At 36.1% G+C, this 72089-nt stretch overlaps 2 protein-coding genes and 1 pseudogene across 2 annotated transcripts; all 3 read right to left on the bottom strand.

Annotated features, from left to right (window-relative positions):
* The window catches only part of LOC124959054 (olfactory receptor 5B3-like), a 6218-nt pseudogene extending 3761 nt beyond the window's left edge, over positions 1 to 2457 (bottom strand).
* A 40434-nt stretch (positions 2458 to 42891) lies between these two features.
* On the bottom strand, positions 42892 to 43818 carry LOC124959053 (olfactory receptor 5B3-like). Its single transcript, XM_047517700.1, has one exon. The coding sequence runs from the start codon at positions 43816 to 43818 to the stop codon at positions 42892 to 42894; it is 927 nt and encodes a 308-aa protein (XP_047373656.1).
* A 21646-nt stretch (positions 43819 to 65464) lies between these two features.
* LOC124959052 (olfactory receptor 5B3-like) lies at positions 65465 to 66286 on the bottom strand. The gene has a single exon (XM_047517699.1). It carries the CDS (start codon positions 66284 to 66286, stop codon positions 65465 to 65467), a length of 822 nt encoding a protein of 273 aa, XP_047373655.1.
* Positions 66287 to 72089: the final 5803 nt, after the last annotated feature.

Below are 72089 nucleotides of genomic sequence, written 5' to 3'. Positions count from 1 at the left end.
TTTATAAACAATGCTCAATAGGTTCACAAAATATTGATGCAGATAAATGCAAATCTCAATTATTCATTCCTTTTGCAAATATTTATCATAATTTACTATGACATCAGCATCTATTAAGGTATCAATAATCACATTGGGTCAGTGTTCTCATGAGTTTACATAGTTGGGGAAGTTAACCAAAAAGCAAGTAAGCAAACACATAGTAGGTGAGGGTTGATAAGGACTGTGAAAAAGACACGGGGGGAGGGATCATTTTTGTGGTGAGTCAAGTGTGATGTTTCATGCAGGTGGTCACAGGAGGACTCCAGGATGGGGTGGCATTGAAGCAAAGACCCAGATAGAGTGAGGGCATTCCCACGGGAAAAAGCAGGCTCAAAGGTCCTCAGGCATGAGCAAGGGTCTCATTGTGAAGAGAGAGCAAGGACATCAGTGAAAAGGAAGAGGTATGAAGGATGCACAGCTGATAAGAGAGAATGCAGCTCAACTAGCATAAAAGTGACTGGTTGGAATTAACAACTTAAGAGTATTTGCAGAAATAAAAGTGTGCAACATTATTTCTCAGTTTAATTTTTCAATGTTCTAAAATATTTCAGGAAAGTATGAGTATATTGAAACTTCTTACTTTTCCTGACTTTCTAATTTCAGCTCTGGAGATAAGGAGGTTGAACATCCTCCATGTGCTATCTGCAAGGTGGAGGACAAGAAAGGAGGTGGTGGGATCCTCTGAGTTTAAAGGTCTAAACCTGGAAGGTGAGCTGTGACTTGGGCAAGTCTTGAAGACCAGAATGCCAAAGTGCAGGGTAAGATCAGGAGCTCTAGTGTGCAAGGTGAAAGAAGATAGATGTCCCAGAATTAGTAGAAAGAGAGAGAGAGAGAGAGAGAGAGAGAGAGAGAGAGAGAGAGAGAGAGAGAGAGAGAGAATTGAATCTTTCTCTGCTTTTGTTCCACAGACAATCCCTCAGTGGATTGGCAGATGGCTCTTCACCTTGATCACTAAGTTTACTGCTTCAAATACTAGACTCCAGGGAAAGCCCTCAAGGACAGATGTGGGAAAATGTGTTACTGGGTCTCTGGGAATCCTTTCGTCTACTCAAATGAACACAAAAATTATCCAACACGAGTAGTCCCACTACATTTAATTCTGACAAATTTACCACATCCATGTGTATGTGACAGTGACACTAGAGTGCATTACTTATGTTCTTTCCTAGTCCTGCTGTTTTAAACACGTTTGCATGATGTAAGGTAGGTTAAAAAAAAAAAAATGAGTAAGTGCATCAATAAATTAATGGGAATTTTGATAAGTAGGCATCAAGATAGTTCAGCCATTCTAATTCAGGCATTAATTTCTGGACTTAATGTTTTCTTTTCCCATTAAATAGACTTTCCAGAGGTAAGAATCACATCAAGAACTTACCATCACTGTGACACCAGATGTACTCAGTACATAGAGAAGACCTGAGAGGAATGAACCAAGGAATCTTAAACACCAAACCACAAGGTTAAGATCAAAATCCTAAAGCTTATTCTGTTCACAACAAATGAACACTTCTTGACTTTTAAAAATGCACTCTTGACCTCCTTGTTCCTTAGGCTGTAGATCACAGGGTTCAGCATGGGGATGACCATAGTGTAGAACACAGAGGCGATTTTGTCAGTGTCCATGGAGTGACTGGAGCTGGGTTGTAAGTACATGAAGATAAAAGTCCCATAGAAAACAGAGACAGCACTGAAGTGAGAGGCACAGGTGGAGATAGCCTATGTCCTGCAGCTGAGCGCATTTAGGATTGTGATAAAAATAAATATGTAGGATATTAGGATTATGAGGAGAGCAAAGAAGATATTGAAGCTGGCTACATAAATAAGAACCAGCTCATTAACATGCCTATCAGAGCAAGAGAGGACCATGACTGCTGGAACATCACAGAAGAAGTGATGGACCATGTTGGAAAGACAGAACACAAGACTGAAAGCATTCCCAGTGTGGATGGAGGCATTGATGAAACCAATCACATAACAGCCTATGATCAGGAAAGAACACACCCTGGTTGTCATGGTGGTGGTGTAGTGCAGGGGCTTACACACCGCTGTGTAACGATCATAGGCCATTGAAACCAAGAGGTAATTTTCAACTGTAGCTGAGACTACAAAAAAGAACATTTGAGCAGCACAAGCATTGTAGGAGATGACCTTGTCTCCTAGAAGGAGTGTAATCATGACCTTGGGCGTGACAGCTGAAGAGTAGCAAAAGTCCACCAGAGACAGGTTGCCAAGGAAGAAGTACATGGGAGTGTGGAGACGGGAGTCCAAGACGATCAACAGGATCATCCCCAGGTTCCCAACCAGAGTGATGGTGTAGATGAGCAGGAATGTCAGAAAGAGGGGAAGCTGCAGACCTGGGTCACTGGTCAGTCCCAGCAGGATGAACTCTGTCACTTCTGTCCTGTTCTCCATCAGTGTTATCTGGCAATCACTGGATGCTCACTAGCCACTAGGAATAAAAAGGGAAAATAAGATAAGGAAATGAATTGAAAGTGGGAAATCATAAACAAAGGATATATTTGTTATTATAGTAGTAATTCATATTTCAAGAGGCTCCAGAGAATATGTAGGGTTTATAATCAAATTGAATGCATTAATTATATACAGGGATGTATACCGTGAAACTGAGAAATTTAATGGATCATGTACACAATTTTAAAATCTTATGCTTTTGTTTCTGAGACCTAGACAACTTAAAGTTATAAAAATGACTTCTTTGGATGTGTCTATCTGTGTCTTGAGATCAATAAAAGCTAAGATTTCCAACTCACTGACCTGTCAGAACTGCTGTAAGCATTTCAGATGTGTGCGTTCACTATCTCCTCTAAAAATTGTAAGTTTGGTTTTCTGTTACATTCCTATAAATTATGTAGCAAACGAATTAAGCTATTCATATTTGCAAAAATATTAATTGGTGATCTTTTCTCTGGACCCATACCAACCATCTACTCATGCTAAATGGTTTCTAAATCTAAGGTTCTAAAGTGAATTTAAATACAACTGTGTTTAACTGAGCTTATAATTACTCATTGTCTCCTTTGGTTCAAAACCAATGTTTGAAATATCACAGTGAACAAGACAATGGTTGATTACATGGTAATTCCATTCCATTCTCTCCATATTTTCTTTCTTTGAAGGTAAAGAAAACCAAACAAATAACACAAAAATTCAGAGAAGTTGAAATGACCCCTCTTTTAGTGACAAAAGTGTCCTCAGTGAATGAACACACTGTGGATTGAATGGAAAATTTGCCTGTGCTCTCACCAGCACATCTGCACGTGTTGATGATGGTATGGTTCTCACCTGAAATTCATATTTCACCTGCAAGATCAGGAAAACCATGAGACCTACTTTGAGGCATTCCTGGGAGAATCAATTAAGATAATAAATACATGAAATACAGTAAAATGCTGGGTGTTATGCACGACTTATACATGTTAGTGTCACCTCATTTTTGGGATGGGATAATGGTCCATCTTGGTTTGGTCAAGGTGTTTGCCAACATGTAGGGCTTCAGTCCTAAGTGATGTGAACGTCTTGAAGCTTCACCTCCCAATGTGCTTTTCCGCCCCCTCCAGGGCCACTGTGAGACTGTGTGATCTTCAGTGCTTCTCACTGTGCCCTGAACCAAGCATGTGATTGATGTTCCTGAAATTCCATGTGGGCCACTGATATTAAAAATTCCTTCCTTGAAATCCATATTTTAGTTTGGGTAAAAGAGTCTGTTTTTCTTAAAACTCATTTTTTCCCCCTCAGTGGTGTCTTCCCATAGCCAAACAATAGAGACCCAGTGTTGAAAATTTTTATTGCATGGTGTGTCATTAGGTCACAGTTTTGTGGCAAGATCCCCACTGTACAATATTTCATTTGAATTTCTTCCTGTGTAGTAACAGTAACTTCAATCGTATTGAACTGATGCATTTTGAAGGATACCCATGCAATAGATACTACTATTCCTCAATATTTCTGCCTGAATCTTTGGCAACATAATTTATGGACCTGGTCCTGAAGACATTATAGTTGCCAGTGTTAGCATGATCACATTTACCATATACCAAATATGCTCTAAAACATATTTTCTAGAAAAGTAACTATAGTAATTATAATATATTTACATACAAGTGTGCATGGGTAAGGGTAGATTATGAGATTATTCTTATCTCTCAGTAATTGTTACCTTGCAAAGGTTAGTGATGCTGTAAGTTTATGCAGGTAATATGAGAAAAACTAGACTAGTTTTATAAGTTAAATCCACATCCTGTAAATAACATGATATGATTATGAAAGTGTTGAAATTCAGTTCAGAGGATGTTAATTCACTTAAGACCCTTTTGTGATTTCTTTCGCTATTCTGTTTTTTGGGATTTTTGTGAGTGTGTGTTTATATTTTAATCTGCAATAAGATGAAAATACATAGTGAATAAGATAATATCACTGATCAGTCAAAATATCACATTTTATTTTTGGTTCATACTTTTGTTGAGAAAGAAGCATGATTATATAAGTCAATGAACATATCATGCCAAATATCTTGACATTTATACCCCAGATACACATCATCATTTCAGGAATATTTTGAAGCATCTCTTTCTATTTGCAAATAACTCCTAGTAGATTAGGCAACCCACTGCTTTTGCATGAATTCCATTTCTACGTAAATGTTTGTGGATCATAGAGGCTTAACACCTTGTTACAGATGAAAGAAGAGTCCGTGCAGAGTAGTGATTCTGAAATATGAAAACCAGCTATGCAATATTGCATAGGTACTGCTAATCCTTCTCTCAGGTAGTGATCCAAACCTTCTACCTTCTCCAAGGAAGGGAACAAGGGAGGAAATAACACTAACGTGATCAATTTCTGATTTTATATGAATGCTTTCTGTACTTGTGAAAACTCACTTACCTCCTTCTGATTTGTAATATAAACATGATCAGTAACTTCTCTCACACAAGTCACGGATTGTCTCTGTAAGTAATAAACAAGAAGGGTCTATAAAACCTGGTGAAGGTGTCATCATTGAAAAAGCAATCCATGTGATCTTCTCTTTTCAGTGATTTCCCTGAAGGCTCACAGGAAGACCTCTCTTCAGAAGAAGACCTGTTTGCACTAACAACAACTGTCACTCAGAGAATGAATGCTATCCAGTGGGGCATGAGACGCAGGTTTTCTTCTAAATTCACGTGATGTTTAATCATGTTGAGATTGCAGAGGCTAATGTGTGGAGCTCTGGAGAGAATTATAGAAACTCAGAGCTCTCTGGAGGTTTGCCCTATGAGAATATCTGAACCTCCACATCGAGTTTTCCTATGGAATAACCAATTAACCTGTCTTTAGGTATCATGCCAGTTATTATATCTTTAAAATAAAATTTATTTTTAACTAATAAATAAAAAACAAAAATACATATATTTTTGAGTACCTTGAGGTTCATATATATTTGTATATTGTTTAATGTTTACATCAGGATAAGTGTTTTTTAATACTAAAAGCTTTTAAAATTCTTTTATGTACCTTTTTGAAATGTAGGGTACATTATTGTTTTTTAAATTTTTTTGTATTTATTTGTTTATTTATACAGGCTGAATTTTGATTCATTGTACAGAAATGGAGTACGACTTTTCATTTCTTTGGTTGTTCACAATGCAGATTCATATCATTACATTATTGTTATCTATAGTCACCCGATTGTGCAAGGTGGTTTCTATTTTTATGGTAAATAGTGCGTAATGAACATGTGCAGATGCCTCTGACATACCGACTTCATTTCCTTTGAATTTATGCTCAGTACTGGGATGGCTGGATCACGTTGTAGGTCTACTGTTCATTTTTGGTGAACTCCATACAGTTTTGCCCAGTGGCTGTGCTGATCCACTGTCTCACCAGCAGTGTGTGCAGGTCCCTTTCCTCCACATCCTTCCCAGGGTAGTTATTTTTAGTCTTTTGATAAGGCCATTCTTCCTGTGGTGAGGTGAGATCTCATTGTGGTTTTGATTTGCCTTCCCCTGATGATGAGTGAGGTTGAGCATTTTGTCTTATACCTGCTGGCCATTGTTTATCTTGGGATTTTCAAACACCTTTTGCCATTTCTTATAATTGCTTTTTTTTTTTTGGAGTTTCTTCTGTGTCCTGTGTCAATCCCTTTCATATGTACATTTTTCACATGTTTTATACCACTTGTGGGGTTCTTGCTAATCTGTTGATTGCTTCCTTTGCGGTTGCACATGCTTCTTAGTTTGATGTAATATCATTGGTATATTTTCATTTTGTTTTATGTTTCTTGGGAGAGGGGGATCATGTCTTCTCCAAAATTCTTTGGCAATTCCTGTTGAAACATTCCCCCCTATTTTCTTTTTATTACCTTCATAGTTTCTGTTCATGCACTTAATCTTTAATTCATTTGTAGTTGACTTGTTAAACTGGTGAGAGAGAATTTTCTAGTCTCATAATTTTTTTCATGTGAATGTTCAGGTTTTATGACACCATATATTTAAAAGGCTTTTCCTTCCTCAATCTGTGTTAGCACCCTTTCCAACTTTCAGTCAGCTGCAGATGTGGGGTTTACCTCTGGTCCATTTTGTTCCCCTGGTGTGTGTCTTTATTTATGCCATATTCTGATGTTGGATAATAGCGTTTTGGCATTTCTTTAGGATTACAATGACCCTGTAAGTTGCTTTTGGGTGGTTTGATACATTGTAACAATGTTGACTTTTTTTTTTTTTTTTTCAGTTCAGGAACATGGGCTGTCATTCCATTTTTTGTGACTACTAATTTTTTCATCAATCTAAAATTTATTATTGAAATCTTTTACTTCTTTTGGTTGAAATTTTATGTCCAGATATATCGTTGCTATGTATTAGGATTGCTTCTTGATTTCTATTGTAGATAATTGCTATAGTGATACTGCAAGTGTTTCTTTTATTGAATGTTCATTTTGTATTATCAATAGTACTGAATTCATTACTTCCAAAAATGTTTCACAGCCTGTTCTTTCTGTACCAGAATTTACTATGAACCCCTTGACTGATCCAAAACAGTCCTAAGAAGGGAAAATACTTGACCCCAACTTACTCCATTGAGCCAGAAGCAGCCAGAGTGGATCTATTCCTTTCCCTTACAGCTAGTAAGGGTTCCCTAATCAGAGGAGGGATTGAGACCAGGGCAAAGGACAGTCAGTGTAGATAGTGAGTGATTCTGGCAAGAAGGTGGGGACTGATTGAAGAGGAAATAAATGCTAACATCCCAGAGCACTACCCCTCCTTACAACCTGGTTGCCAAGATTACCTGCATCCAGGGACCTGTTTCTTACCATCAAGGAGTTGTTGTAATGAGTACCCTTGATGGCTCCCTTCTGCCCTTAGGTCACTCCACATTTGGGTCACCATGTATGGCAGGTTGGGAGAACCGGCATAGTCAGACAAGGAAACCTAAAATTTATAAACTGGTGCCCACTTCCTAGGGCCACGAGGTTCTGGACTCCCTCCTCTCTGGAGGAATCTCTCTCTCTCTCTCTCTCTCTCGTCTTCTGTGTCTGTCTGGTGTGTGTGTGTGTGTGTCTTTGTTCTATCCTCTAAATAAAACCTTTTGGGTTCTTGGGTGTTCAGTCTTAACCCTGACTGAACAGGATCCAATCCTGATTTCAAGACCAGTTTCAGTGAAACTGTGCAATATAGAATACATAAGAATAGAAAAAGGAAGAAAATTCTTTGGTCTAGTTTGGGGGGTTTTCTAAATGTAATATCACATCTTCTTCAAGCAGTAACAATTTGACTTCCTCATTTGCAAGATCGATGCCCCTTAATTCACTCCCTTGCCTGATGCTCTGGTTAGGACTAGCACTATGTTGAATAAAATGATGAAAAGGGAGCATCCTTGACTTGTTCTAGATCACAGAGAGAGAAAGAATCCAGCATTTTCCCATTCAGCTTAATGTTAGTTTATTACCTATTTCAAATGACTTTTATTATGCTGAGATATTTTCCTTCTACATCTAGTTTGTTAACTATCTTTTTAACCATGAAAAAACATAGAATACCTTTTTCTGCATATATTAAGATGATGTGATTTTTGTCCTTAGTTCTGTTGATGTGGTGTATCTTGTTTACTCATTTGCATACCCTGAACATGCTTGCATCTGGAAAAAATCCCACTTGACCATTGTAAATAATATTTCAAATAGGCTATTGAATTCTCTTTGATATTATTTTGATGGGGAATTTTGCATATATGTTCATTGATACTCACCTGCAGGTTTTCTTTTTGTTGTTCTTGTGCCCTTTATATGGATTTTTATATCATGGTACTACTGAGCTCATAAAATGTCTTTGGAAGATTTCTTCCTCTCCTCCTTCTCCCTCATCCTCCTCCTCCATCCTCCTCCTCCTCCCTCCTCCTCCTCCTCCTCCATCTCTTCCTTCTTCTTCTCTTTCCTCTCCTCCTCCTTGGAACAACTTAAGGAGAATTGGTATGAATTCTTCTTCAAATATTTCCTAGAACTCAGCAGTGAAACCATATATTTTCTTTTGATGGTAAGCTTTTTATTATTCAATATCTTTACTTGTTCAAGTTTTCTATTTCTTCCTAATTTCATCTTGGTGCTTTTATGTGTCTAGCACTATATCCATTTTTCTAGGTCATCAAATTCATTTATGTAACATTGTTTCAAAGTAATCTCCAATGATCTCAATATTTCTCAGGTATCCATTAGCTTTCCTATAACCTCTCATTTTATTTAATGGAATTTTTTCTCTTGTTATTGTAGCTAATGATTTATCTATTTTGTTTATATTTTCAAAATCAGCTTTTTGTTTACTTGATCTTTTATAAGTTGTGTTTAAGTTTCTATTTCATCTATTTCTCCTCTGATCTTTATTATTTGATCCTACTTTTACTTTTTCTTTTATATTCTTTTTCTTTTTTTAAATTACTTGAGTTACAGTGACAAATTGTTTTCTGAGTTAATTTTGCTTCTTTCACATAGACATTGAATGCTATGAGCTTCCCTCAAAACTGCTTGATGTGTCTATTGGATTTGGAATGTTTCCATTTTTATTTTTCTCAATAAATTTTTAAATTCCCTTCTTTATATCTTTCTTGACCATTTGCTTTTTCAAAAGTAGGATAATTTTCATATATTTACAGACTTGACAAAGATTTTCTTGTTGTTGATTTTGATTTTCATGTATTGTGGTGAGAAAAGGCATTTAATGGAATTTCAATATTTAAAAATTTGTTGAGACATTTTGTGGCTCTATTACATATCCTGAAGAACATTGTATGGGCTGAAGAGGAAAATACTAATTCTGCACCTGTTGAGTGCAGTTCTTGGATTGAGTGTTCTGCAGATGTCCCTTTTGCCTATTTGGTTAGGTACATTAACTCTTCTATGTCTGCATTAGTTTTTTGCTTGGGTGCTCTGGTCATTGCTGAAGGTAGAGTGTTAAAATCCCCAAGCACTACTGTTGTGGAGACTATCTTTTCCTGTAGGTCTTTAAGTTTTTCCTTTATATGAAAGCAAGAAAATTGATGAATGAAACTACATAAGTAGAGAACGAACAAGTATAATTAAATTTTACTTCTACATTCTTTTTTTTCTTACTTGTTTTTAAAAACGCATAAAGCACTGTTTACAAATATATGTTAATGGTCACAAAACATAAAAAAATGTATTTGGGGAGGAAAAAAAATGAAACTCAGGATGCAGCTATATAGGAACAGAGATTTTGTACACTACTAAAATGCGTTGGCTGTATAGAAGTTTACTATGAACAGCTCTCCCAGGACTTGAGCATGCTTCTCAGCTGAAGATACAGAGTTTTCTGCTCTTATCATCACAGGAACCAATCCTCATAATACATATGTATGTATATTACAAGCAGAATATGTGACTATATAAAAGGATACCTGGTGATCACACTGGAACTCTGCCTAATTTTGGCACTGAAATTATCTTTGGGTTGAGTTTTCTGATTTGGTTCTAGAGGTTCTGGAATTGGATCTCCAAACTGGTTAGCTTGAAAAAGCACTAACAACTCTGTAGTAAATTGAGCATAGAGGGCTGTGACATACTCCTGGCAATAGAGCAACACAAAATATCAATATTGGATACTCATAATAAAACACTCCAAAAACAAGGATCTGAGTAACCATGAGCTGTGGTTCAAGGCATGTGCCCACTCAAAGTTCATGTGAGACCAAAGTTCCAGTGTGATCACATTGGGAGGCATGACCTTCAGGAGGTGATTGAGTCTCAGTCACTAGGTGATTAAGCCCTATTCCCATGGTGGGAATAAATGCCCTTTTGGAACAGCTTTTGGGTCTTGGATGGACCTTTTTTGCTTCTCTATGACTATATGAGGACACTGTATTCTATCATCCTGTCACATCAAAGTGCAACAGCATTCTTCTCCTTCCTCCCCACAACCTGAAATTGTAGCAGGTGGTGCCTCATGAAGAACAGGACCTCAGCAAACTCCAGATCTCCTGGTACCTTGATCTAAGACTTCTCACACTTCATAATGATGGAAGAATAAATCCACATTCCTTATAAATCACCACATCTAAGGAATTTTACTGCATACCATGGATATTTTTGTCCAACTAATGAGTATAACAGAATTGCTTGTTAAACATAATGTTCCTAAAGAATGTGGAAGAAAAAGGACCAGCTCAAGAACCCAGATGATCATTTTAAAGAAGAAATTACTTGAACATTTCCATATATGCTCTGGAAGTGACCCTTATCTCCCATAGATATAGTGCTGAAACTGCTGAGAAGTCAATCCTGGGGCACCTAACTTAAAATACAGAGTTGACTCCAACCTAACAGAGCGTCTACTTTAAGAGTGAAGATACTGACTGTAAAGGTATTAGATCCTGAGTGCTGGAATAGAAATATATAGGAAAACCCTTTAGAAACTCAAGGTATTCATTCCTTATATTCCCATGAGTATGCTTTCTCAGTAGAATTAGCCTTTCTACCTCTAGCAGAGTAAACCTCTCCATTGTATCTCAGGTATTAATCCTGCATTGCCCAAGGAAAGTTTACCTGAACCTAGCATTTCCCAATCTAAATCACATTAAGATTGTTGCTCTGCAAGACAAGGAAATGAGTTTCAGGACTCACCACCACTTCTCTGCTTCCAGATCTCTATCTAGATTCAAGTCTCAGAGGTCCCTAGGCAGTATGTGGCATATGGGGAGATGTGTTCATCTCCAAATGACCTACTTGGGTGTTTTAATTTATGCATAGACAAATCTTGGGCACATAACTGGGAAAAATATTAAGTTTATAGTCTTTGTGGCAGGAAGAAAAAGCTGAATCAGGGCAAAATAATTACATAAAGCCCCCAAACCAGAGATTTTGCATTAATTGTTTATGTCAAAGCATTCGTAAAGGTTCAACCAGTTGTTTGTTCAGTTGGCTTAAAGATAGAACAAATGATGGCACTAACCTGAGATTTAGAACCCTGAGCCCCTATGGCTGGATGAAGAGACTGGAAGCCCTAGGACAGGTGGAGAGGTAGAGAGGACGTGTTATTTTAAACCTGCTCACCCACCGTGGGATGGTGAGAAGCACACCTTCTGCCACAGTGATGGGAAGGAACAAGGTTGCGAGTGGAACCCAAATACCTGTGAGGAGCTCTGTGACTATTTTTCCCTGTAGACAATCTAAAAGGGAGAAAGGAGGTAAATGAATTTGGAAATTTTGAAAAACTGAGATTGATTGGATCTCCACATTTCAGGGTAAATGCCACCACTCAAGGGCCAAAGACACTAATATGGAGCTCCCTGAGGATCTAATTAAAAAAATATGAAGATCCTGCTTTATATTAGCATGCTGAATGTACCTATGTTTACTAGTGCTATATACAGTCACGTTTACAGCCTACCTGGAATTTTAGAATCATTTCAGTTAACTGTATATTTTGGTGTATGCAGTGATTGCTCAAATGTAAGCAGATATGCATCTTTTAAATAATTTTTCCTAGTGCATTTTTATGAATGTGAAATAGTATTTTTGATTAGTCTTACTCAATAAGACTTTTTTGCTAAGGGTACTATTTCATTAATGCTTCTTTCCAGTTAATCAGTTATCAGTTCCTAGTAAAAGGTGCAGAAACATTTTTAAGTGATCTACCTCATGATTATATTTTAAGAAAGCCATTTTGGAATCAGAAATAGTGTTCCTATGTAGGAATATGAATACACAACCAGTGAAACTCACATCATGTACAACCTCAAAATGGGATATAATTAGAATAAGGTGTACTCCATGTAGAAATAATATGTCAATACACCTGTACTGTCAGGTATGTCTAACAAGAACAAAGAAATATTATTATAATATAAATTACATTAAAATTCTTTAAAAAGTTTAAAAAAGAAATACCTTTTTTGGGTGGAAGTGAATAGTGTGAAAACTGAGTGACATGTAGAAAAAAGGTTTCAGCAAATCAAAAAATAAGCACTGTCTTCAGATGCACTGAATTTTGATCTATAAGATATTTAGTATGCAAAATCCACGTAATAAACAATGCTGAACAGACTCAAAGTATTTGTATACTTAAATGCAAATCTAAATTATTCATTCCTTAATGATTATTATTAGAAATTTATTATGACAATGGGCTTCTATCAGATACCGTATCCACAATTGGGACAAACCTGATGACTTCAGTGCTCTCATATGGAGTTACATATTTGGGGAAGTTAACCAAGAAACAACTAGGCAAACATATACTAGGTGAGGTTGATAAGAACTGTGAAGAATGACGCAGGGGGAGGGATCATTTTTTGTGGTGAGTGAAGAGTGACGGTTTCACACAGGTGGTCACGGTAGGACTCCATGAGAGGGTGCATTGAAGCAAAAACCCAGATAGAGTGAGAACATTCCCACAGGGAACAGCATGCTCAAAGGTCCTCAGCATGAGCATATGTAGTCAGAATAACAATTTCCAAAGCATTCACAAAATAAAGGTGTGCAACATTATTTGTTTCTCCATTTACTACTTTAAGAGTCTGAAATTTTGGTCAGTGATATATGAGTGTTTTAAAACTTATTTTTTCCTGAACTTTCTTATCCCCAACTCTGGAGATATGGAGGTTGGGACATTCTCCGTGTGCTGTTTGCAAGGGTGGAGAACAAGAAAGGAGGTGGTAGGATCCTGTCTGAGTTAAAGGTCTAAGCCTGGAGGTGAGCTATGACTTGGGCAAGTCTTTGAAGACCAGAGTGCCAAAGTCCAGATCAGATCAGAGCTAGTGTCCAAGGTGAGAGAAGACAGATGTCCCAGAAAGAGAAACAGAGAGAGTAAGAGAGAGAGAGAGAGGAAAGAGAGAGAGAGAGGAGAGAGGAGGAGGAGACGAGAGAGAGAGAGAGAGAGAGAGAATTGTCCCTTTCTTTCATTTTTTGTTCTACAAACAAGCCTTCAGTGGATTGGCAGATGTTCCTCACCTTGATCACTAAGTGCACTGCTCAAGGACACATGTGGGAAAATGTGTTATTGGGGTATCTGGATACCCCTCAATCGATTCAAATTAACACATAAATTTAGCCAACCAAGTAGCCCCATTACTTTTAATTCTAGGAAATTCACCACAGCCATGAGTATGTTGACATTAAGTAACACTAGTTATGTAACTTGTTCCTTCCTAGACCCCTTGTTTTAAACACATTTGCATCAAAATGTGGTAGGAAAAGAATACATAATTAGTAACTACACTTACATTCTAAGTGGGAGTTTTGACAAGTAGACGTCAAGATACCTTAGCCATTCTAATGAATTCACGCATTAATTTCTGGACTTAATGTTTTCTTTTCCCAAAAAGCAGACTTTGCAGTGGTAAGAACACCACATCAAGAACTTACTCTTGGGCTGGGAGATAGCTCAGTTGGTAGAGTGCTTGCTTGCAAGCACAAGGCCCTGGATTCGATCCCCAGCACCGCAAAAAAAAAAAAAAAAAAAAAAAAAAAAAAAAAAAAAAAAAAAAAGAAAGAACTCACTGTGGCCTCAGATATAGGCAGTACATAGAGAAGACCTGAGAAGAATGAATCAAGGAATCTTAAACACCCAACCACAAGGTTAAAATCAAAATCCTAAAGATTATTCTGCTTACAACAAATGAACACATTCTTGACTTTAAAGAATGCAATCTTGACCTCCTTGTTCCTTAGGCTGTATATCACAGGGTTCAGCATAGGATGACCATAGTATAGAACACAGAGGCAACTTTGTCAGTGTCCATGGAGTGACTGGAACTGGGCTGTAAATACACGAAAATTAGAGTCCCATAGAAAATGGAGGACTGCAGTGAAATGGGAGGCACAGGTGGAGATAGCCTTCCTGTGTCCTGCAGCTGAGGGCATCTTAGGATAGTGATAAAAATAAATATGTAGGATATTAGGATTATGAGGAGAGCAAAGAAGATATTGAAGCTGGCTACATAAATAAGAACAAGTTCATTCACATGTCTATCAGAGGAAGAGAGAAACCATGACTGCTAGAACATCACAGAAGAAGTGATGAACCACGTTGGACTTATAGTAGGTGAGATTGAATGTGTTTTCATTGAGGATGGAGGCACTCAGGAAACCACAGACATAGCAGCTATGATCAGGAATGAACACACCCTGGTTGTCATGGTGGTGGTGTAGTGCAGGGGCTTACACACTGCTACATAGCGATCATAGGCCATTGAGGCCAGGAGGTAGTTTTCCACAGTGGCAAAGCCTCCAAAACAGAACATCTGAACAACACAAGCATTGTAGGAGATGACCTTGTATCCAAGAAGGAGCCCAGCCATGACTGTGGGAGTGACAGCTGAAGAGTAACACAAGTCCACAGAGACAGGTTGCCAAGGAAGAAGTACATGGGAGTGTGGAGACGGGAGTCCAAGACAATCAACAGGATCACCCCAGGTTCCCAACCAGATTGATGGTGTAGATGAGCAGGAACGTCAGAAAGAGGGGAAGCTGCAGACTTGGTCACTGGTCAGTCCCAGCAGGATGAACTCTGTCACTTCTGGCCTGTTCTCCATCAGTTTCCTCAGAATCATTAGATTGTCTACAGTTATGAGAAGAAAGAAGAGAATGATAAATGAGTTGAAAATTGAAAATGTATACACAAGATTATTCTGTAATTGCAGCAATAAGTTATCATCTGAGATTCTCTAGTACACGCATGACCTTCAGAATCAAATTGATTGCATCACTTATATAAGATGCATGCTGTGAAATCTCAGGAATCTTAGGGGATCATGTACACAATTTAAAATGTTTAGACAATTGTTAGCATAATCAGTTGAAGAGCTTGATCTAAAAGTATTCTATGGTCAAATGACTCAGTTCATTCAGGTCTCCAAGAAAAGAAAGGAAAAAGTTTAAATGGCTCACCTGCCAGCAATTGCTGGAGGCTCAGTGTGCATTTCATGTCTCCCTGAACAACATTATGAGTTTGTTTCATTCTTACGTTGATGTGAGTATGAAGCATAACAGGCAGAATAACTCCTTCATATTGGCTAATCTTTCATTGGCAATCTCATCTCTGGGGCCATGCCAATCCTTAACCCATGCTGAGGGTTCCAAAGTCTAAGGAGCTCAGGTGACTTATAAGCAGCATGTAGGGCGTCATAGTCATCTATGGAGTCATTGCTTAGATGCTAAATTCTTCTTATTTACAGTATGTTTGCCTCTCATTAGAGATAGAAACAAATAAGCAATCAACAACAAGTGATGTGATCCTTGTTTCAGCCAAGAAGGACCCTACATCAATTGATAAGCTCTGCTTACATATTAACCTTTCACCACATTCTCGTGCTAGTATCAGCAGCACATCTACACATGAAGATAGAAATGTTCCTAAAGACATAACCTTTGATTAGGCAGAGATGAGTTAACTCCTGAATCAGTGCAGCACATCTCTCACACAGTGACTGTGGTTGGTCGCTGGATGGTGGGAGTATGTGCTGCCTGCCGAGGTGATTGTGAGTGAAGCCCGGTCAGAAACAAAGACGTGGAGATTAGATTCCTGGAAGAGATGCCCATCAGACCTACCGTTTACCACCTACGAGTTCTTGTCCTAAAGCAACTCCTCTGAACATCAAATTTTCATCTGCAATATGAAGATATTAATGAGACCTACTTTGAGGCATTTTTGTGAGAACTAAATAACACATTAAGGAAAAGAAACTTTGGATCCTAAACACATCCCAATACGTGGTAGCTATTATGTGGCTAGAATGAGATTATGATCCATTCTGATTTGAACAAGGTAGATGTTCAATTAATACCTTCAGTTGTGGGCAACTCTGATGTCTTAGGCTTCATTCTCTGTTTTTTCTTTTCTCCTCACAATGGCCATTTAGGATTTGTGTGCTCTCAGTTGGTTCTTTCATTACTCTAAGCATGTGATAACTGCTGCTACAATTCCATGTGAACCAGTCCTGTTGAAAATTTCTTTCTTGAAATCCAGACTTTAATATGGATACTGCCTACCATATCTCTCCTAAGTATTGAACAATTTCAATTTAGAAACCTTCTCATGAAGACATCATGGTTTCCAGTCTTAATGCACTTGATCACTTTTGGTGTACACTGTTTTTTACAAGAACGGATAAGGGATTTGCTTGAAGCGTTGCACAAACATGCATGTGTAAAGTAGGTTTTATTGTTGTTCTTATTTTACCAGTAAGTTTACTGGGAATATGGGGAATTAAACAGGTTGTGTGAGAAAGATTCCAAATTCGTGAGTTACAAACACCTGCCAAGAATAAGCCTAAGATAATGGTAAAAAGTTTAAATGTAGTCAGAGCCTGTTAATTTATTTAGGATCATTTTATAGTTTAAAGAAGGATAGTTTCCTTCTGGCATTTCTTTGTGTTGGCATCTGATGACATCCAAATATATAGTGAACAAGATAAGGTCACTAATTAATCAAAGCATCATCTGTCATATTTTTTGTTCATGTATTCTTTTTTGAAGGAAGCAAGATTTGTTCTATGAATCACTAAAGTCTCCCTGATAGTTGTTTTGACATTTATACCTAGACTCACCTCAGCTTTTAGAAGCATTTAGAAATATTTCTTTCTGATTTCAAATAACTTATATCAACATAGATAGCCCGGTGTCTTTGTGTGGCTTATACTTCTCACTGAAATGTTATGGAATAGAGAACTTACCACTCTGCTGGAAGAGAAGGCAGTTTATCTAGAGGGGTACTTTTAAATTCATAAAATCAGGAATGGAAAATGGAATAAGTGCTATGGAGAAGGTGTCTCTCAGGTAGTCAACAAAAGATTCCATGTTCTCTAAGGCAGGAGAAAAGAGGAAAACATGGATCCCATCCAGAAGCTACCATGAGACTTACTTACCCCTCCTTGTATGTAGAGTACATAAGATAAGATCACTTCTCTCCCAGATCACAGATCATGCCCATAAACGAATGAAACATCCACAGAATATCTCATGAAAATAATATCATTTAAAATTCAACCAATGTATTTTTTACTTTGAATATTTCTCTGACCATAATTGAAGGCTCATAGCAAACTCAGAGGGCTGCAAACTAACAATAATTATGCAGATGAAGAAGGGATATCCAGTGGAGCTGGAATGTAGTGTGTTCCTTCTAAAACAAAGTTATGTGGAGTCATAGGGATTTCAGAGGCAAATATGTGGAGATCTGGAGAGAATTATAGAGATTTGGAGACCTCTGGAGATTTCTCCCAAGAGACTGTAATAGCTCCCTTGTCCTGGTTTCTAGGATGAAGCAATTAAAGTGCCTATAGGGATCAAGCTCGTAATTATGCTTTTAGTTTAAAATTAAATTTATTTTTACTGATAAATGAAAACACAAATATTACATATTGACTGATATAATTAGATTATTTTATGCAGTGTGTTCCATTTAAATTAGGTTAAACCTGTCTCTTCAAATACTTACTGCTTCCTTGTGGTGAAAACTTTGTGAGTTCTTGCTTCTGACCTTTTGATATGTGCACTAGGTTAGAATTATCTAGGTTTCCCTACTGTGCATGACACACCAGGATTTCCTGCTCCGTATTGTAAAGTAGTACTAATGATCATCCTTTCCCCATCCCTCCTTCCCCTTACTGTTATCCATCTTCTGGTAAACACTACTCAATTCATGTCTTCTGTGAGAACCACTTTTCAAGATTCCACACATGAATGAGATCATTCAGAAAATGTCTTTCAACTTGTCTTATTTCACTTTATATAATGATCTCCTGTTTGCAAATGACAGGATTTCCTCTTTGTTATGACTGAGCCAAATGCCCTAATGCATGTGTGTCACGTTTGCATAATCCATTCCTCAGTTCTTGGACACTTTGTTTTTTTTTTTTTCTTGGACACTTTGTTTCCATTTCTTAGCTATTGGAAGCAGTCCTGCAGGGAACAATAAGTTATCAATGTCTTTTTTACATCATGGTTTCATTTCCTTTGAATTCGTTGATTAATTGGTGATATTATGGATCGAACCCAGGGGTTCTCTACCACTGAACTATATCCTTGAACATTTTAATTATTTTATGTATTTATTTTTGTGATCTGGTCACACAAATTGCTGGTATGGCCTCAAACTTGCCATCCTCCTGCCTCAGCCTCCTGAATAGATGGAATTAGAGGCATGTACTACCATACCTAGGCAATTCCTTTGAACCTAAAACTCAGTGTTGAAATTGCTGGATCCCATGGAGTTTCTATGTGTAATTTTTTCATTAACTCCTGCACACTTCTCCGTAACGGCAGTCCTTATCTGTATTCCCACCAACAGTGGCAGGTCCCTTCCCTTTCTTCTACATTTTCCAGCACTAGTTAGGTTTATTTCTTTCAATATGGCCACTTTTGATGTGGTGAGGTGACATCTCACAGTAGAGTTTGATTTGTATTTCCCTGATGATTAGTGAAGTTGAGCTGTTATTCTTGTACCAGTTGGCCATTTTCATATCTTCTATTGAGAAATGTCTGTTCACATCTATTGCCCATTTTTCAATCAGGTTATTTACTCTTTTGGGTTTTTCGTTTTTGCTTTGTTTTCTCTGAGTTTTGGGGTTCCTGCTATATTCTGAATATCCATCCCCTATTAGATGTAAAGTTTTCAAATCTCTTCTGACATTCTGTAGGTTACCTCTTCATTGTTGATTATTTCCTTTGCTGTGCACAACCCTTTTAGTTTATTGCAATCCCATATGTCTTTTTATTCTTTACTTTTCTGAGATTTGGGGGTTTCATAACAAAAAAAATCTTTGCTCATTCTGATGTTCTAAATCATTTCCACTGGTTTATAGGTTCTATTCTTACATTCATGTCTTTAATGCAATTTGAGTTGGTTTTTTGAACTGATGAGAGAAAGAGATCTAGTTTCTTTTGGGTTCTTTTGCATGTGCCTATCCAATTCTCTCCACATCATTTATTAAAAGACTGTGTTTTTCTAAAAAGTGCATTTGAAAAATCAGTTGCCTATGGATATGTGGATTACTTCTTGCCTCTCTATTTGCTTCTGTTGTTTATGTGCCTAATTTCATAACATTGATATGTGATTCTAATTCCTTCAATGTGGTTGTATTTTGCCATCAGGTAATTCAGTGTTCCCTGCTTTGTTATTTTTCTTAAGATGACTTTGGCTTTTCAGCAAGTTTTGATTCCATAAAAAATTTAGGATTTTTTCTATTTCTGTGAAGATATTGCTATTTTGATAGGGATTGGTTTCTATCTGTATTTTCCTCTGGATTCTACTGATACTTTAACAGCATTATTCCTTCCAATCTGTAAACACAAGATGGTTTTCCATTTTCTTGGGTTATCTTCATTTTTTGTTGATACTTTTCAATTTTCTTTAGAAAAACTTATTTCCTTTCTTGCTCACATTTATTCCTGTGATTTATTTATTTTGTAGATGTTGTAAATGGAATTGCTTTCTTGATTCCATTTCAGAGAGTTCCTTGTTGGCATATAGTGATGATTATTGAATGTTGATTTTGTATCCCGCAAGTTACCTGAGTTCATTTATTAATTTCAACAACTCTTTGGTTGAGGTTTTGGGGGTCTCTGTAGATCATGTATCTCCTGCCAACTGTGACAGTGTGACTTTCTCGTTTTCAAATGGATGCACATTAATTCCCTTGCCTGATTTCTCTAGCTAGAACTTCTAACACTCTGTTGAACAAAAGCAGTGAAAGTGGGCACTCTTGCCTGGTTCCAGACTTGAGAGAGAAAGATGCCAGCTTTCCCCCCTTCAGTTCAATGTTAGCTGTGGACTCAATGTAAATCACCTTGATGGTGCTGAGGTATGTTTCCTCTACACGTAGTTTGTTCAGCATTTTTTTAATAAACAGATGTTAAATTTTACCAAGTGCCTTTTCCACATGTGTTAGAATGATCACATAGTTTTTGCCCTTTGTTCTGATAAAATGTCATCCTGTTTATTGATATACATATGCTGACCCTCCTTGCATTACTGGATAGATCCCAATTGATCATGGTGAATAATGTTCCAAATATGCTGCTGGAATCAGTTTGCTACTGTTTTAAGAATTTTGATGTATGTTCATCAAGAATATTGGCCTCTTTTTCTAGTTTTTTTTTCATTGTGTTCTTACCTTGTTTTGGGATGAGCGTAATGTCAGTCTCCTAGAATATAATTGAAGGAATTCATTCCTCTTACATGTTGGGAATATTTGAAAAATAGTTCTTTTTGCTGGAAATTCATAGTGAAGACATCTGGCCTGAGATTTTAATTAATATGGGACTTTTTATTACTGATTCAATAACATTCCTGCTATTGCTTATGACCAGAATTTCAGTTCCATCATGATTCAATCTTGGTTGGTGTCTACGTCCAGGAATCTGTCCATTTTTGGAAGTTATTAAATTTCCTTGTGTGTAGTTCAATCTCAAGCTTTTATGTTTCTGACATGTCTCTTGTAAAGTTTTCCTTTTCATCACTGATTTTACTTATCTGTATCTATTTTTCCTATTTTTTTAATTTATTTTTTTATTTATACAACTTCATTTTGACTCTTTGTTAAGTTCTGTATAAATTTTACAGATTAATGCTCCATCTGAAATGTGTGTGGAAAAGATTTTCTCCCACTCTATAGGCTCTCTCTTCACATTATTGATTGTATCATTTGCTGAGAAAAAGCATTTTAGTTTGAATCCATCCCATTTATTGATTCTTCCTTGGATTTCTTGTGCTTTGGGGGTCTCATTAAAGAAGTCTGGTCCTAAGCCCACATAATGATTTGGACCTACTTTTTCTTCTATTTGGTGCTGGGTCTCTAGTTTAATTCCTAAGTCCTTCATTCATTTGGAGTTGACTTGTGCAGAGTTAGAGATGGAGGTTTAATTTCATTTTACTGCATATGAATTTCCAGTTTTCCCAGCACCATTTGTTGAACAGATTATCTTTCTCCTATGTATGTTTTTGGCTCCTTTGTCTAGTATGAGGTGACTGTATTTATGTGGGTTTGTCTCTGTGTCTTCTATTCTGTACCATTGGTCTGCCTGTCTATTTTGGTGCCAAAACCATGCTGTTTTTGCTACTATTGTTCTGTAGTATAGTTTAAGGTCTGGTATTGTGATACCTCCTGCTTCACTCTTTCTACTCAAGATTGCTTTGGCTATTCGATGTCTCTTATTCTTTCAGATGAATTTCATGATTGTTTTCTCTATTTCTATGAGGAATGTCATTGGGATTTTAATTAGATTTGCATTGAATCTGTATAGCACCTTTGATAGAATGACCATTTTGACAATATTAATTCTGCCTATCCAACAACATGGGAGATCTGTCCACCTTCTAAGGTTTTCTTCAATTTCTTTCTTTGGTGTTCCATAGTTTAAATTGCAGAGGTCTTTCACCTCTTTCGTTAGATTGATTCCCAAGTTTTTTTTTTTTTTTTTTTTTTTTTTTTTTGAGGCTATTGGGAATAGAGTGGTTTTTCTAATTTCTCTTTTAGAGAATTCCTCACTTCTGAATAGAAATTCATTAGATTTATATATATTTATTTTATTTCCTGCTACTTTGCTGAATTCATTTATCAGTTCTAGAAGTTTTCTGGTGGAGTTTTTTGGATCCTTTAAATATAGAACCATGTCATTGACAAATAGTGACAGCTTGAGTTCTTCTTTTCCTATTCTTATCCCTTTCATTTATTTGGTCTGTCTAATTACTCTTGCTAGTGTTTCAAGGAGGATATTGGATAGAAGTGGTGAAAGAGGGTATCCCTGTCTTGTTCTAGTGCTTAAAGGGAATGTTTGCAATTTTTCTCTATTTAGAATGATATTGACCTTGGGCTTAGAATAGATAGCCTTTACAATGTTGAGGTATGTTCCTATTATCCTCATTTTTTCTAGTGTTTTGAGCATGAAGAGGTACTGTATTTGATTAAATGCTGTTTCAGCATCTATTGAAATAATCATATGGTTCTTAACTTTAAGTCTGTAGATGTGATGAATCATGTTTATTGATTTCCGGACATTGAACCTACCTTGCATCTCTGGGATGAACTCCACTTGATCATGGTGCACTTTCTTCTTAATATGTTTTTGTACGTGATTTGCCAGAATTTTGTTAAGGAATTTTGCATCTATGTTCATCAGGGATATTGTCCTAAAGTTTTCTTTTCTTTATATGTCTTTGTCTGGTTTTGGAATCAGAGTGATACTAGCTTCATTGAATGAGTTTGGAAGGGTTCCCTTTTTTTCTATTTCTTGGAATACTTTGAGGAATATTGGTATTAGTTCTTCTTTAAACATCTTGTAGGATTTGACTGAGAATCCATCTAATCCTGGTCTTTTCTTGGTTAGTAGGCTTTTGATGGCTTCTTCTATTTTGGTGCTTGAAATTGATCTGTTTAAATTGTGCATGTCTTCCTGATTTAGTTTGAGAGGATCAGATGCCTCCAAAAATTTCTCAATGTCTTCAATATTTTCTATTTTATTGGAGTATAGATTTTCAAAGTAGCTTCTAATTATGTTTTTATTTCAATGGTGTCTGTCATGATCTTTCCTTTTTCATCATGAATTCTAGTAATTTGAGTTTTCTCTCTCCTCTTCATTAGTGTGGCTAAGGGTTTATCAATTTTGTTTACTTTTTCAAGGAATCAACTTTTTGTTTTGTCAATTTTTTGAATTGTTTCTCTTGTTTAAATTTCATTGATTTCAACTCTGATTTTAATTATTTCCTGTCTTCTACTACTTTTGGTGTTGATCTGTTCTTTCTCTAGGGCTTTGAGATGTAATGGTAGGTCATTTAGTTGTTGACTTTTTATTCTTTTAATGTATGAGGTCTATGCAATGGCTTTCCTCTTAGTACTGCTTTCCAAATGTCCTAGAGATTTTGATATGTTATATCATTATTCTCATTTACCTCTAAGAATTTTTTATTTCCTCCCTGATGTCTTCTGTTATCATTGCATCATTCGATAGCATATTTTTTAGTCTCTAGGTTTTGGAGTAGTTTCTCTTTTTTATTTTTTCATTGGTTTCTAATTTCATTCCATTATGGTCTGACAGAATACAAGTTAGTATCTAATAATTTTTGTATTTACTAATGGCTTCTTTGTGGCATAGCATATTGTCTATTTTGAAGAAGGCCCATGAGCTGCTGAGAAGAAAGTGTATTTGCTTGCTGATAGCTGAAATACGCTATATGTGTTTATTAAGTCTCTATCCTTGATTGTATTATTTAATTCTCCAGTTTCTTTGTTCAGTTTTTGTTTGGAGGATCTATCTGGTGGTGAGAGTGGTGTGTTAAAAGTCACCCAGTATTATTGTGTTGTGGTCTATTTGATTCTTAAAATTGCAAAGCGTTTGTTTGATGTACATAGATGCTCATTGTTTTGGGCATAAATATTTAAAATCATTATGTCTTGCTGGTTTCTGGTTCCCTGATGCATATGAAATGTCCTTCTTTATCTCTTCTGACTAACTTAGGTTTGAAGTCCCTTTAACTGATATGAGGACGGAGACCCCTGTTATTTTTTTTCTGAATCCTGTTTGCATGAAATATTTTATTCTATTGATTCCCTTTCCATCAATCTATATCCTTAGATGTGAAATGAATTTTTTTGTAAGGAATGCATAGTTGGGTCATGTTTTTATTGTTCACTCATTCAAGTGCCTTTTTTTCACTAGAGAATTTAATTCATTTACATTCATGGTAACTATTGATTAGGAAAGTCATACTAAAGTCATTTGTTAATTTGTTTTCTGACTTTATTACAACACCTTTCCTTATCTCACTCTCTTATATTCTCTTTGTGGGTAAATTATTTCCTATGGTAGTGTTTTTGATTCATTGATTATGTTTTGGGGTTGACTATTTTTGCTTTGTTCTTATCATGACACTTATAAGTGAATTTTCTTTTTTTAGAATAGAAGACACAGAGACCAATCTATCTTTTTTTTTTTTTTTTTTTTTTTTTTTTTTTTTTTTTTTTTGGCAGTACTGGGGATCGAACTCAGGGCCTTGTGCTTGCAAGGCAAGCACTCTACCAGCTGAGCTATCTCCCCAGCCCAAGACCAATCTATCTAAAAAGTATTATCTTATAGTTGGAATAGGTGTCAAAAACATGCATTGGAGAAGAGATAATCTCTTCAACAAAATGTCCTGGGAAAACTTGAAAGCTACATGTAGTTGAATGAAATTTAACCCTTATCTATCACCCAGAGCAAAGTGGATCAAAGACCCAAGAATTAGACTAGAAATCCTGCACCAGATAGAAAAAAATGTGGGCCTAATGCTTGAATGTATAAACTCAGGAACTGACTTCCTTAACAAGACCCCTAAACACAAGAATAAAATCAAAATCAATAATCAGGTGGCATCAAGACCAAAAGCTTCATCATAGCAATGGAAACGTTTAATCTAGAACATGAAAAAGAGTCTACAGAATTGTAGAAAATTGTTTCCTGCACCTCAGACAGGACATAAATATCCTCGATATACAGAGAACACAAAAAAAATTAACTTCAAAAGAAGAAGAAAAAAATCTGAACAAATAACCACATAAATAAATGGACAGGGTAACAGGATACTTCTCACAAGAAAAAATACCACAGTCTACAATATGAAAAAAATGTTCAATATCTCTAGCAATTAAAAAAAAGTAAATCAAAACTACACTGAGATGTCATCTCACTCATCAGAATGATGACAATGAAGAATACAAGTAACAATAAATGTTGGTGAGGATGGAGGGAAAAGGGTGTACACACACATTGCTGGTGAGACTCTAAATTGGTGCAACCATTATGGAAAGCAGTATGGAGATTCCTCAAAAAATTAGGGATGGAACCAGCATTTGGCCCAGCTATCCCACTCCTCAGGATATATCCAAAGCACTTAAAACCAGCATGCTATAGTGATGAAGTCATATCAATGTTTATAGCAGCTCAATTCAAAGTAACTAAGCTCTGGAGTCAGCCTAGGTGATCTATGACAGATGAATGAATAAAGAAAATATAGTAGATATACACAGTGAAGTATGATTCAGCCATAAAGAAGAATAAAATCAGGGCATTTGCCAGTAAATGGAGACTATCATAGTAACTGAATTAAACTTATCTCAAAAAGCAAAAGTTGAATATATTTTTCTTATATGGGGAAGGTAAGAACAATAAGGGGAGAGGGATTTAAAAAGACTATAAGTTCATTGGAGTAGAAAAAGGGAAGGAAGGGAAGAGATAAAGGATGGGAAGAGGAAAGACAGTGAAATGAATCTGAAATAACTTTCCTATGTACATATATGAATACATCACTGTGAAAATCACCATTGTATACATACAAAGGAGATTAATTAACAAAATAACTATGGGTAAATGGCAGAAAGATCAGTAGAGAGGAAGGGAATAATAATAATTATTATTACTGGGGACAAAACTAGAACAAGATATGCTCCATGCTTTCATAATTATGTCAGATTGGATTCTACTGTCATGTATCTTGCATCCTGTGACTAGACTCACTGGTTAGTGCTTGTAGTCTATAGACTCACTGAGTTTTTTTATGCACACCTTCATATCATCTATAAGTAAAAGCATTTGTATTTTATTTCTTTAAAAAAAAGTGATGAAAGTGAGTATTCTTGTTCTAATTCTTAGACAAACAACTTTCAGTATTTCCCAGCAGCATAATGTTAGCTGACAGCTTATTATCAACAGCCTTTATCATATTGAAGTAGTTTCCTTCTATACCTAGTTTGTTAAGTGCCTTTTTTAATCCTGAAAATACATCAAATGGATTTCCTTCATGAATGAAGATAATAATATGGTTTTTATCTTTGTTCTTTGTTGATGTGGCTTATCTTGTTTGCTGATTTGCATATGCCACATGTCCTTTCGTCTGGGACGAACCCACTTGACTGTGTGAATACTGTTTCAAATATGCTATGGGACTCAGCTCACTAGTATTTTGTTGGGCAATTTTGCATATATGTTCATTAAGGATATTCAACTGCAGGTCCCTTTTTTATTGTTCTTCTGTCCTTCATGTGGTTTTGGATTCACAATGATGCTGACCTCATATAATGTACTTGGAATAATTCTTTCCTCCTTTGCTCTTCTTCTACTACTACTCTCTCTATCTTCTTTTTCCCTTCTTTTTTTTTAAACTACTTAAAGAGTATTGGTATTTATTTATTCTTTAAATGTGTCCTAAAACTCCCCAATGAAGCCATTTTCTTATGGTAGGCTTTTTATTCCTTTTTCCATCTTGCTACTTGTTACTGGGGTTCAGGCTTCCTATTTCCTCATGATTCCCTATGGGTTGTTATGTGTGTCTAGGATGATGTCCATGTTGTCTAAGTCATCAAATTCCTTTAGGGATCATTGTTTATAATGATCTCTAACAATCTTTAGTATTTCAGAGGTGTTCATTGTCTTTTCTTACGTTTCTGATTTTATTTAATTGGATTTTCTCTTTTTTTTTAGTTATTCTAGCAAGTAATTTGTCTATTTTTTTTTTAATGTTCTCCAAACCAGCTCTTTATTTTCTTGATCTATTTTTAAGTTTCCATTTCTTGTATTTCTCCTCTGATCTTTATTATTTCATTCATTCTACTACATTCTAGGGGAGAGGTACCAATAATTGAACTCAGGGGCTTGTAACTGCTGAACTTCACCCCCAGCCCTATTTTGTATTTTCTATTTAGAGACAGGGTCTCATTGAGTTGCTTGGCACCTCACCATTGGTGAGGCTGGCTTACCTCAGTCTCCTGAGCCACTGGGATTACAGGCGTTAGAACCATGTCAGGTCTCTTCTACTGCATTTCAGTTGGTTTATTCTAATTTTTTTTTTTTAGTTTGTTAAACTGCAGTGAGTGATAAATTGCTTATTCGAGGTTATTTTGCATCTCGGATGTAGGCACTGAAGGCTATGAACGTCCTCAGCATTGCTTTTGATCTATCTATTTGGTTGGGAAGGTCTCCATTTGCATTTGTTTCAATAAACTTATAAGGATCCCACTTGATTTCCTTCTTGATCCACTGCTTGTTCAAAAGTAGGTTGCTTAATTTCCATGTATTTGAATGATTTCAAATGATTTACTTGTTATTTCTTTCTAATTTCATATATTGTGGTCAGAATACGTACATTCAGAGAAATGAGAAATTACACATCATTTATGTATGACTTATCAAAATGTATAAATGCATTCTTCTGTCATGTTTAACTAACTAGAACAAGTTAGAAATTAATTAGAATTTTTGTTGAAATGATTCGTGGCCTTATAATCTATCCTGAAGAACCCGGCATGTGCTGACGAGAAGAACACTAATTCTGCATCGTCGAGTGCAATTCTTGGGTGGAATGTCCTGTAGACATCTCTTTGGCCCATTTGGTTAGGTGCATTTAATTCTATGTGGGAGATCTTGTCACTGCTGAAGGTAGAGTATTGAAATCTCCGAATATTATTGTTCTGAGTCTGTCTGCCTATAAATCTGTAAATTTTTTCTTTATTCTAAAGCAAGAAAACTGATGAATGTAACTAGAGAAGTAGATGAAAACAAAATATAATTGAATTCTACTTTTAACATATGTTTTCCATACAAGGTTTTAACAATGCATACAACATTGATTATAAGCTTATTAATGGTCACAAAATATTATAAAAGGAATTTTGTGATACAAACACTAGGAATCTCAGATGTAGCTCTGTAAGAGCACAGACTATACACTAGTGAAACCTTCTTCCAATACTCATGCTCCCTCAGTGCCTGAGGACTCTTCTCAGCTGGAAATGTGGACTATTCTGCTTCATAATCACAAGAATCATCCTTATCATATATGCATATATTTAATACATGGAGTATATATTAATGAATTCTTAGTTCTGATTCCCTGAAGAACTTTGCCCAAACCTAATTTCAATACTGAAATTGGTTCTACAGGAGCAGAATCTTAAGGATGAGTTTTCTGATTTGCTTCTGGGGATTCTGGAATTGGATCTCCTAATGGTTAGATTGAAATAGCACTGATGACTATATTTTCAGTACTAAATAGAGCACAGCAGGCTGTGACATAGTCTAGCAATAAAGCAACACAAAATACTGGATACTCATAATAAAATACTCCAAAACAAGGATCTGAGTAACTATGAGCTGCGGTTCAAGGCATATGTCCACTCAAAGTTCATGTGGAGAACAAAGTTCCAGTGTAATCACATTGGGAAGCAAGAACTTGAGAAGGTGATTGAGTCTCAGTCACTAAATGATTAAGATCTGAAGCTCTGTTCCTGTAATAGGAATAAATGCCCTTAAGGAACAGCTTGAGGGTCTTGGCTGAAACCTTTGTGCTTCTCTGCCTATGACCATATGAGGACACTGTATTCTATCATCCTGTCACGTGAATTTGCAGCATTGTTCCTTCTTCCCTGTCCACCATTGGGCCTTGTAGCAGGATGGTGTCTCATAAACTACAGGACCTCAAATCAAAATGCAGTCTGTAAAAATAACATTAAAGGGGCTGGAGTTGTGGCTCAGTGGTAGAGCACTTGCCTGGCATATGTGATATCCTGGGTTTGATTCTCAGCACCACATATAGATAAGTAAAATAAAGGTCCATCGACAACTAAAAAATATTTTTAAATGTTTTTTTAAAAAAATTAAATTTACTTTAAAAAGAAAAGAATAGGACCTCAGCAAACTCCAGATCCCCTGCTCTTTTTTCTAAGACTTCTCACACTTCAGAATGGTAGGGTAATGACTCCCTGTTCTTTATAAATCACCACATCTAAGGTATGTTACTGCAGTGGCACAAACAATCTGAGACACCATGAATGTTTCTGTCAAACTAGTAAGTACAAAGAAGTTGCTGGTTAAACCTATGGTTGCTGAAGAGAGTGGAAGAAAAATGGACCAGCTCAGGGATCTGCATGATCATTTTAACCCTGAAGACATTACTTGAAAGCTTCCATGTTTGTCCTGGAAATGACCCTTATCTCTTATAGAGTCAGTGCAGAGATTGCTGAGATGAAGTCGATCCTGGGGGTGCCTGACTTAAAATGCAAATTAGACTCCTAACCTAACAGTGTGTCTACTTTAATTGTGAGGTGTCCTTTCAGTTTCTTTTATCCTTTTACTAATTGCATTGTTTGGGGGCTTTTTGATGTTGTTTTTTGAGTTCTTTGTATAACCTGGAGATGAACATTCTATCTGAGGTGCAAGGTAGTAAAGATTTTCTCCCATTCAGGAGACTCTTTTCACAGTATTCATTGTTGTCTTTGCTGTGAAGAAACCTTTATTTTAATTCCATTCCATTTTTTGATTCTTGATTTTACTTCTTGTACTTTAGGAGTCTTGCTGAGGAAGTCAGTTCCTAAGCTGATACAATGGAGTGTTGGACCTATATTTTCTAAGTCTTTGATGCACTTTGAGCTGAGTTTTGGTCAACAAATATATGAAAAAAATGTTCAACATCTCCATCAATTAGAGAAATGAAAATTAAAGTACACTGATATTTCATCTCATTCCAGTCGGAATGGAAGCAATCAAGAACATAAGTAACAGTAAATGTTGGTGAGGATGTGGGGAGAAAGGTTCACTCAAACCTTGCTGGTGGGACTGCAAATTGGTACAAACACTATGTAAAGCAGTATGGCAATTCCTCAGAGAACTTGGTATGCAATCAGTATTTGACCCAATTATCCCACTTCTTGGTATATATGCAAAGGACTTAAGAACAGCACTTTACAGTGACATAGTCACATCGGTGTTTGAAGTAGCTCAATCCTCAATAGGTAAGCTATGGAACCAACCTCAGTGCCTTACAACAGTTGAATGGATAAAGAAAATGTAGGATATATATACACAATGGCATATTACTCACCCAGAAAAAAATGACTTTATGACACTTTCTAGAAAATGGATGGATCCTGAGACAATTGTGCTATGTGAAATGAGCTAGTGGAAAACAACCCAAAGGTTGTGAATGTTGTCTCTGATATGTTACTACTATCATAAAGCAAGGGGAGGGAGGAAAAGAACATGAAGTTCAATGTATCAGACAAAGAGGAATGAAGGGAAGCGAGCGGGCACAGGAATAGGAAAGACAATCAAATGGTTCTTTTTTGTAATTTTATTTTCTATTTGTTCTAATTAGTTGTACATGACAGTAGAATGCATTCATACATTTTGATAGATCATACATAAATAGTGTAATATTCATTTTCCTGATTGTACATATTGCAGCATCACATTGCTCATGCAGTCATATATGTACATGAGGTAATAATGTCTGTTTCACTCTACTTTAATTCCTTCCCCCATACTCCTTCCCCTCCCTTCACTCCCCTTTACCTAATCTAAAGTAACTCTATTCTTCCCTATCCTCCACCCTTATCATGAATTAACTTCTACATATCAGAGAAAACACTTGAGTTTCCCAGGCAAAGTTTACTGCATCTCATTCTGGCTGTTGCTCTGCAAGACAAAAGGATGAGCAGCAGGATCCACAGCCACTGCTCTTGGCTTCTAGATCTCCAACTAGACTCAAGTCTCAGAAGGGCCCTAGGCACCATGTGACATAGGGGGAGATGTGTTAACCTCCAAATGAGAGATTGGTGTTTTATAATTGATGTGGAGGGAAACCCTGGGCACATGCATGGGAAAAAGATATTAAGGCCATAGACTTTGTGGAAGGAAGAAAAAGCTGATTCAGGACAAAGTAATATTATGAACTCCCCTAATCAGAGATTCTGCATTAAGGGTTTTATTTCAGGGAATTAGTAAGGGCTCAAGAATTTGTTTCTTCAGTTCATTTAAAGGTAGAATAAATGATGGCTCTAACCTGAGAATTAGAAGCATGACACCCTGTGGCTAGATGAGGAGACTGGAAGCCCTAGGATAGGTGGAGGGGTAGAGAGGACGTGTTATTTTAAACCTGCTCACCCACCGTGGGATGGTGAGAAGCACACCTTCTGCCACAGTGATGGGAAGGAACAAGGTTGTGAGGGGAACCCAAATACCTGTGAGGAGCTCTGTGACCACTTTTTCCTATAGATCACATCTAAAAGGAAAAAATCAGGTCACTTAATTTGGAAATTTTGAAAAAATGAGATTGATGGGATGTGGTGGGCTATGCATCCAAAGATGGTGACTGGCAGGGAGTCAAATGGCATGCTGAATGCGCCTTGAGAGAAACAGGAAGCGTTTACCATTGGCTGTATGATAATTGGTTCAGCCGCCTAGCGCATGGACAGATATATCTTACCTGTATGCTTGAGCTCGTGATCGCTTGACCTTTAATAGGATTGGATGGACATATCTGGTTACAATTGCATATGCATGAGACTGCTTATATATTGAGGGTGTTATCTGAATAAAGCGGAAGCTGCTTCAAGAACTTCTGAGGTGTATGTGTCGTTTGTCCCGCTGGTCGGCGGCAAGCGACAATGGGATCTCCATATGGCAGTGTAAATGCCACCACCCAAGGGCCAAAGACACTAATATGAGCTCCCTGAGGATCTAATTTAAAACATGAAGATCCAGTTTTATGTTAGCATGCTAATGTACCTATGTTTACTAGTGATATATACAGTCACGTTTATGGTCTACCTGGAAATTTAGAATCATTTTAGTTAATTGCATATTTTGGTGTATGTAGTGATTGCTCAGATGTAAGCAGATATGCATCTTTTAAATAATTTTATTCTTAGTGTCTTTAAGAATTATGAAATAGCATTTGCTTGATTAGTCTTACTCAAAAGGGCTTATTTGCTTACAAATATTTATTTCATTAATGTTACTTGCCACTTACTCAGTTATCAATTCCTAGTAAATATACTGAGATACTGAAATGATCTACCTCATGCTGGTATTTTAAGAACATCATTTTGGAATTAGAAATAACTTTCCTATGTACAAATATGAATATACAACCAGTGACACTCCGCATCACATACAGCCTCCAAAATGGAATTATAATTAGAACAAGGTTTACTCCACGTATGATAAACGTCAAAATATACTCTACTGTTATATATATATACATATATATATATAAAGTAAAGAAAAATAACAAAATAATTTGCATAAAAATTCAAAAATAGATTTAAAAAAGACAACCTTTTCGGGTCAAAGTCAAAAGTGTGACAACTGAGGTAAAAGATTTCAGCAAATCAGAAAATAAGCGCTGCCTTGAGATGCACTGAATTTTGATCTGTGTGATTTTTATTATGCACACTTCATAAACAATGTGCAAAATGTTCAGAATACTAGTACAATTAAATGCAAATTTAAATTATTCATTCTTTCAACATATATTTATTAGAATTGACTGTGACATCAGTGTCTACTAATTTATCAATAATCACATTGGGACAAACCTGATAGAGTCAGTGCTCTCATGGAGTTTTTATAGTTGGAGAAGTTAAATAAGAAACAAGCAAACACAGTAGGTGAGGGTTGATAAGAACTGTGAAGAATGACGAGGGAGGAGGGATCATCTTTTGTGGTGAGTCAAGTGTGTCTATTTTGAACAGGTGGTCATGAGAGGACTCTATGACAGGGTGGCATTGAAGCACAGACCTGGATTGAGTGAGGACATTCCCACGGAGAACAGCAGGCTCAAAAGTCCTCAGTCATGAGCAAGGATCTCATTGTGAAGAGAGAGCAAGGATATCAGTGAGAAAGAGGAGGTATAAAGTACTCAGAATGAGAAAAGAGAAGGCAACTCAAGTACAGTGAACATGTAGTCAGAATTAACAATTTCAAAGCATTTGCAGAAACAAAGGTGTGCAACATTATTTGTTTTTCCATTTAATTTTTTAATGGTCTGAAATTTTGTGGCAATATATGAATGTACTAAAACTTCTTATTTTTTCCTGAGCTTTCTTATTTCCCGCTCTGGAGATATGGAGGTTGGACATCCTCCATGTCCTATCTGCAAGGTGGAGGACAAGAAAGGAGGTGGTGGGATCCTCTGAGTTTAAAGGTCTAAGCCTGGAAGGTGAGCTGTGACTTGGGCAAGTCTTGAAGACCAGAGTGCCAAAGTGCAGGGTATGATCAGGAGCTCTAGTGTGCAAGGTGAGGGAAGATGGAGAGAGAGAGAGAGAGAGAAAGAAAGAGAGAGAGGGGAGAGAATTGTCTCTTTCTCTGCTTTTTTGTTCTGCAGACAAGCCCTCAGTGGATTGGCAGATGGCTCCTCACCTTGATCACTAAGTCTACTGCTTCAAATACTAGACTTCAGGGAAAGCCCTCAAGGACAGATGTGGGAAAATGTGTTACTGGGTCTCTAGCAATCCCTTAATCTATTCAAATTAACACAAAAATTATCCCAAACAAGTAACCCCATTACATTTAATTCTGGCAAATTTACCACATCTGTGTGTGTGTGACAGTAAGTGACACTAGTGAGCATTACTTATGTTCTGTCCTAGTCCTGTTGTTTTAAATACATTTGCATTGACTGGTGGTAGGTAAAAAAAAAACACATAAAATGAGTAAGTACATGAATGTTCTTAGAGTTTTGATAAGTAGACGTGAAGGTAGCTTAGCCCTAATTCAGGCATTAATTTCTGGACTTAATGTTTTCCTTTCCCACAAAACAGACTTTGCAAAGGCAAAGGCACCACATGAAGAACTTACCCTCACTGTAGCCTCAGATGAACTCAGTACACAGAGAGGACCTGAGAGAATGAATCAAGGAATCTTACACCAATCCACAGGTTAAAATCAAAATCCTAAAGATTATTCTGTTCACAACAAAATAACACATTTTCTTTTTACTTTTTAGAATGTAATCTTTTTAAACATCTTATATTTGTTCTTTTGAGATATATACAACAGTAGAATGTATTTTGGCATATTGTGCATATAAGGAGTATAATTTATTCTAATTAGGATCCTATTCTTGTGGTTCTTCATGACACAGTGACCCTCCTCATGTATTCAAATCCAAGGCTAGGAAAGTTATGTTTGATTTAGTCCTTTCTATTCCCTATGCTTTCCTTCCTTCCCTCTTGTCTAATCCAATGGACTTTTATTCTTCCCCTCCCCACACTCCCTTGTTGTGAGTTACTATCCACATATCAGAGAGAACATTCAGCCTTCTGTTTTGGGGACTGGTTTACTTCACTTAGGATGATATTCTCCAGCTCCATCCATTTACTTCCAAAAGCCATAATTTCATTCTTCCTATGGCTGAGTAATATTCTTCTGTGTATATGCACCACATTTTCTTTATCCATTCATCTGTTGAAGTACACCTAGGTTGGTTCCATAATTTAGATATTGTGAATTGAGCAGGTATAAACATTGATGTGGCCTCATCCCTGTAGTATGTTGATTTTAAGTCCTGTGGGTATAGACCAAGGAGTGGGATAACTAGATTAAATGGTGGTTCCATTCCAAGCTTTCTGAGGAATCTCCATGTTGCTTTCCAAAGTGGTTACACCAATTTGCAGGCCCCCACCAATGTTTAAGAGTACCTTTCTCGCCACATCATTACCAACATTTATTATTGCTTGTATTCTTGATAATTGTCATTTTGATTGGAGAGAGATGGAATCTCAGTGTAGTTTTAATTTACATTTCTCTAATTGTTAGAGATATTGAACATTTCTTTGTATAATTTTTGACCACTTGTAATTATGTGAAATTCCTGTTTAGTTCCTTTGTCCATTTATGACATTTATTGATTGGATTAGTTGTTTTTGTTGCTGTTATTGTTGTTTTTGAATTCTTTGTATAACCTGGAAATTAACATGCTATCTGAGGTGCAGGTGGCAAAGATTTTCTGTCATTCTGAAGGCTGTCTGTTCACATTCTTGATTGTTTCCTTTATAGTTAAGCAGCTTTTTAGTTTATACACTCTCATTTATTGATTATTTATTTTACTTCTTGCACTATAGGAGTCTTACTGAGGAAGTCAGTTCCTAAGCCAACATGATGGAGAGCTGGTCCTACACTTTCTTGTAGTAGGTGCACAGTTTCAGGTCTAATGCCTAGGTCCTCAATCTACTTTGCTTTGAGTTTTATGCAGGGTGAGAGACAGAGGTTTAATATCATTTTCCTACATAAGGATTTCCAGTTTTCCTAGAAACATTTGTTAAAGAGTCTATCTTTTCTCCAATGTATGTTTATGGCATCTTTGTCTAGTTGAGATAACTGCATTTATGTTGGTTTGTCTCTGTGTCTTCTATTCTGTACCATTGGTCTTCAAGTCTGTTTTGGTGCCAATACCATGCTGTTTTTGGTACAATAGCTTGGTAGTATAATTTAAAGTCTGGTTTTGTAATGCCTCCTGCATCACTTTTTTCACTAAGGATAGCTTTGGCTATTCTGGGTCTCTTATATTTTCAAATGAATTTCGTGATTGCTTTTTCAATGAAGAAAATCATTGGGATTTTAATAGAAATTGCATTAAATCTGTATAGCACTTTTAATAATATGGTCATTTTGACAATATTAATTCTGCCTATATAAGAACATGGGAGATCTTTCCATTTTATGAGGTCTTCTTTAATTTCTTTCTTTAGCATTCTGTAGTTTTCATTGTAGAGATCTTTCACCTTTTTTGTTAAATCTATACCTAAAGGGGTTTTTTTTTGTTTGTTTGTTTTTCTTTTTTGAGGCTGTTGTGAAGGGGAGTTTCCTTGATTTCTCTTTCAGCTGATATGCCATTGGTATATAGGAATGCAATTAAATTATTGGTGTTGATTTTGCACCCTGCTACTTTGCTGAATTTGATTATGAGTTCTAGGAACTTTATGATAAGAGTTTTTTTTTTTTGGTCTTCTGAATATTGAATCATGTCCTTAGCAAATAGGGACAGTTTGAGCTCCTCTTTTCCTATTCATATCCCTTTAATTTCTTTCTTTTCTAATTGTTCTGGCTAGGGTTTCAAGGACTTTATTGAATAGGAGTGGTGAAAAAGGGCATCCCTATCTTGTTCCAGTTTTTAGAGAGAATGTTTTCTATTTCTATCCATTTAGAATGATGTTGGACTTTGCTTTAGCATACAGAGCTTTGGCAATGTTGAGATACATTCCTACTATCACTGGTAGGGATAGTGCATTGTGCATGAATAGATGATAAATGTTTTCAAATGCTTTTTCTGCATGTATTGAGATAATCATGTGATTCTAGTCTTTAAGTCTATTGAAGTAGTTAATTTTGTGTACTGATTTACATATGTTGAAACAACCTAGCATTCCTATGATGAACTCTACTTGATCATAGTGCACAATCTTTTAAATAGGTTTTTGTATGTGTTTTGCCAGCATTTAATTGAGAAATTTTGCATCTATGTTCATCACGGATCTGGGTCTCAAGTTTCTTCCCTTGATGCGTCTTTGTCTGGTTTTGGTACCAGGGTGATACTAGCCTCATAGAATGAATTTGGAAGGATTCCCTCCTTTTCTATATCATGGAATATTTTGAGGCATATCAGTGTCAATTTTTCTTTGAAGGTCTATAGAATTTGGTTGAGAAGCCATCTGATCCTGGACTTTTCTTTGTTGGTACGCTTTTGATGGAGTCATCTATTTCATTGCTTGAAATTGCTCTGTTTAAATTTTCAATATCCTCTTGATTCAATTTGGGTATGTTATATGTCTCTAGAAATTTGTCAATGTCTTCACAATTCTTTTTCATTGGAGTAAAGATTTTCAAAGTAGCATCTGATCATTATCTGTATTTCAGTGGTGTCTGTGGTGATATTTCCTTTTTCACCTTGAATTTTAAACTTTGGATTTTCTCTCTTTCTCTTTGTTAGTTTGACTGTGGGTTTTTCAATTTTGTTTGCTTTTTCAAAACCAACTTCTGTCAATTTTTTTATTTTTTGTTTCAATTTCATTAATTTTGTCTCTGATTTTAATTATTGCCTGTCTTCTACTGGTTTTGGTGTTGTTCTTTTTTTTTTTTTAGGGCTTTCAGGTGTAATTTTAGGTTACTTATTTGATGATGTTCTATATATTTTATGAATTAACTGAATGCCATGATTCTCCCTCATAGAACCACCTTCTCAGTGTCTCGGAGATTTGCATAAGTTGTATTGGTGTACTCATTTCCTCTAAGTATCTTTTTTTTAATTTCATCCCTGATTTCTTCTGCTATCCACTCATCATTTAATAGTGTATTATTTGGTCTCCAAGTATTAGTATAACTTCTATTTTTTATTTTATCCTTCATTTCTAATTTCATTCCATTGTGATCTGATAAAATGCAACATATTATCTCAATTTTTTGTGTTTGCTAAGAGTTGCTCTGTGGCATAACATATGGTCTATTTTCGAGAATGTTCCATATGCTGGTGAGAAGAAAGTGTATTCATTAATTGATGAATGAAATATTCTATATATGTCTGGTAAGTCTAAATTATTAATTGTATTTTTTATTTCTATACCTTCTTTTTTCCATTAGCATTTTCATATTTAATAAAATTTTGAGATATAATTTTTTCATGACTTAAATCCAAACTTTAAGTCTTACATTGGATATAGACATGAAATTTCCTTATAATTATTGACAGCATTTTAAGTCAATTGAGAAAATTTTTGATATTTAACTGTTCTTTGAAAACTCCTTTAAATCAACTCAGTTGGAGTTGCTTTGTAAAATAGGCATTAATGTTGTAACACAAACCACTTCCCTGATTTCTTTTGTAAACATCTATACCAGCATATTGGTGTTTCTGTAAATATCATTATCTCAAGTCTCTGACTTTCAAAAACATTGATTTAGGATCTGATTCCATTTTCTTACACAGTTTTTCCAATTAAAGCAAGTTTCATTTGTTATTCCCTAAAAGAGTTGTTGAAATGATCCGAAAAGTCTGACTGTTTTAACTTTGTTTCCAATATCCAGAAAATGTTGCCTGTGGTTTTATCTAAATTCCTCCTTTAGGATTAGTTTTATTTTGTTTGTTTGTTTGATTCATTGTGCACAAATGGGGTACAAATTTTCATTTCTCTAGTTTTACATGAAGTAGAGTCACACCATTTGTGTAATCATACAGGTACCTAGGGTAATGATGTTTGTCTCATTCCATTATCTTTCCTTCCCCCCACCCTCCCCCACCCTCCCCCACCCCTCATATCCCTCTACACAATCCATCCTTCCTCCCTTCTTCCCTTATCCCCTCTGCCCCACCTGGTTATGTATCATCATCCGCTTATCAGAGAAAACATTCTATCTTTGGTTTTTTTAGGGATTAACTTATCTCACTTAGCATGATATTCTCCAACTCCATTCATTTACCTGCAAATGCCATAATTTCATTCTTCTTTAAGACTGAGTAATATTCCATTATGCATATGTACCACAGTTTCTTTATCCACTCATCTGTTGAAGGACATCTAGGTTGGTTCCACAATCTAGCAATTGTGAATTGAGCTACTATAAACATTGATGTGACTGTGTCACTGTAGTACGCTGATTTTAAGTCCTTTGGGTGGATAGAAGTGGGATAGCTGGGTCAAATGGTGGTTCCATTCCAAGATTTCTAAGGATTCTCCAAACTGCTTTCCAGAGTGACTGCACCAATTTGCAATCCCACCAGCAATGTATCAGTGTTTCTTTTTCCCCAAATCCTTGCCAATACCTATTGTTGCTTATATTCTTGATAATAGCCATTCTAATTGGGGTGAGATGAAATCTTAGGGTAGTTTTGATTTGCATGTCTCTTATTACTGCAGATGCTGAATATTTCTTTCATATATCTGTTGATTGCTTGTAAATCTTCCTCTGTGAAATGTCTGCTCAGTTCCTTAGCCCATTTGTTGATTGGTTTATTTGTATTCTTGGTGAAAAGTTTTTTCAAGTTCATTATAAATGCTGGAGATTAGTGCTCTATCTGAAGTGTGTGTGGTAAAGAATTTCTCCCACTGTGCAGTTCCTGTTTTGAAGATCTATTGATGTGTGAGAGAGGCAAGTTGAAGTCACCCAGTATTACTGTGTTGTGATCTGTTTGATTCTTGAGATTGTAAAGGGTTCAATCTACATTAAGATATACATAGAGGCTCCATTATGGGGGCAAAAATATTTAAGATTGTTATGTCTGTTGATATATAATTCCCTTAAGTAGTATGGAATTGTCCCTTCTGATTGATTTTGATTTGATGTCCACTTTATCAGATATGAGGATAGAAATCCCTGCTTGTTTATGAGATCCATGTGAATGGTAATTTTTTTCCCCACCCTTTTGCCTTCAGTCTGTGAATGTCTTTGCCTATAAGGTGGATCCTTTGGAGACAACATATTGTTGGGTCATGTTTTTTAGTCCAATCTATGTCTTTTGACTGGTGAATTTAGTCCATTTACATTCAATGTTCTTATTGAGAATTTATTCTTATTCCCTGTCATTTTGAATCATTTTTGGTTTTTAATTTGAATTCACTTTTTTAAAAATTGATTTTCTTCTAGTGTGCTTTTTCCCTTTGCTGGTTTTCATTTTTATTTTTATTTCTTCACCTGAAATATTTTGTTAAGAATGTTTTATATTGTGGGCTTTTTAGTTGGGAATTCTTTTAACTTTTGTTTATCATGAAATATTTTTATGAATAACTATCTTCAAGTGAAATGGTAGAAATGAGGATTTCTGTGTATTTTTCCTGAATCTAAGCTTTGCAGAGTATAGTATTATTGGTTGGCACCCATTTCCTTTCAGAGATCAGTATATATTATTCCAAGACCCCTAGCCATGTACAGGAACCCAAGCTGGAAACACTTTAATACATCCATGAGAGAGTGGCAAGAACTCAGAGTGGGAGCTTAGCTCCTTGAGTCCTAGGATGAAACCAATTCATGAATCAGGCAGAAGCCTGTGAGATCTAAAGTGAGCCTAGAAAATAAGGCGTCTCTCTGGCACAGAGAATTTTTGGAATAGAGACCATTTTGCCAGGGGATAATACGATCAGAGAGGCCAGAGAAAGCCCACCACTCCCCTGCTCCCTTGAACCCAGTAGCAAGCAGGACTAGTGAAGAAACTGAATGAGGCAGAGTGATTGAGCTCGGTGCTCAGAAATAGTCCCAGAGAAGCCAAAAAAATAGAGTATCCCCAAACAGTAGAACCAGTGAAGGAATGACTCTCCCTTTCCATGGTTGGTACCCAGTGGAGAGTTGTGAGATCCAATCCTAGAACTGTGTTGATTAACACCCCAAAACACTCCACATAATAAAACACTTGGGGCAATATCAGACCAAATGTCCATCCCTGGGAGCCTCACTTACAATTACCCATCATACCCAGGCCAAGGACAGTATCCAGGAGGTCAAGCTGCCAGCACCTTCTACATCTCCTCAGGCAGTCCTGCTGAGAAGGGAAGCAAGAAATGGAAGGGCAGTTTGGCACAGATAGGAGGAAAAAAGCTCTCATTGACTATTTGGCTATTTGGTTTTTTGTTTTTGTTATGTTTTATTTTGTTTCTGAATGGGTAGTGATTGGCATATGATGTAAATTTCTACATTTATACACATACATATTTGTTTCTGATTTTTTTCTTCTTTTAGCATTTCTTGAAGATAGCTATTTTTTCATCCTGCTTTTCTTTCTTTCTTTCTTTTCTTTTTTTTTGGAAGTTTAGGTTTTTGATTAGGCTATTTTGGATTGATTTTCTATTGACTTTTCATAACTGCTTTCCTTTGTTTCTATCTCTCTATTTTTTTCTTGCCAACAGCCAAACTCTATTTCTCTCTCTATCTATCTCCCTCTTCTTTAATTCTTTTACTTCTATTTTTTTGTCCTCCTCTCTTATAAAAACCTCCTATGTCACCTCAGTGTATATCTCACTCAACTCTTGAATCTACAAACCCTTTTCCATGACCCCATCTCTTCTTCTTTTCCTCTTAAAGAACTCCATCTTTAACTGCATACTTATGCATATTTATATATATTTATTTTTTCCTCATTTCTACCATTTCACTTGAAGATAGTTATTTTTCATGAATCAATATTTTGAGAACTAAAATTTTGATTAGTATATATTTATTTTGGTCTTATAAACTTTTATTTCTATTCTGTGTATTTTTCCTTTTTCAATTGTCTACTTTTGTTTTATTTTTATTTTTTATATTATTTTATCTCCCTTATTGGTTTCCCTGAAATCTCTGCTTCGCTTTTCCTCCACCAACAGCCAATCTCTATTGCTCTCTTTCAATATTCCTTAATTGCTTACTTCCATTTTTTTTCCTCCTCCCTCACAATCAGCACAGTTTACACCACTTCCTGTTCATCACTTGAAATTATAAGCCCTGATTTAAACTTACTGTTTTCACTGTGGGCAATAACTGACCATATCATTTCTCATTATTTTAGCAATGAACATTGTAGATTTCATCAAAGAGCTATTCAGTTTAACACCATGAATTGTTTGTATCAGTTGTTGTTATTATTTTTCTCCCTCTAAACTGTCAGTTATTGGAAACGTTCGGGGACACTATAATTCCACAAGAGAGAAACTCTACTTCTTCAAATCCAACTCTTAGATGGGTATACATACAAACAAAATAAAAATACAAGGGAACAAATTGCCTCAAACAAAAAAATATGCCAAACTGAATCTATTGACAACATAGTTGAAGAAGTGTCAGAGAAAGAGTTTAGAATGTTCATAGTTAAATTCATATGTGAGGCAAAGAACAATGTAAGGGAGAAAATACAGGAAGTAAAAAATTACTTCAATAAAGAGATATAGATTCTGGGGGGAAAAAAGCAGAAATGCTCAAAATGAAGGAATCAATAAACCAAATAAAAATTCATTGAAAACTATCAAAAGCAGACTAGACCATTTGAAAGACAGAGTCTCAGGCAATGAGAACAAAATATAAAATCTTGAAAATAAAGTTGACCATGGAGAAAAGATGTCAAGAGACCATGAGCAGCTTATCCCATATTTCTCAACTTCTAAGTCTTGGAATTGGATGGTGTTGGCTGTTCTTGGATGTCCTTGTCTGGGACAAGTGAGGCAACTCAGCTCTGCTTCGTGTGCCAACTCTTGTAGTGGGCAAGCCTGGGTACGTTCTCTTGAAAGTTCCCTAAGTTCAAGAGTCAGCAGAAAATTCTTATTTCCTAACTTTCTCAACTTCTGAGAAATATGGGATAACATGAAAAGACGAAACTTAAGATCTATCAGCATAGATGCAGTTTCAGAGACAAAAACCAAAGGAATGCACAATATTTTCAAAGAAATAATATCTGAAAATTCTCCAAATCTTAAGAATAAAATGAAAAAACAAATACAGGAAGTATACAGGACTCAAAATATATAAAATTACAGCAGACCCACACCAAGGCATATTATTATGAAAAGGAATAACATACAGAATAAGGATAGAATTCTAAAGACTACCAGAGAAAAATGTGAAGTCACATTTAGAGGAAAATCAATTGGATCTCACTTGATTCTTTCAACCAAGACCCTCAAGAATGCAGTCTTGACCTCCTTGTTCCTCAGGCTATAGATCACAGGATTCAGCATAGGGATGACCATAGAGTAGAACACAGAGGCAATTTTGTCTGTGTTCTCAGAATGACTGGAGCTGGGCTGTATATACACAAAGATTAGAGTCCCATAGAAAACAGAGACTGCACTGAAGTGGGAGGCACAGGTGGATATAGCTTTCCTATGTCCTCCAGCTGAGTGCATTTTTAGGATTGTAATAAAAATAAATATATAGGATATTAAGATTATGAGGAGAGAAAAAAAGATACATAAACTAACAATATAAAAAAGAACAAGCTCACTAATATGTGTATCAGAGCAAGAGAGAACCATGACTGCTAGAACATCACAGAAAAAATGATGGACCAGGTTGGACTTACAGAAGATGAGATTGAATGTGTCCCAAGTGATGATGGAGGCACTCAGAAAACCACAAACATAGCAACCTATGATCAGAAATGAACACACACTTATTGTCATGGTGGTGGTGTAGTGCAGGGGCTTACACACTGCTGCATAGCGATCATAGGCCATTGAGGCCAGGAGGTAGTTTTCCACAATGGTAAAGGCTCCAAAACAGAACATCTGAGCAGCACAAGCATTGTAGGAGATGACCTTGTCTCCAATAAGGAGCCCAGCCATGAATGTGGGAGTGACAGCTGAGGAGTAACACAAGTCCACCAGAGAGAGGTTGCCAAGGAAGAAATACATGGGAGTGTGGAGACGGGAGTCCAAGACGATCAACAGGATCATCCCCAGGTTCCCAACCAGATTGATGGTGTAGATGAGCAGGAACGTCAGAAAGAGGGGAAGCTGCAGACCTGGGTCACTGGTCAGTCCCAGCAGGAGGAACTCTGTCACTTCTGTCCTGTTCTCCATCAGTTTTCTAAGAATCATTAGAGGTTTTACAACTAAAAGAAGAAAGGACAGAATGATAAAGTAATGAGTTAAAAATTGAAAATGTATACACAAGATTTATTCTTTCATTGGCAGTCTCATCTCTGGGCCTATGCTAATCAACCCATGCTGAGGGTTCCAATGTCTGAGGAGCTCAAGTGAGTTATAAGCAGCATTTGGGGCTTCATAGTTATCCATGGGAGTGATTAGATGGAAAATTCTTCTTGTTTACAGCAATATTTGCCTCTCATTAGAGACAGAACAAATAATCAAATCAATAACAGTGATACGGTCCTTGTTTCAACCACAGAAGGACCCTACATTAACTGATAAGCTCTACATTGTACATTAACCTTTCACCACACTCTCATGCTTCTTATCAGCAGTACATCTACATATGTTGATAGTGATGTTCCTAAAGACTAACATTTGATTAGGCAGAGATGAGATTAGCTCTTAAATCACCACAGTACATCTCTCACACAGTGGCTGTGGGTGGGTACATGTGGCTTGGATGGTTAGAACATGTGCCACCTGCAGAGGTGAATGTGAGTGAAGGCATGTCAGAAACAGAAGACGTGGAGCTTTGACTCCTAGAAGAGATTCTCATCAGTCCTACCAATTCCCACCTATGAGTCATTGATTCTATAGCAACTCCTCTGAACATCAAATTTCTATCTGCAAAGACATTAATGAATCTACTTTGAGCTGAGAACTAAATGAGACACTAAGGAAAAGAAATTTGGGGTGCCAACAACATCCTGATGGGTGCTAGTCATCATGTAACTAGAATGTAATAATGGTCCATGTTATTTTGATGATGGATCACATGTGAGGTGGATACTCAAACTCATGCCTTCAGTTGTGGGTGACCTTGATGTCTTAAACTTCTTTCTCCATTTTCTTCTTTTCTTAACACACGATGACTGTTTATGTTTTGTGTGCTCTCAATTGATTCTCTCATTACTCTAAGCATGTGATAATTGCTACTGCAATTCCATGTACCAGTCCTGTTGAAAATTTCTTTCTTGAAATCCAGACTTTAATTTAGACACAACTTAACACATCTCTTCTATGTATTTAACAAAGTCAATTTGTAAGCCTTCCCATGAAGACATCATGGTTTCCAGTTTTAATGCACTTGATCACTTTTGGTGTATACTGTGTTCTACAAGAAGTGATAAGGGATTTGCATGGAAGTGTTGCATGTGTTGTGCATGTGTGAAGTAGGTTTCTTGTTATTCTTATTTTACCAGTAAGTTTACTGGGAATATGGGGATTGATGTGAGATTCTAAAATTAAACAGGTAGTATGAGAAAGACTCAAAATTCATCAGTTACAGCCACTTCCCAAGAATAATCCTGAGACAATGGTGAAAAGATTAAATGTAGTTCAGAGCCTGTTAATTTATTTAGGATCATTTTATAGTTTAAAGAAGGAATCATTTCCCTCTGGCATTTCATTTGTTTGTGTTTGCATTTGATGACATCCAAATATGTAGTGAACAAGATAAGGTCACTAATTAATCAAAGCATCATCTGTCATACTTTTTGTTCATGTTTTAGTTTGAGAAAGAAGCAAGATTTGTTCTATGAATCACTAAAGTCCCCATGATAGTTGTTTTGACATTTATACCTAGACTCACCTCTGCTTTTAGAAGCATTTAGAAATGTTTCTTTCTGATTTCAAATAACTCATATCAGGCAAAGGTAGCCCGGTGTCTTTGTGTGGTTTATACTTCACTGAAATATTATGGAATAGAGAATTTACCACTCTGCTGGAAGAGAAAGGCAGTTTATCCAGAGGGGTACTTTTAAATTCATAAAATCAGGAATGGAAAATGGAATAAGTGCTATGGAGGAGGTGTTTCTCAGTAGTCAACAAGAAATTCCATGTTCTGTAAACTAGAAGAAAAGGAGGGAGAGTTAACAATGATACCATCTAGAATCTACCATGAGTTCTTCTTGTGCACTAGGAAAAATTGCTTACCTCTCCTTGTATGTAGAATACATAGGATAATATTACTTCTCTCCCAGGTAATTCACACGTCATGCCCATAAATAAGTGAAACATCCATAGAATGTCTCATGAAAATAATATTGTGATTTTTTTTTCCTTTGAATGTTTCTTTCAAAGTTAAAGGCTCATAGCAAACCCTCGGGTCTAGAGAAGGCAGCATACTAACAATAATCCTGCAGATGAAGAAAGGATATCCAGTGGAGCTGGGATACAGAGTGTTTCTTCTAAAACAAAGTGATGTGGAGTCAAAGGGATTTCAGAAGGAAATTCATGGAGAATTGGAGATAATTATACAGATTTGGAGACCTCTGGAGATTTTCCCCATGAGATTTTCTATAGCTCCTTGTCCTATTTTCCTAAGGAAGAAGCAATTAAAGTGCCTGTGGGGATCAAGCTCATTATTATATTTTTTAATTAAATATATTTTTATCAATAAATGGAAACACAAATATTGTACATATTGTCTAACAGTTAGATTGCTTTATACATGAGCTTCTGTGTACCATTTAAATAAGGTTAAATATATCTTTACATACTTACCATTTCCTTTTGGTGAAAACTTTAAAAATCCTTGCTTCTGGATTTTGATATTCACACTAGGTAATAATTACTTATAGTCTCCCCATTGTGCCATGACACAACAGAATTTCTTACTCCTAACTGCAAAGTAGTACTAATGATCATCCTTTCTCCACCCCTCGTTCCCCCTACTGTATCCATCCTCTGGTAAACACTACTCAAATCTTATCTCTGTGAGAACCACTTTTCAAGATTCCACATGAATGAGAACATTCAGAAAATGTCTTTCAACTTAGCTTATTTCACTTTATATAATGATCTCCTGTTACAAATGACAAGATTTCTTTCTTTGTTACAACTGAACCAAATTTCCTAATGCATATGTATCACATTTTCTTAATCCATTTATCAGTTCTTATACACTTAGTTTCTTTCCTAGCTAATTTCCTTTGGATTTAAATTCAGTGTTGAAATTGCTGGATCACATGGAGCTTCTACTTTTAATTTTTCAGTAACTTCTATACAGTTTTCCATAACAGCTGTGCTAATCTACATTCTTACCAACAGTCTGCAGGGTTCCTTCCCTTTCTTCTACATCTTGCCAATACTAGTTTTAGTTTTTAAAACTAAATTTTAAAACTAAAATTTTTTCGTTTTTTTTTTTTTTTTTTTTTCCATAATGCTGCTTTTACTTTGGTGAGGTGACATCTCACAGTGGGGTTTTGATTTGTATTTCTCTGATGATTAGTGAAGTAGAGCTTTTATTTATATACCAATTGATCATTTTTATGTTTTCTTTTAAGAAGTGTCTGTTCGCATCTATTAGCCATTTTTCAATCAGGTTACTTGCTTTTTTGGTTTGTTTAAAATTTTGTTTTCTCTTGAGTTTTGGGGTTCCTGCTGTATTCTGAATATCCATCCCTATTAGATGTGAAGTTCTCAAATCTCTCCTCCCACTCTGTAGGTTGTCTCTTCACTGTTGATTATTTCCTTTGCTGTGCACAACCCTTTTAGTTTATTGCAATCCCATAGGTCTATTTACTCTTTAGTTTTATAAGATTTGGGTGTTTTCTTAACAACAACAAAAAATTTTTGCTCATTCCAATGTTCTAAACCATTTCCACTGGTTTTATGGGTTCTATTCTTACATTCATGTCTTTAATGCAGTTTGAGTTGGTTTTTGAACTGATGAGAGAAAGAGGTCTAGTTTCTTTTGGGTTCTTTTGCATGTGCCTATCCAATTCTCTCCACACCATTTATTAAAAGACTGTGATTTCTGTAGAGTGCATTTGAAAAATCGGTTGCCTGTGGATGTGTGGATTTACTTCTTGGCTCTCTATTTTGTTTCTGTTGTCTATGTGCCTAACTTCATGGCATTGATATGTGACCTTAATTCCTCCAACCTCTATTTTGCCATGGAGTTGTTCAATGTTTCCTGCCTTGTTATTTTTGCTTAAGATGACTTTGGCTTTTCAGCAAGTTCTGATTCCATAAAAATTTTAGGATTTTTTTTTCTCTTTCTGTGAAGATATTGCAATTTTGATATGGATTGGTTTCTATCTGTATTTTCCTCTGGGTTTTACAGACAGTTTAACAGTGTTGTTTCTTCCAAACTAAACACAGATGTTTTTTCCATTTTCTTGTGCTATCTTCATTTTTTATTGATATCTTGCAATTTTCTTTGGAAAGTTTTTTTCCTTTCTTGCTTACATTCATTCCTTTATTTATTTTGCAGATATTATAAATGGAATAGCTTTCTTGATTTCCAGTTTAGAGTATTTGCTATTGGTATATAGTGATGATACTGATTATTGAATGTTGATTTTGTATTCTGCAACTTCTCTGAATTCACATGTTTATTTCAACAACTTTTTGGTTGAGATTTGGGGGGTTTCTGTAGATATGTATCTCCTGCCAACTGTGACAATGTGACTTCCTTTTTTCCAAAATGGACACACTTTAATTCTCTCTTACCTGAATGCTCTGGCTAGAACTTCTAACCACTCTATTGAATAAGAGGCAAAGTGGGCACTTTTGCCTTGTTCCAGATCTGAGAGAGAAAAATTTCAGTTTTTCCCCCTTCAGTTCAATGTTAGCTGGGGGCTTAATGTAAATGACCTTTATGGTGCTGAGGTATGTTGCCTTTACACCTAATTTGTTCAGCAATTTTTTTTGTAAATAAAGGGAGGTTAAATTTTATCAAATAACTTTTCTGCATATATAGGGATGATCACCTCGTTTTTGCACATTGTTCTGATAAAATGTTTATTGATTTGCTGTTTATTGATTTCCTGTTTATTTATTTGCATATGCTGGCCCTCCTTGTGTTTCTGGATAAATACCACTTGATCATGGTGAGTAATCTTCCAAATATGGTGTTGGAATCAGTTTGCTAGTGTTTTAAGAATTTTGGTAAATGTTCATCAAGAGTATTTGACCTCTTTTCTAGTTTTTTCATTGTTTCCTTATCTGGTTTTGTTATCAGGATAATGCCAGCTAATAATAAGTATTTGGAAGAATTCCTTCCTCTTACATGTTTGGAACAATTTAAAGAGAACTGGTAACAGTTGTTTTACTGGAAATCTATAATGAAAACATCTGGCCTCAGATTTTAATTGATGTGAGATTTTTTATTACTGATTCGAAAACATTCCTTGCTATTGGTTGTGTTCATAATTTCTGTTTCTTCATGATGAAATCTGGGTTGGTGTCTGTGTCCAGGAATCTGTCCATTTTTGGGAAGTTTTTAAATTTTCTTCTGTATAGTTGTTTGTAGTAATCTTAAGATTTTGTGTTTCTGATATGTCCGCTGTAATATTTTCCTTTTCATCTCTCAATTTATCTGTATCTTTATTTTTTCCTCTTTTATAGCCATGCTTTATCCATTTTGTTTACCTGTGAAAGAACCAGCTCTTTGTTTTGCTGATCTTGGGAATTTAAGGCTCTATTTCTCTCTGGTTTGACCTTTTTATTTCTTTCCTTCCACTTCATTTTAGTTCACTTTGCTCTTGTTGCCCTAGTTTCCTAAGATGCAAAGAGACGTTTTTTAATTAAGATTCTTCCGGGTTTTTGATGCGGACATTGATTGCTATCAACTTCCCTCTCAGTACTGGTTTCCATCTATCTGTTAAGTTTTGGTATGTTGTATCTCAAATTTCTTTTGTTTTAAGACATTAACAAATTAAAATGATAAAAATGACTTGCATGGATGTACCTATCTGTGAGTCCTCTTCTCTTGATCAGTAGCTTCTCTCACACAAGTCACAGATTTTTCTCTGTAAATAACAGACAAGAGAGGTCCTTAAAACCTGGTGAAGGCGTCTTTAGATAAGAAGTAATCCATGTGATTTTTACATTTTGACTATTTCCCTGACCCAGGCTGAAGACTCACATCAACGCCTGAGGTCAAAAGAAGACCTATTTGCACTAAAAATAATTGTCATTCAGATGAATGAAAAACAGGCAGTGGAGCATGGCACAAAGGTGTCCCTTCTAATATGACAGTGATGTTTGTTCATATTGAGATTTCAGAGGTTAATGCATGGAGATCTGGAGAGAATTATAGAAACTCAGAGATCTCTGGAGATTTTTCCTGTGAGATTATCTGAATACCCACATCCGTTTTCCTAAAGTAGAAGCAATTAACCTGCCTGTAGGGATCACTCCAGTTATCATTTAAAAATAAAATTCTGTTCTTCAACTAATAAATTAAAAACAAAAATTATTTATATATGCATGGGTATTTTGATGATTCTATATGTATATATATATGTGTGTGTACATGTATTTTTTAATGTTTAAGTCAGGTTAAACATAACTATATTCAAACACTTAACATTTATTTCATGCTAAAATTTTTCAAACTTCTCTTGTCTACTGTTGGGACTAATGACACGTTAACTAACTCAGGTAGACTCCTTACTCCCTGGCGGGTGAGCAAGATCAAGGCCTCAAAGGCAGTTTCAAAGGTTAATGACGATCAATCAGACCACCGTCAGGGGTTGGTTAACAACAGTTCTGCGAACGTGATCAGCTCATGCTTGCCATATAGTCCTATGGGACTCTCACCTGCGTGAACCCGTGCCTTGCTGACTTTTAAACTGATTGGTTCCCGCCTAGCCTCCACCCTACATAAAAGCTGTGTGACTTCCTCAATAAAGGAGTTCCTGCTGTGACTGGTCTCCCTGACACGTCTGATTGTCCTCTGCCTGGAGGGCTGGGTGCAGGTGGTCAGTCGGCCCTACCTATCCCGGTCTGGCCTTGTTGGGGAGTGTCCCCTTCCCTTGTCGCTGGTCGAGAAGAGCAAGGGGGCTTAAGACCCCAACAGTCTACCTTTTTGAAATGCATGGTACATAGTTGTTAACTCTACTCACCCTAATGAGCATGGGTTTTCTTTGTTCCTGTAAATACTGCTGCAAGGAACATGGAGGTGCCGATGTCCCTGACGTACTGACTTCAGGTCCTTTGAATTTATGCTCAGTACTGGGATGGCTGGACCACATTGTAGTTCCATTGTTCATTTTTGGTGAACTCCATACAGTTTTGCCCAGTGGCTATGCTGATCCACTGTCCCACCAGCAGTGTGTGCAGGTCCCTTTCCTCCACATCCTTCTCAGGGTAGTTATTTTTAGTCATTTGATAAGGCCATTCTTCCTGTGGTGAGGTGAGATCTCATTGTGGTTTCGATTTGCCTTCCCCTGATGATGAGTGAGGTTGAGCATTTTGTCTTATACCTGCTGGCCACTTGTGTGTCTTGGAGTTTCAAATACCTTTTGCCCATTTCTTACAGCTGCCCTTTTTCCCTACTGAGTTTTGGAGTTTCTTCTGTGTCCTGTATATCAGTCCCTTTCCAGATGTAAATTTTTCAAATATTTTCTACCATTCTGTAGGTTATCTTGTTAATCTGTTGATTGTTTCTTTTGCTGTACAAAAGTTTCTTAGTTTCTAATTCCATTTGTCTAGTTTTGGTTTTATTTTCTGTGCTTTGGGGGAGAGGGATCTTCAGTAAGATTCTTTGGCAAGTCCTTTGTTAAAGCATTTCCCCTATGTTTCTTTTGTTGGCTTCATAGTTTCTGTTCCTGCACTTAAGTCTTTAATTCATTTTGAGTTTGATTTGTGAAACTAGTCAGAGATAATTGCCTAGTTTCATAATTTTTTTTATGTAAGTCCAGTTTTCCAAACATGATTTAGTTAAAATTCTGACCTTTCTCCATTTTGTGTTCTTAGCACCCTAGTCAAAAGTCAGTTGACCATAGACGTATAGGTTTACTTCTGGTCTATTTTATTCCCCTGGTGTATATGTCTATATTTATGCCAATACTCTGCTGTTTGCATAATACAGTTTTGGCATAATTAATATTGTCAAAATAACAATACTACCAAATGCACTATACAAATACAATGCAATTCACACCACAGAAGTACCATGAATTCTTCGCAGGTATAGAAAAAGCAGTCATGAAATCTATTTGGAAAAATAAGAGACTCAGAATATGCAAAGCAGTTCTCATCATGAAAAGCAAAATGGGAGGTGTTACAATACTAGACCTTAAATTATATTAAAGAGCTATAGTAACAAAAACAGCTTGGCATTGGCACCAAAACAGATCTGAAGACCAAATGAATACACTTTCAGATACAGAAAAAAACCCACATAAATACTGTTATATCATAGTTGACAAAGGTGCCAAAAACATACATTGGAGAAAAGATAGCTTCTTCAACAAAAGGTGCTGGGAAAACTGGAAAACCATACATAGTAGAGTGAAATTTAACCTCTCATCCCGCATAATACCCAAAGCAAAGTGGATCAAAGACCAAAGAATGAGAATAGAAACTAATTAGAACAAATAAAAAGTAATTGAAAACTTTTGTTGAAAGGTTCTGTCTCCTTATAATCTATCCTGAAAAGTGCTGCATGTGAATAAAAGAACACTAATTCTGCATCTGTCAAGTGCAGTTCTTGGGTGGAATGTCCTGTAGCCCTCTCTTTGGCCCATTTGGCTAGGTGCATTTAATTCTGCTGTTTTGTGTTGATTTTCTCTTCGGGAGATCTTCTAATTGCTGGAGGTAGAGTGTTAAAGTCCCCAAATATTTCTGTTTTGCAGCCTGTGTCTGCCTGTAAGTTTGTAAGTTTTTTCTTTATTCTAAAGCAAGAAAAGTGATGAATGTAACTAGAGAAGTTGAGAAAAATGAAATATAATTGAATTTTACTTCTAATGTATTTTTACATGGTGTAAACAATGCATAAAACATTGATTATATGCTTGTTAATTGTCACAAAATATAAAAAAGGAATTTTGTGATACAAACACTAGGACTCTGATGTAGCTCTGTAGGAGGAGCACAGACTGTACACTAATCAAACCTCCTTGCAATACTCATGCTCTCTCAGGGCCTGAGCTCACTTCTCAGCAGGAAACGTGGACTATTCTGCCTCATAATCACAAAAATCCATCCTTATAATACATACATATGTTTATTAAATGGAGTATATATTAATGAATTCTTAGTTCTGATTCTCTGAAGAACATTGCCTAAACCTAATACTGGTATTGAAATTGGTTCTTAACGATGAGTTTTCTGATTTGCTTCTGGGGATTCTGGAATTGGATCTCCAAACCGGTTAGTTGAAAAAGTACTAATGACTATATTTTCAGTACGAAATAGAGCACAGCAGGCTGTGACATACTCCAGCAACAAAGCAACACAAATACTGGATACTCATAATAAAATACTCCAAAACAAGGATCTGAGTAACCATGAGCTATGGTTAGAGGCATGTGTGCACTGAAAGTTCATGTGGAGATCAAAGTTCCTGTGTGATCACATTGGGAAGCATGGCCTTGAGAAGGTGATTGAGTCTCAGTCACCAAATAATTAAGTTCTGTTCCCATGAGGGGAATAAATGTCCTTACGGAACAGCTTGAGGGTCTTGGCTGGACACTTTCTGCTTCTCTGCCTATCACCATATGAGGAACTGTATTTCATCATCATGTCATTTGAATGTGCACCATTGTTCCTTCTTCCCTCCCTACCATCTGACATTGTAACTCATGATGCCTCATGAAGAAGAGGACCTCAGCAAACTCCAGATCCCCTGGTACCTTAACCTAAGACCTCTCACAATTCAGAATGGTGGAAGAATGCATTCTATTCCTTTATAGTGCACCACATCTAACGTATTTTATTGTAGCAGCAGAAAAAAATCTGAGACACCATGTATTTTTTATCAAACTAATGGGTACAAAGAAGTTGTTTGTTAAACCTAGTGTTACTAAAGAAAGTAGAAGGAAAAAGGACAACCTCAGGGATCTGCATGATCATTTTAACCCTGAAGACATTACTTGAAAGCTTCCATGTTTGTCCTGGAAGTGACCCTTATCTCTTATAGAGTCAGTGCAGAGACTGCTGAGATGAAGTCGATCCTGGGGGTGCCTGACTTAAAATGCAAATTAGACTCCTAACCTAACACTGTGTCTACCTGAAGTGTGAAGTTCCTGTTTAGTTCTTTTGCCCATTTATTTCTTTCTTTCCTGATAAGTTTTTTGAGTTTTTGAACATCCTGGAGATGAATGCACTATCCGAGGTGCATCTGGCAAAGATTTCCTCCCATTGTGTAGGCTCTCTTCATACTATTCATTGTTTCTTTGCTGTGAAGAAACTTTTTAGTTTATGCCATCCCATGTATTGATTCTTGATTTTACTTCCTGTTCTTTAGGAGTCTTGCTAAGGAAGTCAGTTCCTAAGATGACATAATGGAGTATTAGAACAATATTTTCTATATATTTCAAAATATTTTATATTTTTCCATATATATTTGATCCACTTCAAGCTGAGTTTTGGTTAACAAACATAGAAAAAAATGCTCAACATCTCCATCAATTAGAGAAAAGCAAATTAAAGTACACTGAGATTTTTATCTCACTCCAGTCAGAATGGAAAGTCAAGAACATAAGTAACAGTAAATGTTGGTGAGGATGTGGTGAGAAAGGTTCACTCATACATCGCTGGTGGGACTGCAAATTGCTGCAAACATTGTATAAAACAGTATGGGGATTCCTCAGAAAAAATTGGAATGCAATCACCAATTGACCAATTATCCCACTTCTTGGTATATATGCTAAGACTTAAGAAATGCATATTACAGTGACATGATCACATCAATGCTTATAGCAGCTCAATCCTTGATAGGTAAGCTATGGAACCAACCTGAGTGCCTTACAAGAGTTGAATGGATAAAGAAAATGTAGGATATATATATATATATATACATGCAATGGCTTATTACTCACTCAGAAAAAAATGACTTCATGATCCTTTCTGGAAAATGGATGGATCCTGAGACTCCAAAGCTAAGCAAAATGAGCCAGTCACCAAAAACCAAAGGTCAAATGTTGTCTCTGACCTGATTTTGCTATCACGCCACAAGGAGAGGCAGGGAAAGAACAGAAGATCAATGTATCACACAAAGAGGAAAGGAGTGGGCACAGGAATAGTAAAGAGGATGGAATGATTCTGACATAACCTTCCTGTGTAGATGTTTGAATACCTCACAGTGGATCTCTACATCATGTACAACCAAAGTCTGGAATCCTAATTAGAATACAATGAACTCCATGTTTGTATAAGTAACACAAATTATACTCTACTGTTATGTAGGATTAAAAGAACAAAAATAAAGCAACCAAATAAAGGAGTGAAGGTACTGACTGAGAAGCATTGGATCCTGATTGCTAGAACAGAGATATGTAGACAAACTCTGTGGAAACTCAAGAAATGGATAACCTATTTTCTGATTTGTCTTCTTTGTAGGTAGAATTAGCCTTTGTCCCTCCCCAGAATAAGCCTCTCCATTATATCTCAGGGATTAATCCTGCCTTGCCCAAGGAAATTCTACTTGTACCTTGAGTTTCCCAGGCAAAGTTTACTGCATCTCATTCTGGCTGTTGCTCTGCAAGACAAAGAGATGAGCGGCAGGATCCACGGTCACTGCTCTTGACTTCTAGATCTCCAGCTAGACTCAAGTCTCAGAAGGGCCCTAGACACCATGTGACATATGGGGAGATGTGTTCATCTCCAAATGACCTACTTGGGTTTTATAATTGATGTGGATGGAAACCCTGGGCACATGCATGAGAAAAGATATTAAGGCCATAGACTTTGTGGAAGGAAGAAAAAAGTGAATCAGGACAAAATAATAATATGAAGCCCCCTAATCAGAGATTCTGCATTAAATGTTTTATTTCAGGGAGTTAGTAAGGGCTCAACCAGGTGCTCTTTGAGGTGCTTAATGGTAGAACCAAGGGGGATACTAACATGAGAACATCAGCACTCTCTTGAGATGCACTGGATTTTGATATATAAAATTTTTTTTTCTGCAAAATTCCCTTTATAAACAGTGCTCAAAGTTTCAAAATATAGGTACAATTAAATGCAAATATCAATTGTACATTCCTTTAATAAGTATTTTTTAGAGTTTACAAGGTCAATGGTCCTCTGCTATGAGCAAGGGTCTCATTGTGAGGAATGCAAGGAAATCAGTGAGAAAGAAGAGGTGTGAAGAACAGAGGACTGATAAAAGAGAATGCAGCTCATCTAACATAGAAATGAGTCATCAGAATTAACAACTTCAAAGATTTGTAGAAAAAAAAGTGTGAACCTCATTTCTCAGTTTAATTTTTAAATGGTCTCTAATTTTCAGCAATATCAGAGTATATTAAAAAATGCTCATTTTTTCTGAACTTATTCCTTATTTCCAGCTGTGAAGATATGGAGGTTGGAAATCCTCAATGTCCTGTGTGCAAGGTGGAGGACAAGGAAAGGAGGTGGTGTGATCCTCTGAGTTTAAAGCTCTTGGCCTGGAAGGTGAGCTGTGACTTGGATAAGTCTTGAAGTCCAGAGTGCCAAAGTCCAGGGTCAGATCAGGAGCTCTAGTGTGTAAAGTGATAGAAGATGGATGTCACAGAATAAGGAGAGAGAGAGAGAGAGAGAGAGAGAGAGAGAGAGAGAGAGAGAGCATTGTCCCTTTTCTTAGTTTTTATTCTGCAGACAAGCCCTCAGTGGATTGGCAGATGGCTTCTCACATTGATCACTAAGTCTACTGCTTTAAATACTAGACTCCAGCAAAAGCCCTCAAGGACACATGTGGGATAATGTATTACTGGGTATCTGGGTACCCATTAATCAATGCAAATTAACACATAAAATTATCCAATACATGTAATCCCATGATATTTAATTCAGGCAAATTTATCACATCCATGTGTATGTGACACTAAATGACACTCGTGTGCATTAATTCTGTTCCATCCTAGTCTCTATGTTTTAAAAAAAATTGCATTGACCTGTGAAAGAACATATGAAAGAACCCATAAAATAAGTAAATACATCAATGTCTTTAATGGAAGTATTGATAAGTAGACATGAAGGAAGCTTAGCCTTTCTAATTCAGGAATTAATTTCTGAACTTAGCGTTTTCCTTTCCCAGAAAACAGATTTTGCAGAGGCAAGGTTTCACATCAAGAACTTAACATCACTGTGGCCTCAAATGAACCAGTACATAAAGAAGACCTGGAAGGATGAATCAAGAAAGCTTACACCAAACCACAGGTAAAAATCAACATCCTAAAGATTATTCTGTTCACAACAAAAGAACATATTTTTGACTTTAAAAACTGCAATCTTTTAAAACATTTGAATTTGTTATTTTAAGATATACATGTCAGTAGAAAGTATTTTGTCATATTATACATGAATGGAGTGTTATTTATTCTAAGTAGCATCCTATCCTTGTGGTTGTACATGACGTGGAGTTACCCTGGTTGTGTATTCAAATCCAAAGCTATGAAAGTTTTGTCTGATTAATTATACAATCCTCCCTATTCCCCTTCTTGCTCCTTTTCCTTCATTCCTTTTGTCTAATCCAATGGACTTCTATTTTTCACCTCCTAACCTTCCCTCTTTGTGAGTTAGTATCCACATATCAGAGAGAATATTCTGCATTTGTCTTCTGGGACTGGCTTATTTCACTTAGCATGATAGTCTCCTGTACCATGCATTTACCAGCAAATGACATAATTTCATTCATTTTTGTTTCTGAGTAATATTCCTTTGTGTATATATGCTATATTTTCTTCATCTACCCATCTGTTGAATGACACATAGGTTGGTTCTATAGCTTGGCTATTGTGATTGAACTGCTAAAAACATTGATTTGACTGTGTCACTCTAATATGCTGATTTCAAATCCTTTGTGGATTGACTGAAGTGTCAAATAACTGGATCAAGTGAGCTCAATGCAATGGACTGTCCTCAAGTTTTCTAAGGAATCTCCATGTTACTTTCCATAGTGGTTGCACCAATTTGCAGTCCCACCAGCAATATATGAAAATACCCTTATGCCACATCCTCACCAACATTAATTGGTACTTGTATTCATTATAATTGCTTCTGACTGGAGTGAGGGAATCTCAGTGTAGTTTTAATTTGCATTTCTCTAACTGATAGAAGTGTTAAAAATTATTTCATATATTTTTTGATCATGTGTACTTCTTCTTTTGTGAAGTGCCTGTTCAGTTCCTTTGCTAGTTTATTTGTTGGGTTTTTTTGTGTGTGTGCATGTGTGTTAACTTTTTTTTTCTTTTGAGTTCTTTGTATCCTCTGGAAATTAATACTCTATCTGAGGTGTAGATGGCAAAGATTATCTCCCATTCTATAGACTTTGTCTTCATGTTCTTGACTATTTCTTTTGCTGTGAAGAAGATTTTCATTTTGATAAAATCCCTGTTATTCATTCTTGATTTTGATAAAATCCCTTTTATTCATTCTTGATTTTAATTCTTGTGCTTTAGGATTCTTGTTAAGGAATCTGGTTAATTTGGGCTTACTTTTACTTCTAGTATATGCAGGCTCACTGGTCTAATGCCTAGGTCCTTGATCTACTTTGAATTGAGTTTTGTGCAGGGTAAGAGATAGGGGTTCAATTTTTTTACTACATACGATTTCCAGTTTTCTCAGCACCATTTGTTGAAGAGGCTCTCTCTTCTCCTGTGTATGTTTATGTCACCTTTGTCTAGTATGAGATATCTGTATATATGCGGTGTCCCTGTGATTTCTACTATGTACCTTTGGTCATCATGTCTGTTTTGGTGAAAACACCATGCTGTTTTTGGCACTAGAGCTCTGAAGTATAATTTTAAAGTCTGGTATTGTGATGCCTCCTGCATCACCTCTCTCATTAAGCATTGCTTTGGCTGTTCTGGGGCTCTTATTTTTCTAAATGAAATTCATGATTGCTTTTTCTATTTCTATGAAGTTATTAGGATTTTAAGAGAAAATGCATTAAATCTGTATAGGGCTTTTGGTAACATGTCCATTTTGACAATATTAATTCTGCTTAATCAAGAATATGGGAGAATTTTCCATTTTATGAGGTCTTCTTCAATTTCTTTCTTTAGTGTGCTATCGTTTTCATTGTAGTGATCTTCACCTCTTTTGTTAGATTGATTCCCAAGTTTGTTTGCTTTTTAGAGGCTATTGTAAAGGGGATATTTTCCATATTTCTCTACAGCTGATATGTCATTGGTGTATAGAAATGCAATTGAATTATGGGTGTTGATTTTATACCCTGCTACTTTGCTGAATTCTTTTGTAGTTCCAGGGTCTGTCTGATAGAGTTTTTAGATCTTCTAAATAGAGAATCATGTCTTCAGCAAATAGGAATAGTTTATGCTCTCCTTTTCCTATTCATGTCCTTTTAATTTCTTTCTACTCTAATTGCTCTGGCTGTGTTGATAGAAGTGGTGAAAGAGGGAATCCATGTTGTTCCAGTTTTTAGAGGGAATGCTTCCAATTTTTATCCATTTATAATGGTGTCAGCCCTGACTTTAGTATACATAGTTTTAGCAATGTTGAGGTATGGTCCTACTATCCCTAGGTTTTCTAGTGCTTGGTGCATAAATGGATGATGAATGTTTTCAAATAACTTTTCTGCATCTATTGAGATAATCCTGTGATTCTTGTCTTTAAGTCTATTAATATAGTGAATTACATCTAGTGATTTACATATGTTGAACCAACCTTGCATTTCTGGGATGAACTCCAGTTGATCATGGTGCACCGTCTTTTTAATATTTTCTGTATGCATTTTGCCAGTATTTTGTTGAGAATTTTTGCATCTAAGTCTTAGGGATATGATTCTGAAGTTTTCTTTCCTTGAAGTATCTTTGTCTGGTTTTGGTATCAGGTCAATACTAGCTTCATAGAATGAGTTTGGAAAATTTCCTCATTTTATATTCCATGGATTAATTTGATGAATATTGGTGTAAATTCTTGGCGTGATCTTCTTTGTATATCTTGTTCAACTTGATTGAAGATCCATCTGGTCCTGGGCTTCTATTTGTTGGTAGACTTTTTATGGTGTCTTCAATTTCATTGCTTGAAATTCATGTTTAAATTTTCTGATCCTCTTGATTAAATTTGGATATGTCAGATATCTCTAGAAATTAGCCAATGTCTTCTAGATTTTTATTTTATTGGAGTATAGATTTTCAAACTAGCTTCTTATTACCATCTGTATTTCAGTGGTATTTATGGTGACATTTCCTTTAGCACCACAAATTAATAATTTGGGTTTTCTTTCTCATTTTTCATCATTAACTTAAATAAGGGTTTATCTATTTGTTTATTTTTTTCAAAGAAACAAGATTTTGTTTCATCAATTTTTTGTTCTTTCAATTTCTTTCATTTGGGCTCTGATTTTAATTATTTTCTGTCTTCTGCTTGTGGTGATGGTTTGGTCTTCTTTTTCTAAGTCTTTGAGATGTGAAGTTATGCTACCCATTTATTGACTTTCTATTCATTTAATGAATGTGCTCAATGCAATGGACTGTCCCCTTAGCACTGCCCTCATAGTGTCCCAGGTACTTGGAGAGGTTGTATCACCATTCTCATTCACCACTAAGTACTTTTTAAATTTCACTCCTGATTTCTTCAGCTCTCCATTGATCATAAAACAGTGTATTGTTTAATCTCCATATGTTAGAGTAACTTCCATTTTTATTTTAATATTAATTTTTAGTTTCATTCTTTTATAATCTGATAGTATGAAAGGTATTATCTGTATTTGAGGGGGAGGATTAAACTCAGGGACACTCAACCCTTGAGCCACATTCCTAGTCCTTTTATATATTTTATTTAGAGACAGGATCTCACTGAGTTGCTTGGCACCTCACAGTTGCCGAGTCTGGCTTTGAACTCTCGATCCCCCTTCCTCAGCCTTCTCAGTCATTGGGGTTACAGACCTACATCACTTTACCAGGCTCCACTTTCTTTTTTTTTTTTTTTTGCAGTGCTGGGGATCGAACCCAGGGCCTTGTGCTTGCAAGACAAGCACTCTACCGACTGAGCTATCTCCCCAGCCCCCACTTTGTTTTTTGTTTTTTTTTTGCCAAGAGTTGCTTTGTAGCCTAAGATATGGTATATTATAGAGAATATTTCATGTGCAGTTTAGAAGAAAGTGTATTCATTCATTGATTGATGAAATATTCAATGTATGTGTTAAATTTCAATTTTGTTTTATTTTGTTTTATACCTTCTGTGTTTACATTTTGTTTTGAAAATCTATAGATTGGTGAGAGAGTTGCACTGAAATCATACACTATTATTGCATTATGATCTATTTGATTCTTGAGAATTTGAATGGTTTGTTTGATGTATGTTAATGTTCCATTGTTTGGAGCATAAATATTTATGATTATTATATCTTCTTGTTGTTTAATTCCCTCAAGCAATATGAGATGGTCTTCTTTGTCCCTTCTGATAAATTTTTACTTGTTGTTCACTTTATCAGATATGAGTTTAGAAACCTCTGCTTGTTTAAGAGATCCATGTGAATGGTAAATTTTGTCCCATCCTTTGACCTTCAATATGTAAATGAGTTTGCCTAAGAGGTGAGACTTTTGAAGATAGTCTTGCTTTTAATCTAATCTGCCAGTCTCTGTCTTTTGATTGATGAGTTTAGGCCATTCACAGTCAGAGTTCTTATTGAGAAATGATTCTTATTTCCTGTCATTTTGAATCATGTCTGGTTTTTAATTTGAATTCCCTTCTCTTTTAATTGATTTTCTTCTAGTGTAGTTTCTCCCTTTGCTGGATTTCATTTTTATTTTTTATTTCTTCACCTGAAGTATTTTGTTGAGGATGTTTTATAATGCAGGCTTTTTAGTTGTGAATTTGTTTAACTTTTGTTTATCATGAACGATTTTTATTTCATTGTCAAAACTGAATCATAGTTTTGCGGGGTATAATATTCTTGGTTGGCACTCATTCTCTTTCAGAGCTTCATATATATTATTCTAAGATTCCCTAGCCATGTACAGGAACCCAAGCTGGAAACACTTTAATACCTCCTTTGACACTGGCAAGAACTCAAACTAGGAGTTTAGATCTGTGAGTTCCAGAGTGAAACCGATACATATATCCAGCAGATGCCAACTGGGAGATTTACTGTGAGCCTAGAAAATAAGGGGAATCTCTGGTATGGAGACTAGTTTTCCAGGTAACAATACAGATCAGATAGGCCAGAGAAAGCCCACCCTCCCCTACTCCCTTGAATGGAGTATCAAACAGTGGCAGGGAGAAACTGATCCGGAGGAGTGACAGAGCTCAGTGCTTGGAAACAGTCCTTGAGAAGTCAGAAAAAGCACAGTATCCCTGACAACAAAGTAATGAAGGACCAACTTCCCCTTCCCACAGTGGTACCCTGGGGAGAGTAGTGGGTTACCTCCTGGAATTCTGTTGATTCATTAATGTCTCCAAGCTCCTCCCACAATAAAACACTTAGGAGCAATTCCAGACCAAATCTCCACCCTGGGAGCTTCTTTTGCAGCAACTCATCTCACAGAGCCCAAAGGCAGTACCCAGGAAGTTCAGCTGGGAGCACCACAGCTCCAACACCATCCTGCTGAGGAGGGAAGCTGAGAAATGCAAGGGCGGTTTGTCAGACAGGAGGAGAAACCTCTCATCCACTACTCCTCTATTTTGTTTTTGTTATGTTTCACTTGTTTCTGAATGTGCAGAGATTGATAAGTGATGGGATTATATACATTGGTACAAATACATATTTGTTTCTGCTTTTTTTTTTTAGTTTTAACATTTCTTGAAGGTAGTTTTTTTGTGCTTTTTTTTTGAAGATTAAGTTGTTGATTATTATATCTTGGATTGATTTTCTACTGACTCTTTCATAGCTCTGTTTTCTTTTGTTTCTATTTCTATTTTTTATTGCCAACAGCCAAACTCATTTGCTCTCTCTCTGTCTCTCTCTCTCTCTCTCTCTGTCTTTTTAAAATTATTTTACTTCTATTCCTTTGTCCTACGTCCTCCTCTCTTAAAAACACATTCTATATCACCACTGCATGTGTTCCATTCACCTCTTGAGTCTGCAAACCCTTTTCCATGACCCCATGTCCTCTTCTTTTCCTCTTTAAGAAATCTATCCTTAACTGTATATATGAATATCCATATATATTTATTTTCCTCATTTCTACCACTTTATTTGAATGTAGTTATTTTTCATGCATCAATATTTTGAAGAATAAGATGCTTGATTAATATTTAACAATTTTGTTCTTTTTAAACATTTATTTCTTTTCTGTTTTGGGATTTCTGTTTTTTAACATTCTATATTTTATTTTATTTCTACTTCTTATATTTTACATTTTTTCTCTCACTTATCAATTTACCTTGACTCTCTCTTTTCCTCTGCTAAAAGCCAATCTCTACTGTTTTCCCTTTCATATCTTTAATTTTAAATTCTATTTTTCTTCTCCTCCCTCATGATCATCACATTCTACATCACTTCTGTTCTATCCCTGGTTATCATATGAAACTGTAAACCCTTATGTAAACTTCCTATTTTTAATGTGGGCAATAACTGATCAAATCATTTCTGATTAGTGTGACTTCAACATTGTAAATTTCATTTCAAGAACTATTTATTTTAATGCTTTAAATTTCTTTCATTTGCTGTTATTATTATCTGTCTCCCATAAACTGTGAGTTACTGAAAACCTTCAGGAACCCTATAATTCCACAAAGTAGAAAATCTACATCCTCAAATCCAACTGTTAGATGGATATATATACAAAAAATATAAAAAATAAGGGAACAAATTGCCTCTCCTCAATAAAGAGAGATTCTAAGAAAACAAAAACATAAACAAAACAAAAATCCCCCCAAAAAACAAACAAACACACAAACCCAAATGAATACAATTTTCTCATACTAGACAAAGGGTCCAAAAATATGCAATGGAGAAAAGATACCCTCTTCAACAAATGGTGCTGGGAAAACTGGAAAACCATATGCAACACAATGAAATTAAACCCCTATCTCTCACCCTACACAAAACTCCACTCAAAATGGATCAAGGACCTCGGAATCAGACCAGAGACCCTGCATCTTATAGAAGAAAAAGTAGGTCCAAATCTTCAACTTGTTGGCTTAGGATCAGACTTCCTTAACAGGATTCCCATAGCACAAGAAATAAAAGCAAGAATCAACAACTGGGATAGATTCAAACTAAATAGCTTTCTCTCAGTCAAGAAAACTATCAGCAATGTGAAGAGAGAGCCTACAGAGTGGGAGAAAATCTTTGCCACTCGTACTTCAGATAGAGCACTAATTTCCAGAATCTATAAAGAACTCAAAAAACTCTACACCAAGAATACAAATAATCCAACAACAAATGGGCTAAGGAAATGAACAGACACTTCACAGAAGAAGATGTACAAGCAATCAACAGATATATGAAAAAATGTTCATCATCTCTAGTAATAAGAGAAATGCAAATCAAAACTACAGTAAGATTCCACCTCACCCCAATTAGAATGGCTATTATCAAGAACACAAGCAACAATAGGTGTTGGCGAGGATGTGGCGGAAAAGGAACACTCATACATTGCTGGTGGGGTTGCAAATTAGTGCAGCTACTCTGGAAAGCAGTATGGAGATTCCTCAGAAAGCTTGGAATGGAAACACCATTTGACCCAGCTATCCCACTCCTTGGCCTATACCCAAAGGACTTAAAATCAGCATACTACAGAGATACAGCCACATCAATGTTCATTGCTGCTCAATTCACCATAGCCAGATTGTGGAACCAACCTAGATGCCCTTCAGTTGATGAATGGATAAAGAAACTGTGGCAGATATATATATACAATGGAATATTACTCCTCAATGAAGAATGATAAAATTATGGCATTTGCAGGCAAATGGATGAAATTGGTGAATATCATGCTAAGTGAGATAAGCCAATCTCAAAAAACTAAAGGACAAATTATCTCACTGATAAGTGGATGAGGACATATAATGGGGGGTGGGAGGGGTTAGCATTAGGGTTAGGGTTAGGTTTAGGGTTAGGGATAAGGAGTGTGGTAAGAATGAAGGAAAGAAGGACTGTATAGAGGGAAAAGAGGGGTGGGAGGGGTGGGGGGAAGAGAAAAAAAAATAATGAATCAAACATCATTGCCCTATGTAAATGTATGATTTATGCCTTGACTCCATGTACAAATAGAGAAACAACATGTATCCCATTTGTATACAATAATAATAATAATAAAAATGAACAGAAATCCTTGAAATGAAGGAAATAATAAACCTAATCACGAACTCATTGGAAAGTATTACCAGCAAACTGGACCACTTAGAAGACAGAGTCTCAGGCAATGAAGACAAAATATATAAAACTTGAAAATAAAGTTGACCATGGAAAAAGATGATAAGAAAACATGAATAGAATTCCCAAGAAATATGAGATAACACGAAAAGACAAAACTTAAGATATATTAGGATAGAAGAAGACTTGGGAATACAAACCAAGGGAAGGCACAATATTTCCAATGAAAGAAATCTGAAAATTTTGCAAACTGAAGAATGAAATGAAAAATCAAAAGTAAGAAAACCACAGGACACCCAAACATACACAATTGCAATAGACCCACACCAAGGCACACTATTATGAAAATGAATGACATACAGAATAAGGATAGAACTCTGAAATCTACCAGAGAAAAATATCAAGACACATTTAGAGGAAATCCAATTTGATCTCACCTAGTTTTTCAGTCCAGACCCTTGAGATTGCAATCATGACCTCCTTATTTCTCAGGCTGTTGATCACAGGATTCAGCATAGGGATGACCTTAGTATAGAAAACAGAAGCAATTTTGTCAGTGTCCATAGAGTGACTGGAGTTGGGCTGTACGTACATGAAGATCAGAGTCCCATAGAAAATGGAGACAGCACTGAAGTGAGAGGCACAGGTGGAGATAGCCTTCCTGTGTCCTGCAGCTGAGCACATCTTTAGGATGGTGATGAAAATGAATATGTAAGATATTAGGATTATGAGGAGAGCAAAGAAGATACAGAAACTGACAATATAAATCAAAACAAGCTCACTAATATGAGTATCAGAGCAAGAGAGAACCATGACTGCTAGAACATCACAGAAAAAATGATGGACCAGGATGGACTTACAGAAGATGAGATTGAATGTGTCCCAAGTGAGGATGGAGGCACTCAGGAAACCACAGACATAGCAGTCGATGATCAGTGAGGTACACACACTGGGTGTCATGGTGGTGGTGTAGTGCAGGGGCTTACACACTGCTGCATAGCAATCATAGGCCATTGAGGCCAAGAGGTAGTTTTCCACAGTGGCAAAGGATCCAAGAAGGAACATCTGAGGAGCACAAGCATTATAGGAAATGACCTTGTCTCCAATAAGGAGCCCAGTCAACAGTGTGGGAGTGACAGCTGAGGAATAACACAAGTCCACCAGAGACAGGTTACCAAGGAAGAAGTACATGGGAGTGTGGAGACGGAAGTCCAAGACAATCACCAGGATCATCCCCAGATTCCCAACCAGAGTGATGGTGTAGATAAGGAGCAATATCATAAAGAGGGGAAGTTGCAGATGTAGGTCACTAGTCAGTCTCAGCAGGAAAAACCCTGTCACTTCTGTCCTGTTCTCCATCAGTTTCCTGAGATTCAGTAGATGTTGTACAGCATCTGAGAAGAAAGGACAGAATTATAAAGTAATGAGTTGAAAATTGAGAATGCATATACAACATTTGTTAGTTCATTATAGCAATAGGTGGTAATCTGAGACTCTAATACAAGTGAATCAAATAGAGTGTGTCACTAATACACAGGGTTGCATGCTGTGACACCTTAGAAACCTTAAAGGATCATGTATACAATTTAAAAATATTATCCAATTGTATTTCTGAGATAAAGTCAGTTTAACTGCTTGATGAAAATTACTTCTATAGTCTCATTACTCAGTTCATTCAGGTCTCCTAGAAAAGAACATGAAACTTTTAAATTTCTCACCTGCCAGTAATTTTTGGAGGCACCTTCTCTATGCATTCTGTGTCTCCTTTCAAAAACATTATGCATTTTTTTCATCGTTACATTCATGAAAATATCGATGTGTAAGAGGCACAATACCTCATTCATATTGGCAAAATCTTTCATTGGCAATCTCATCCCTGAGCCCATGCCAATCCTTAACCAAGATTGAATGTTTCCTTAGTTTATGGAGATAATATGAATTAAAGAAGGATTTGTGGCTTCATAGTGATCTGAGGGAGTGATTGCTTAGATGCTAAATTCTTCTTGTTTACAATAATGGTTGTCTCTCATTAGAGATAGAACAAATAAGAAATCAATAACAGTGAAGTGATCCTTGTTTCAGGCAGAGAAGGACCCTACATCAATTGATAAGCTCTGCTTACCTATTAACCTTTCACCACATTCTTGTGCTTATTATCAGCAGCACATCTACACATGAAGATAGCGATGTTCCTAAAGACATAACCTTTGATTGGCAGAGATGAGTTTAACTCTTGAATCAGCACAGCACATCTCTCGCACAGTGGTTGTGGTTGGTTAGCTGGGATGGTGGGAGTATGTGCTGCCTGTGTAGGTGATTATGAGTGAAGTCCTGTCAGAAACAGAAGATATGGACCTGGAATTCCTGGAAGAGAATCACACCTACCATTTAACACCTAAATACAAGACTTGGTCCTAAATCAACTCCTCTGAACATCAAATTTCCATCTGCAAAATGAAGATATTAATGAGAACTGCTTTGAGGTACTGTTGTGAGGGTTAGGGTTAGGGTTAGGGTTAGAATTAGAATAATACATAAAGAAAAGGAAAATTTGGTATTCTAAGCCATCGTGTGGATAGCATGGAATAACAATTTATGCTGGTTTGAACAAGCAGGATGCTCAAATTCATGCCTTTAGTTGTGGGAGACCTTGGTGTCTTAAGCTTATTTCTCAATTTTTCCTTTTCTCCCCACAATGGCCATTTAGGAATTGTGTGCTCTCAGTTGATTCTTTTATTACTCTAAGCATGTGATAACTGCTGCTGCAATTCCATGTAGACCTGCCCCTGTTGAAAATTTCTTTCTTGAAATCCATATTTTAAATTGAATACTGCAGAATGTATTTCTCCTAAGTATTTAACAACTTCAATTTAGAAGCCTTCCCATGAAAACATCAAGGTCTCCAATCTTAATGCACTTGATCCCTTCGGTGTGTTCTACAATAAGTGATAATGGATTTGTATGGCAGTGTTGCATGTGTGTGCATGTGTGAAATAGGTTGTATTGTTGTTCTTATTTTACCAGTAAGGAAACTGGGAATATGAGAAGTTAGGTGAGGCCCTGAATTTAAACAGGTTGATTGAGAGAGACTCAAGATTAGTGAATTAGAGCCACCTCACAAGAATAAGCCTGAGACCATGGTGAAGTTTAGATGCAGATCAGAGCCTGTTAAATTAATTAGAACCATTTAATAGTTTATAGAAGGATCATTTCACTTCCAGGATTTTGTTTGTGTTTGCATTTTCAACATTTATGACATCTCAATGTATAGTGAACAAGGTAATGTAACCAATCAATCAAAGCATTATCTGTCATACTTTTTGTTCATGTTTTTCTTTGTGAAAGAAACAAGATTTGTTCTATAAATTAGTAAAATCCCCATGATAAATATTTTGAAGTTTATACCTAGACTCACCTCAGCTTTTAGAAACATTTAGGAACATTTCTTTCTGTTTTCAAATAACTCATAGCACGCACCATAACCAGTGTTTTGCATAGCTTATACTTCTCACTGAAAAGTTATGGAATAGAGAACTTACACTCTGATGGAAATGAAAGGCAGTTTATCCAGAGGGATAATTTTAAAGGAACAACATGTATCCCATTTGTTTACAATAAAAAAGTAAAAATAAAAAATAAATTTAAAAAAAAGAAAGCAAAATGGAATATGTCCTATGAAAAAGTTCTCCATTAGATCATTGACAAAAGACTCCATATTCCTCAAGGTAGGAGAATGGAATGAAAGACAATTAACATGGATCCACTTGAGATTCTACCATGAGTTCTCAATGTGCAGTATGAAGAATTACTTATCCCTCTTGTGTGTACAATACATAGGATACTATTACTTCTCTCCCAGATAATTCACACATCATGCCCATAAATAAATGAAACATTCAGAGTGTCTTATGAAAATAGTATCATTTAAAAGTCAACCAATGTGATTTTTTTCCTTTGAATGTTGCTCTGACCATAGTTGAAGGCAAATAACAAATCCTCAGTTCTGAAGAAGGCTGCCTACTACCAATATCATACAGATGAAGAAAAGATATCTCGTGGAGCTGGAATATAGATGTTCCTTCTAAAACAAAGTGATGTTGATTCTGTGGAATTTCAGAGGCAAATACTTGGAGATCAGGAGAGAATTGTACATATTTGCAGACCTCTGGAGATTTCCCCCATGAGACTCTCTACAGTTCCTTGTTCTGTTTTCTAAGGAAGAAGCAATTAAAGTGCACGTGGGGATCAAGCTCATTATTATATTTTTAAGTTAAATATATTTTACCAATAAATGAAAACGCAGAAACTGTAAGTAAGTAGCACCAATGATCATCCTTTCCCCCACCCTCCTTCCCCCTACTGCATCCATCCCCTGGTAAACACTACTCAAATCTTACCTTCTGTGCGAACCACTTTTCAAGATTCCACACATGAGTGAGATCATTCAGAAAATGTCCTCCACCTTGGCTTATTTCACTTTACATCATGAAGTCTAATTGCAAAGGACAGGATTTCCTTCTTTGTTATGACTTAGTCAAATGTCCTAATGCATATGTATCATGTTTTCTTAATCTATTCATCAGTTCTTGGACACTCAGTTTGTTTATATTTGTTAGGTGTTAGAAGCAATACCACAGGGAACACAAGGGTACACATGTCTTTCTGTCATATCAATTTCATTTCCTCTGAATTCCACTGATTAATTGTGATATTATTGACTGAACCTAGTGGATCTCTAGCACTGAACTATATTCCTGACTCCTTTAAATTATTTGTATTTATTTCTTTATTGAAATAAGATCTTGCAAAGTTGTTCCTCTGGCCTCAAACTTGCCATCCCACTCTTCTGCCTCCTGAGTAGATGGGATTAGAGGCATTAATACCATGCCTAACCAATTTCCTTTGAATTTAAATTCAATGTTGAAATTGTTGGATCACATGGAGTTTCTACTTGTAATTTTCAGTAACTTCTGTATACTTTCCATAAGGGCTGATGTAATCTATATTCCCACCAACAGTGTGCAGGGTTCCTTCCCTTTCTTCTACATCTTGCCAGCACTAGTTAGTTTTAGTGTTTTGAAAGGTACTTTTGCTGTGGTGAGGTGACCTCTCACATTAGTTTTTATTCGTATTTCCTGGATGATTAGTGAAGTTGAACTTTTATTCATGTACCAGTTGGCCATTTGTATATCTTCTTTTGAGAAATGTCTGTTCACGTCTATTGCTCATTTTTCAATCAGGTTAGATATTTCTTTGTGTTTTTTGTTTTGTTTTCTCTTGAATGTTTTGAATTCATTCTATAGTCTGAATATCCATCCCCTTGTAGATGTAAAGTTTTCAAATCTCTTCTCCCATTCTTTAGGTTGTCTCTCCACTCTGTCAATTATTTCCATTTCTATACACAAGGATTTTAGTTTGTTGTAACCCCATATGTGTATTTCTGCTTTTGTTTTCTGAACTTTTGATCTTTCTTAAAAAAAAAAAAATCTTTGCTTATTCCAATGTCCTAAACTATTTCCACTGTTTTTATGATTTCTGTTCTTCTGTTCACATCTTTAGTACATTTTGAGTTGGTTTTTGAACTGATGAGAGAAAGGAGTCTAGTTTCTTTCTTTTGGATTCTTTTGCATTTGACTCTTCAATTCTCTCAATATCCTTTATTAAAAGACTGTATTTTCTATAAAGCCTATTTGATAAATCAGTTGCCTATGGACATGTGGATTTACTTCTTGGTTTTCTGTTTTGCTTCCTTGTTCTATACCTTTGGTCTGTATTTCACTCTACTTTTCCTTTGTTGATTTTCTGGTGGATGAAATATCAATGATAAAGTGGAAGTGTTAGGGCTCACGGTATTATTGTTTCAGTGAGCATCTCTCCTTTCATGTCAAATAGTATTTGATTTACAAATTTGCTGTTCCAATTTGTGTGAATAAATACTTAGAATTATTTCCTTTTTCATAACTGATGTTTTTTATCCTCATAGAAAGAATTTCTTTGTATTTTTTTTTACTTTTTCAAATATTTAAAGTCTGTATTCTCAGATGTAAATATAGCTTCTCCTGCCCTCTTTTGGATTCTGTTTGCATGGAATATTTTATTTCTTTGGTTCACTTTTTATCTTAGAATTGAGGTGTATTTCTTGTAAGGAATACATGGTTGTGTCTTGTCTTATTATGCACTCATTCACTCATTTTGCTAAAGTATTTAATTCATTCATATTCAAGGTGATTATTGATAGGTAAGTTCATACTACAGCCAATTGTTGACTTGTTTTCTGATTTTATTAGAACTGTATTCCTTATTTCACTCTCTTATGTTCTCTTGTGGGTAAGTGATTTCCTATGGTAGAGTGTTTGGTTTCATAGATTATTGTTTTTTGGTTGACTGTTTTTGCTTTGTTCATAACATGAGACTTACAAGCAAATTTTCTTTTATATTGTAACAAGGTTTTTTGAAAAGGTAGCTACTTAAAGTGACTGCAAATGAAAGAAAAGAAACAAAACAGTGAAAACAGGCTGAGAAAAATACTCTCCAGGTACACTCTATTCATTCCCCTCCATGTTGAATTTTTCATATCCCTTTTTACATCTTTCTGTATTTCCTTGCTTAGAGCATTCATTTAGTTAGTTAAGTTTAAACTTTAGGTTTTCAGTCTTCACATTAAAGACATGAATGGCTTATTCAGAGCACTTTGGATATGTCTGATAATGACCAGTGAGTTTAATAGCTTCCATGTTGATTGCTACTCGCTGATGTCTCTCTCAGTATGAAGACGTTTCCTTTACTTCTTGCAGGACAGGTATGGTGGAGAAAGCTTCTCTTAGATATTCTTTGTCTGGAAATGTCTTTATCTCCTCCTTATTTCTACAAGATATCTCTTCTGGATTCCTGGTTGGTAGATTGTCCCCACCCAACCCTTTAGTCCTGTGAAAACCTCTTGGCACTCTCCTGTGGCCTGCAGTATTTCTGGAGAAGTGTGCAATCTGTGCCACCTCTATTATGTGTTTTGTTCTGATTTTTTCTCTTGTGACCTGGA

The sequence above is a fragment of the Sciurus carolinensis genome, chromosome 11 (assembly GCF_902686445.1).
Source record: "Sciurus carolinensis chromosome 11, mSciCar1.2, whole genome shotgun sequence".
Taxonomy (NCBI): Eukaryota; Metazoa; Chordata; class Mammalia; order Rodentia; family Sciuridae; genus Sciurus; species Sciurus carolinensis.
This window is presented reverse-complemented; position numbering and strand designations above follow the sequence as displayed.

What these genes read in the sequence shown, in the direction of transcription:
- LOC124959053 (XM_047517700.1), bottom strand. Translation starts at nt 43,818, where the DNA reads ATGGAGAACAGGACAGAAGTGACAGAGTTCCTCCTGCTGGGACTGACC.
- LOC124959052 (XM_047517699.1), bottom strand. Translation starts at nt 66,286, where the DNA reads ATGATCCTGGTGATTGTCTTGGACTTCCGTCTCCACACTCCCATGTAC.